At 37.4% G+C, this 72,089-nt stretch overlaps 2 protein-coding genes across 2 annotated transcripts in view; both read right to left on the bottom strand.

Annotated features, from left to right (window-relative positions):
- LOC145114323 (protein FAR1-RELATED SEQUENCE 5-like) overlaps positions 1-2,198 on the bottom strand; it is a 3,932-nt gene extending 1,734 nt beyond the window's left edge. The window contains exons 1-3 of the mRNA XM_079050319.1: positions 2,060-2,198; positions 709-1,471; positions 327-588 (exon numbers count right to left, since the gene is read on the bottom strand). Of these exons, the coding sequence (XP_078906445.1) occupies positions 327-588; positions 709-1,471; positions 2,060-2,198 (1,164 nt within the window). The remainder of the gene's footprint in view (positions 1-326; positions 589-708; positions 1,472-2,059) is intronic.
- Positions 2,199-24,079: 21,881 nt separating this feature from the next.
- NET1D (kinase interacting (KIP1-like) family protein) lies at positions 24,080-32,946 on the bottom strand. The gene is made up of 4 exons (XM_079050512.1): positions 32,696-32,946; positions 31,914-32,111; positions 26,473-31,367; positions 24,080-25,372 (listed from the first exon to the last, which is right to left on the bottom strand). Exons 2-4 carry the CDS (start codon positions 32,014-32,016, stop codon positions 24,359-24,361), a joined length of 6,012 nt encoding a protein of 2,003 aa, XP_078906638.1. The 5' UTR covers positions 32,017-32,111; positions 32,696-32,946; the 3' UTR covers positions 24,080-24,358.
- Positions 32,947-72,089: the final 39,143 nt, after the last annotated feature.

Genomic DNA, 72,089 nt, shown 5'->3' on the forward strand with positions numbered 1-72,089 from the left:
CATATATAATCATATATGATTATATAATCATATTATTAAAATACTTAATTATATATCATTATATCAATCATATATGATTAATCATATATGATTAAGTATTTTAATAATATGATTATATAATCATATATGATTATATACTGTATTATCATATCACATACTATGTAATCATATATGTTTATACAGTAAGTATGGTATCTGATAATTCATATTATTAGAATAGTTAATCATATATGGTTATATAGTATGATATCTGATAAGTCATGTATGAATCATCTGTCATAACACTATATAATCATATATGATTATATAATGTATTTTTATTATACCTTTGCTTGCAGTTTTTTCATTATGTGCCACATGCATAGTATGTGTCTTGAATTTGGTAAAACAAATTCCACTGCTTGTTTTATTGCTGCATCTTGATCAGTTAGAACAATTTTTGGTGCTTTCCCTTCATGAGCTCTAAGAAAAGCTTTAAGCAGCCATTCATACGACTCAATTGTCTCTCTACTCAGCAACCCACCACCAACAGTAACTGATTTCTTGTGGTGGTCAACTGCTGTGAATGGAACAAATACCATTTTATACCTATATAAAGAAAATGTGTTTAGTACAATCATATTTGATTAATAGTATGTTTGAATTTATATACATTAACTTACTTGTTTGTTCTAAAAGTTGCATCAAAAAGATATAACTTCTCCAAACTCTGCATCAAAAGCCTTTTCTCTTTCATCTGCCCAAAACATAGCAGCCAACAGATCTCCATCACGTAGGAACTCAAATGAATAATTTGGGTAATGATCTCTACGATCATTCATTTTGTTTATCATTATTTGAGCATCCTTGTAACATAAGATTCTATTTACTCCTCTCCACAAGTTTTTGTAGTTTGTTACCTTCGCCCCTACATATTTATATCCTCCTTTCAAAACTGCTCGTATTTTGTGAGCCATTGTGGGACCAATTTTAGCTTTTGATGCACGTACTACAAAATCTTTTTCAGAATATGACATCTTTTTTGCCTTTTTCGTATAAGGTCTTTCCTCAATAGTTTCCAGTGGGTGGTTGTGCATTTCAAAGAATTTCTTAACTTTGTAATCTGTTGTTCCATAAACATTTTCAAATATAATCTTTGCTGTACACCCAGTAATTATCTTGTTTGAATTTGGTTTCCTCTTGACAGAACTTGTAGCCAACGTATCACAAGGTTTTGGTTTATCCTTGCCACCCCTATTGCATATAACATATTTTTCTTTTATTATTTGGCTATTGTATTTTGATTGGCTACTCAGTCTTGTATGAAAACCTGCCATTTCTGCATAATCCGTATACATTTTTACTGCCAAATTTTGTGATTTGAAAACACTGTTTACAACTGGTACAAATTCTATAGGGACATCCGGTTTATATTCATATTCTTCAATTATGTTACTGCAATATGATTCATTTGTTGAATTGGAACTTTCACCTGAAAAAAAGAAGGGAATGACAAATATGTTATTATATAATTTTATGTTGTAATAATCATATGTGATTAACGATATGTATTTATATTTTAGTATAAAAATTTTTATATGATTTTAGATAATAATATATTATTAGATGTTAAATCATATGTATTTGTACATTGTATTATATGATTGATCATATAATATACTGTGTAATCATAAATGATTATACATATTAATTTATAAGTAATCATACTTGATATTGTTTAATCATGTATGATTAATCATATGTATTTGTAGTTTGTAATATATGATTAATCATATTTTATGATGTATAATCATATATGATTATTCATCCAAATATAATATTAATATAGATTTCAATTTGAAAACATATATGATAAATCATAATTACAAACTATAAATACATATGATTAATCATATATATGAACAGTCATATATGATTATTCATCCTTATATGATTAAATCACATATTGTATTGTATAATCGCATATGATTTTTCATAATTTATATTGTATAATAAAAGAATCAGAATGAAGTGTAGAAACTGTAATGTAATATGTAGTATTAAAACGAATTAGTTGTACCTTCAATACGAATCATATTTTGAAATTCTTCAGAAGTGAAAGAAATTGAATCGATTTGTTTGTCGTTACGAGATGAATTGATTTCAGCTATAATAGTATCAGTTGCGATCGACTTGTCAATTTCTTTTGGATTCGACATCATTTATGAAAATTGATTTTGAGTCAATTTTCAAATGCTTTGTTTATGATTGCGAGGTGCTTGTTTCTTCGATTTGAGGATTGTATCTCGTATTTATGAGGATATGAACTAATGCTCTGTGTCGATCGTTTTTTTCGATTTGAAGATTGCGATTAATTTGATAACAGATTCAGTAAAAATAGGATCTTTTTTATTATGTTGAATAATTGTTGAAGATTGGATGATATGATTACGTGACTGATACTGAAAATCGATGTGTAACATCCCAAGTTTTGTCATTTGTAGTCCCTGGGGATGGCAGGGTAAAGCCATGAAGAGCCTAAGGGCTAAATTGTAATTTTGGGGGCAGGAGGAGTACGCTGCGCGTACATAAGGATACGCTGAGCGTAGTAGGGCGCGCCCTAGTACGTTGGGCGTACACTTGTGTACGTTGGGCATACTCATAGCAGAAGGAAACCCTAATATCTCGGGTTGGGGGCTATATAAACATCCTTATGGCTCATTTTCTCTCCTCCTTATCAGCATCCATCTTCCAGAAACGCCCCCAAACCCTAGATCTTGTGTGTGAGAGTGAGTTGGTGGTATTTTGAGCTCTTGAAGGTGAAGCCATTGCAACAAATAGTTGAAGAAGGAGATTGGCTTGTAGATCTGAAGTTGTGTTGTGCCATAGAAACTCCAGAAGGTAAAAAGCTTCAAACTTTATGCTTGTAGGTCAAAGATACAGCCTTTCTAGCATTATGGAACCATTTCTTGTCCCAAAAGTCCCAAAATGGTGCATGTGATGATTTGGACGAGATGAGTTGTCCTTTCAGACTCTTGAAGGGGTTTTGAGTGTTAAAAATGAGGTCCCAATGGCTTAAGATGTCCCATGCATGTAGTAGGAAGGTCTTAATGGATTAAGACCTTAGATTAAGAGCTTTCTGGATGTCCAAAGTGTTAAAGTTAGAGACTTTATAAGTCATAGGCACATTTGGTCACTGGATCTGAGATTTGGGCTTAAGTGCTTAAGCCATTAAGCACTTATTAGAGTTTTGGCAAAACTCACGTACGCCCCGCGTAAGGATCTGTACGCCCAGCGTACTGGGTCAATGACCCCGTTTTCCAGTCAACGCGAGACTCACATACGCCCCGCGTAGCCTTGGGGTACGCCCAGCGTACGCCTTTTGTGGGCTTTTTGTGATTTGGGCTTCGGGTGTTGGGTTGTTCATGGACTAGTCGGGCTTGGGCCTTCGCTGGACTTTATGGATATGGTGTTTTGGGCCAAGTCTTGATAGTGGATCTTGGAGTTGGGCCCATTTAGGAAGTTGGGCCCAATCTGGTAAATTGGGCCAATATTAGGCCTTGCACATATGGACTTGTAGATCATGGATTGGTATTGGGCCTTGGCCCCAAATGAGAGAAAAGGTAAATTGGACTAATATTATTTGTGGGATTCTTGGTCAAGATTAATATTCCTATTTTTGACTTATTGCTCGCTATTTTGGATAGCTCGGGATTTTTGGCGAGTCGGTGATTCGGGAGTTTGATTCTTCATTTCAGATCGGCTTTGCAAGGTGAGTTATCATCACTATATCAACAGGGTATAAGGAACCAAGGCCGACCCTTTATCGGATTTGTATCCGGGTATTTCCTTGATATGTTTATTGATCTGTTAGATATGCATCCTGGTAGTTAGGATGGTATTATGCTAGTGACCTGGTTTAGGTCGGTATCCTAGTATATAGGATGATGTTATGTTAGTGACCGGTTAGGTCGGTATCCTGGTTATAGGATGGTTGCTGTGTAGTGATCTGTTAGATCGGTATGATTATCTGTTATATACATGCTAGCGTATGATATTTATATGCAGATGATTGTTTGATTGGTATGGGGGTTGGGTTGAGGCGGGTCCTGCTTTGTGCTGTAGGCCAACATACCCAGGGCGCACCGGATAGACTGCAGGCCCAGGAGGGCACATAGTCAGGCCGAAGGCCCCGAGAGGGCGGACCAGACGTGTCGAGGCTCGGAGAGTGGACAGATAGACTAAAGGCCCAATGCGGGCGATCCAGTCAGACTGTAGACACAGAGAGTGGACCAGGTGGACTGAAGGCCCGGTGCGGGCGGACCAGTCACACTGTAGACTCGAGATGCATGGTTGTTCTGTGTTTGTTATATGATATGTTATGGTTGTATGAGGTTGGTATTTTGGGTGTAACTCACTTAGCTTTCGGGCTTACAGTTTCAGTTTATTGTTTCAGGTTCAGCAGATGACCGCGGGAAGGCAAAGGCGTGCCCATACACTTCCTCGATTTATGTTTATGATTTCTGGGAGCTCTGATGTTTAAACTATTTTGGAAAACAAATTGTAATAACTGAATGGTTTTATATGATTTAAAAAGTTTTAAATTGGCTCAAATTTTATGGATGTTACAAGTTGGTATCAGAGCCTTTGTTTGAGTGAATTGGAGGAACACTCGTGTGAATCCAGTCTCAAATCAAGGAAGGATATTCAAAATGATTTTTAAAGGGTTTTCAAAATAAGTAAAAGAGGATGTGAAGTGTACGATCAGCCGGAGCCAGTAAGTAGACCCCAAAATACCATGCAGTTATTTGATATTGTGATATGATAGAACAACATGCTAGTACTAGGCTAGGGATCTTCAGGAATTGCACGATAGAATTGCCTGATTTCATGATGCCTGATAGCCTAGAGTTTTCCTCATATGAAATTGACATCATTACTGTAGTTGCTTAGTGTATGCATCACGGTTGTACATAATTAAGATCCCATAGCCTGAGAATGTTTGGTTTAGCTTTATTTCCTGTTCCTCGTATGGTTGTGGGATTAGAGTAGGACCGAGTATTCGAATGTCTATAGGTTCGAGCGTTATGTATGGCTAGCATACACTAGTGCTGCAGGGTTGGTGGAAGTTTCATGGTCGGGTGAGTCGTGAGAGGTCGGGAAGCCAGTTTTGAGATATTCAGTATTCCTCTAGGAGTGAGGATTGAGCGGTCACTATGTTTATGTATATTGTTAGGGTGTTGTGGTGATACTTGAGACAAATATGGGTAGGTGTGGAAGGTAGTATGGGCTCGTACTACTGAAAGCACAGGACCCATACGCGTAGCAAGGAAGTCGCAACCCCTAGGGTGTGGTTGGGATTAGGTTCCCCGTCGTTTGTGCGGATTGTCGGATATCTTCCTGTTATATTTTCAGTATGGTGGTTACGAGGCGTTTTGTGACTGGATCCGGATCGGGATCAGGGCAGGGCGATCCGGAGGCCCCGACAGCGCCTGAGGTTATCGACCAGGAGGGGCCAGCAGCACCCGAGACTGTGATACAGATGGGGACAGAGGAGCTAGATGCCAGGATTCGAGAGATCATGCATGATGAGGTTGCCGCTATGTTTCAGGCACAGCTACCAGAGATGTTTGGGTCAATCAAGACCGCCATGGTCGAGTACTTTGACGAGCGCTATGCAGCCCTTGCGGAAGCAGATGCCGCGACAACTACTGTAGCTGTAACAGCGGTATGGGTAGGGGCTAGTTGGCCTTTTCAGTATCTAGACTTCGATAACATGAAGCCCCCGACTTTCGATGGGACTCAGGACCCTATCATATCCATGAGGTGGCTATCGGACATCGATGGATGCTTTTTCACATGTTCCTGCCCGTCTGACCAGAAGGTTAGGTGTGCCCTGAACATGTTGAGGTCCGGGGCGAATGACTGGTGGAGGTTGATGACAGGGTCTTATTCAGATGAGCAGAGAGCTATAGTTTCTTGGGATCGGTTTAGGGAGATGTTCTGCTCCCGTTACATTCTGCGAGTCGAGCATGAGCGGTTAGCTCAGGAGTTCTTGGAGTTGAGACAGGGTACAGAGTCGGTGACTGAGATCACCCGTATGTTCACTGAGAGGGGGATGTTTTAGAGAAGGAAGGTGTCCGCTTTCTGAACATTAATTTGAAGTTTACTGTTATACCCCTTAATCATTTAACAGTTGACGTTAAGTTCCATTGGCTGATATTTAATCTCACAATCTTTAATTTTTTATTAATCTCAAGGGAACCATCCCCTATATATATATATATATATATATATATATATATATATATTCAAGTTGATTCTATTTTGCCTCTTCCTCAGAGAAAGACGATCAAACAATTCCCAATCATGGTCCTTGCGGATCGGATCATCCCTATAATATACAAAGAAAAACTCCAGATATTTGAGATCTTTCTCTTTGAATAAGATCTCAATTCCAGCGATGGTTTCATTAGATATCTTACAACTAGAATCCCTCTTTTTTCCGATCCAGTCCCTTCACCACCGCGAACCCTAGTTAGATTCAGGCATGCTACACTTTTTAGTGATTGGGAGAACCCAAGTACTCTCTTTCAGATTCAGGAAAGAACTCTCATAGATCTTTTTTCCTTTTGGGAGATACAGGAGCGAAACAATCAACCTATTGATATTGGAAGACCCAACGGATTCTTCCAATGTATTCTATATATATAGTTTTTTTTTTTTGTTTTTTGTTTTTTTTTGTTTGTCTTTTTTTTAAAATTAATAAAAGAAATACATTTTTATAAAATACAATATTTAAAAAACAAAAAAGACATAATATTTAAAAACTAAAATTAAGATTACAATAAAAAAAAGACATAATTTCAAAAGATAACATTTTTCCAAGTCCTAATTAACTCAAATAACATTTAAATTAAACCTAAAACCATAACATTTTACTACTAATCCTAATTAACCCAAATACTTCTTTCCTAATGTGATCCTTCATTGCTTGTAGCACCGCTAGATCTTCAGGCGTCAAACCCTCCTCGCTAGTCCGAAGAATTAACAACTGATATGTCATTAATTCTCTCTCTTTTTACTCCTACTTCTCATGTGTTCGCCTTTCTAGGAACTGCAAGTGACGACGATTCAAGTCATTTTTTTCTTTTATTAATAAATTGTGCTCATCGAATTTCGCTCTCATTTCCGCCGCATCTTTTGCTTTCGCCTCAACCTCCTCCACATGATTTGCGGCGCGTCTCGCTTTGTCGCGTCCGGGCGGTCGTAGTGGTGGGAATATCTCATCGATATCATTCGGGATGTCATCGGTGTCGGCGTTTAGGTCGATGTGAGTTCGTGCGTCCGACACGTCGACCGAGCTCGAATTGCGAGACCTTTTGGATTGAACCTCCGACGACGTAGGAGTTTTATTCCACTTTGGATCCTCTCTCAACAACTCCCATGATTTCTTAAACTCGAAAACATGAACCATTTCGACCCGATATTGTTCTTTTGCAGATTTGAACAAATCGAAGTCGTTGGTTCCGCTTTGCTGTTGCGCCTCAAGCCGATTGTAAATATCGTTGAATTTGCTGCACCACTTAGTTATTTGACTCCATTTGCTGCTTAAGATGTCATTATTGCGATACGTTTTTTTCTTCAACATAGCGTGAAACTTTTCGCGCACCGCCACCCAATAAGCACCTTTCTTCATTTCATTTCCGCGGAGTTCGTCTTTTGAAATAGTACATCATGTCGCCGTCAAAGCATATTCCTCATCCGATGTCCACCATTATGGAACGTCTGCATTTTCTGTTTCAACCGCTATTGATTTCCCTTTCGTTTTTCCTTTCCCTTTCCCTCTCCTACTACCTCCCGCTTCCACTTCAACCGATGGTTGTGTTGGAGGTGATGGTTGGGTAGTTGTTTGTTGCATCGTAGCAAAAGTATGGAGAAGATTTTGTTGTAAATTTGGGTTTTGACCAAATAGATTTTGTTGAAAGTAAGGTGAGTTAGGAAATTGCAGTGGTGGTGAAGCGCGATTGAAAGCGGCACATTGGTATGGGATTTGTGGTGATCCTTGAGATGATAGAAGGTTGAAATAATTTTCGTAACCCGCAAATCCGAGAGGCGAGGTTGTGTTTGGTTGTGGGGTTTAGGTCATTTTTGGTCACTTAACTTTTGGTTTTGTGCTCATTTGATCACTTAACTCTTTTTAAGTTTTAAAAGGTCATCGAATTTTTGGCTTTGTGTTCATTTAATCATCTAACTTTTGGTTTGGTCACTTAACTTTTGGATTTGTACTCATTTAGTCACCTAACTTTTAAAATTGTGCTCATTTAGTCACTAAACTGTTAAAATATAGCTATAAAAATGAGCACAATTTTAAAATTTTGATGACTAAATAAGCATAATTTTAAAAGTTAGGTGACTAAACGAGCACAAATCCAAAAATTAAGTGACCAAACCAAAAGTTAGGTGACTAAATGAGCACAAAGCCAAAAGTTCGGTGACCTGTTAAAACTTAAAATAAGTTAAGTGACCAGATGAACACAAAGTAAAAATTTAAGTGACCAAAAATGACCTAAACCCTTTGGTTGTTTGTTTGGGTTTGATGATGGAGGGGGGGGGGGGTGTTTGGGTTTTGCTCCATTTTTTTGATTGAGAAGAAGGTATGCAAATTTTTATAAAATATAAAGAGAAAGAGAGAAAGAAAGATGTAAAGAAGATTGATGTTGTATTTATATAAAGGTTTAAAAGGTAAAAAAATGTATTTTTATTTTCAAACATTTTGACCGTTGTTACAACGGTTCATTTGCATTCAAACGGTCAATTTTTATGCGTTTCGCCCGGTGGTAACGAGCACGAGATTCCCGATAACGAGAAACAACGAGCAAGGGGGGTGGTGCTCCTCCCGTTACAACGCCGTTATGGCGTGTCCACGTCGACTATAACGAGCACTTATGTGCCCATACCGATCACACTAAGCATCACGCGTTCAATCTTTCCCAACACCATATTTCTTCTCATATTTATCATGTCGTTTTACTTTTTAATTTGTATTATAAATATATTAGCAACATTTATAAAACATTGTGTTCAACTGCTTATTGCTGTTTTACTTTTTTTTTTTGTATTATAAATATATTAAGTTATTAACAACGTTTATAAAACATTGTGTTCAACAAAACTATTAAAATTTACCTTAACTTGCTTTGTAAGTGAATTTTCTATTTGCTCTGCAACCTGGGTTAAATCCCTTGGAGATGTAAGAATTTAATTTTTTTAGCTATTTTTTTTATAATCTATATTGTGGGTATATTAAAAAAAATAGATAAAACATTATACGGGCTCATCAAAATGCTTGGCACTTTTTTTTCATGGGTTTGAAATCATATGCATTTTTTATGCGTTTGACTCTTATTTAATGTTCATGTTCCTTTTTTAACAAGAGTAAGCCCAACAAATTGTTTGGGGCCTCTTTTTTGTTTTGCCCCAGACCTCAAATATGTTTGGATCGATCTTGTTCCCGAGGTAAGACATGAAGTTCGCAAAGAAGTGTGTGATCCAAACTATGTCATTAGTTAGATAGTTAATTGTTTGTTAGAATGACTAACATACTCAATCCTAAATGAATGTTATCCGTCAACTCCTGATACTACTAGATTATAAGTCTTCTGGTAGAAGTTGTATAGTTAATGAGCCATGCATTCGTGGCGAGCTGCTTGAGACTATTTACGGAGTAAAAGAAATAGGTGTGGCGATCTTCCAAATCAAGAAAGTAAAGACCGTCCTTCTCGATACCACGATAGAAAGGGAGGCGTGAGACACTTTTGCTTGCGCTGTTGCGGTTGGCTACACAGAGCAATTTGTGTTAGGAGGGAACGAGGCGAAGCGCTTAACAGGACCTGTTGCGGTTGGCTACACATAGCAGTTCTCTTTTATAATTCACAACTAACTTATTAATTAAACGTTATTTTTATCGACTAACTTTTTATTTTCTTTTATTTTATTTTTCGAAATAACAAATATAATAAAATACTCCTAAATTATTCCACCTTTATCCACATCGGGACTTGAACTCTCGACTTCAAAAAAAACATAACAACATCGGATACCATTGAGCTAGAAACTCTTTGGTAACTAACTTTTTATTTGATCTCGAAAATACTATCCATTCATCGTGGAAATCTTTAACGAACATTTATGTATATTTATTTGATTTTACTTCTCACAAAATCAATTAATAAATTTATTGGTATAACTCGTATAATTGTTTGATGGAGACATGTGCACGAACTACGATCTCATAAAAGTAAGTCACACAAATTAATATTTATATAATAGATGTTTAAATTATTATTCATAACTTGTCGGTGTAACAAAACAATCCTATACAATCAAGAAAGAGATTCCATCATTTATAACGTATTTAAAATATTCATTTATTTAAATAAATATATAATTATAATATTTTATTCCTGAGTTTAAATTTAGCATATCATTTTGTAAAGTAAATATTTTTCAAATATTATTACTACTGATTATAAAATTGATGGGACATTGGGACTACGACCGACAATGACTCACAAGAAGTAATATTTCAATGTGGATCAAATTGGAACCGGTGAGCTGTTACTTATGTAATGTTTTCTTATACTTTTTATATTAAAATATATCTTTTTGGCATCAGTAGCTTTTATTCAGCGATGGAAAAAACCTATATCGAAACTCACATCTGGTTTGACCAAAGAATTTTCAAGTTGATTCGTTGTGATTCCTTAAAGGTAGTATGAAGGCTGGGGAAGCCCACAACACACCTTCTTAACAAAAAAAAACCAATGATTCAATTGAAGCAATTGAACCCAAAAGAATTGATTGGCCTTAATAATGAATTAATTCCCAATTTCTAAAGGATGTCAATGTTTACACATCCATAAAAGAGTAATGATCCATAAGCTAGAGATGATTTCTACCAACATAAAGCCCTTATTCTAAGCAAATTCAATGATTCATTGATAAATCAAAAAAATAGACCAACAATTGTACATCGAGTACCAAACCCATGATCAAAGTATTAAATAAACATACAAATTATGAACTAAGAATCATAAACATGAGATAAATGACAACTAGGGATCTAAACAAATCGAGCTACTCACGATCTACCCGAGATCGGATCGTTAAAAGCTCGAAATGAGTCGGGCCTTAACGAGCCAGAGCCTGAGCTGGAGCCTAGGATAAAGCTCATTTCACAAACAAGCTTGATCCCGAGCTTGCAGTTACGGGTTCGTTTAAGCTCGCGAGCTTAAATGAGCTTTTGTATAATATATTTTTATTATATATATCATTATTTATTACTTATATATTAATAAAATATGAAGAAATAAATAATAAGCCGATCTTGATCTTTAACGAGCTTTACGAACAAACGAGTCTTAATGATCCTTAACAACCCGATCTCGAGCTTCATATATGTGTCACGAGCTAGAGCCTCCAGACTCTTAACAAAACATGAATCCTATAAAGTAACTAGCCACTCATGGCAACAAGACAATGATCATAAAAGTGTTTTAACATCAAGGAATTAGCAAATACTAGAAGAATGAGATAATGAATGTGAAGCTCGACTCATTTACATCCTTATATTGATCACCAAATATGAATCCTTCAAAACTTACAAATATCCAAGGGTTTTAGCCTAAGTCAACCAAAATAAAGTAATTAACCACTCATGGCAACAAGACAATGATCATAAAAGTGTTTTAACATCAAGGAATTAGCAAATATTGGAATAATGAGATGATGAATGCTCTAGCTCTGCAAAATCTCCTCCAAACTGCTCCAATGGTGTAAAAATTGATCTAGGGGCTGCAAGACCTAACCCCAAGGTAAATGATGGGTCAAATGACCAAAATGCCCCTGAAAAAGTAGCCACGCGGGTGGGGAACACAGGGTTGCGCGAGTGGAGACATCATCCTCGCAAATGATGTTGAAATGCTATTGGTTCATTCTTCCATTACTCCATCCCACTACCTTAGATTCCATTGGCCTCCTTCACACCTCACATAATTTAAAATATACCAATCATCTTCACGCATCAAAATTGATAGTCCAAAACCATCTTCAAGTATCCATGACCCATCCAAGTCTTCAACACATCAAGTCCAATTCTTCTAAAATGGATCCAACAAAGCCCATAACTCTATGTAAGCCCACAAAGCCTAACAACTCAGCAACAAGCTAATTTGCAACCACAACGAGACTCCAAAAACCTATAAAACACCTTATGTAAAAGAGAAAGCACCCGATACGATCAAAGATAAAGAAGGGATATAAAATGTAATGCAATAACAACAAAAAGGCTAAAAATGCTAAAAAAAACTATTTAAAAGAAGTAAATAAAACAACCTATCAGTATGTAGCACAACTCATCAGTAATTACTTGGTTAATATTATACATTTTCTTATTCGATATCTAATTTAATCTCGTGTATAATTTTTTTCTTCTTGGTTATACAAGGTTTAAATTTAATTATCTTGATTAACAATTAATTAATCTTTTAAACCATCTTTGATTTAATATTTATCATTTAATTAAACAATTAATTAAATTAATTAAATCATTTAAGAGTTAAATAATTAATCTTTTAAACCATCTTTGGTTTTACATTAAAATGATGATTGCAACATTGAGATGTTTGCTTTATATCCACAAGTGGATCTCAAGCTCTACACATTTTGTTAGGATAACATGGATTAAGAAAATCTCCAAGCTAATCTATATAGATATCTTCTAGTAGATGTCTATTAGAAAAAACGGTCTTTTTTGAAATCTATTTATTATGTCTCATATTAAAAATATGAATTTATAGTAAACAATATCTTTATTGATCTAATCATAGCTACTTGTGAAAAAGGTTTGATCACAGTCAATAGCATAAGTATGATGAGGACCATAGTCAATGGCATGAGTATGAGAAAATCATTTTATAACAAGTCTTGCTTTAAATATGTATGGTTATCCATGTAATTTATTCTTTCTAGAAGAATTATTTACTCATTCTAGCCTTGCTATAGGGATAAATTTTAATCAAGCCCATACTTGATTCTAATACATGGATTACATCTCATGTTCATGACTCTAATTCATTTATTAGATTCGAGATCTGACATAACATCTTGGTATTTGATGGATTTTCCGGAAACCATCAATAAAGGCTCATCAATGAGAGATTCCACAATTCTTAAGTCATAGATGATTTCTACAACTAATGCGAACAATTTGTGTTTGTGAATAGCTATTATTCAAGTTTAACTCTCATTGTTAAGACTAGTGCCAACTATTACTACATAAGGTTATGGTTCTTGAGTTGCTTCAAGTTCCATGTACCTCCCACTGGCTTTGTCATTAGAAGTTTGCTTTCTACTAACTTAGATTTTACAAGAATAAAATGACTTATTCTTGGCAGGTTTGCATATAACAATCTAAGCCACATTTAGAGTATTATACAAATATGTATTTAGTAGATTTGGGGTTTAGAAGCTTTAGTCTAACATCGGATTTAAATCCATAAAACATTAAGTAAGATGAGGATGGAGCATTTCCATACTAAATCTTATAAAGTGTTTAATCTACTTATTAGTTGGTATTTGTATTTATGATACAATTAATAGTGATTGAAATATTATCCCAAAAAGATTAAAGGATGATATTTCTACCGATTAAAAAGTAAATCATACCAAGTAAGATTTAATTCGTCCTTTATTATCATTAAGGCCTTAGATGGTTCTTACCGGTTTTGTATCTCAACTTTTGAAACCTTCAACAAAGATTTCACAATTATGCTTTACCACGTAAAATATAATTAAAACTACTATAGTTGTTAATAAAGTTGATTTGGCATCTTGTGTTTAATCTCAGACATTCATTAGAAAGGAAGTCATACACCAACGTGTATAATTCCTTAATTATTTTCTCTACACATTAGTGAAAATATGATTAGGAATCCTTTATATATAAATAAGGTTCACATATGTCGAATAAACTATATTATTTCCCTTCAAAGATCCATTTTTTGAAGTTGGAATATGTGAATATCATTTATATAATAAAAATAACAATGTTAAAGATAAGTTTGATTTAAAACAAGTTTAAGTCAAAAATGCTTGTATATAAAACTTGATTTTATTTATGAAAATGTTGATATTTACTTTACAATTCTATTAAGAGATCTAGTCTCATAAATAAAAGTTAATCATTTAGAAATATGAATATTATCGATATTAAAAACGATTAAGTAAATGATCAAACATTTGAATAAAATAACTGAGACATAAATTAGACATGATAAATTTAAACATACATTGTTCCAAAACAAATATTGTTTTACATTACAAGTAATTTATGTTCTAAGCATAAATAATAAACTAAACTCCGAGAGTGTAGTTCCAACTTGATTGTGCTCAGGTGGTGCTCTTCAATAAATAATCTGCAAGCCATTTACAAATATTAGATTAACATTTAAATACCAAGTACCTAAGTGTTATATGAAAAGTATGAGTTCTATATAGTAGATACTAGAAGTACTAGTCTCTTCCAGACTTTCTTTCCAAATAAGAGGAGTAAATCCTCTTCCAGGTTCTAGTTTCTTCGTAAAAGAAACAAGATCCATTTATGTAGGCTTTAGTAGATTTCTTGGGCTTAAAGGTGTTCAGTCCATTTATGTAGGCTTTAAATAAAATATCACCGTATTTATTGGAATATTGCTTGACCTGTTATATCATCAGATATATGTTTAAATTATCCAAGACTTCCTAGAAGTCATGAATAACTATTCCTAGCTTGATGTTAGAAGCATCTTTAGCATCACAATGATGCCTTTACTAGGTATCATGTTTAGGTTTATTGCTCAAAGCAAATAGTTTAGGACTAGGACCTTTAACTATATACAATTTCATATCTCTCATGAGATTGTCTCTAAAGACATGAACACATTCATTAAAGTTTTATCTATTGAATGTTATGGTTTCATTAAGTCATTAAAGAAAATGACAATTCATGATAATGAGAGTGAATTATTTAACTACAAAATTTTAACAAAATTCATTTAGTATTTTTAATATTTAATCTTTAATAATTAATACCCTTTTAGTTTCCAAAAACATTAATTATCAAAGTCTAGGATCCAAGTTGCAAAACAAATAAATGGTTAGGTATCCTTTATCCCATCTATTTGAATTCAACCCGGTAGATATCGATTATCAATTATATCTTGCTATATAATTCCTAGATTTATGGGATCTCTAACAACAAATTTAATTAGACATGTTTGATCCAATTTATGCCTCGGAACTCTCTTGCTTACGTATCCTTTATCACAAAAGATTTTCGATCAAATCATCCAACTTGAAAAACTTGTGTAATCGGCCTATAACTTGGTTATAGAAATCGCGAAGACACTCCGGCCATCAAAAGACAACACTAAGCGGTTATGTATCCTTTATCCCACTACTGCATACAAGAGATGAGCGAGTGTTCTTCAAAAGGATTGCATAGATTTAAGGTTTGTAAAGAAAGGGTATTTATATGTTTTATAATTCTAGTTTAAAAACATATGATATCATGGTTATTACATGCATACAATAAACCATGGTATCAATTTTCAAAAGAAAATCACTTTTAAATGTTCTATATAAAAAGCTAGTTTTTATATAATTTGTCGCAATTCAATTTTAATAACCGGTATTAATTTTGAGTGCATTTCAACCTTTTATATATTTGATAAAGCTTCATTTTATTACGTATATATTTGGAGTTTGTATAAGTTACAAAAATCACCATTTTAAAACTTATATTTGAGTATTTCAAAATTTGTCGTTATTAACGATTTTATAAAACTAAGTTTTATTTTTAAAATAATAACTTGTTACATCTTATGTCCAATTTTGAAAACTCAAACTCTATCTGATGTTTATTTTGTCCAAAATTATTTTAGCATGTGAAAAACTAATTTATCAACCACACATAATAATTGCATAAAATAAAAAACATAAACATGCATAAAAATAGATGTGCATAAACATAACCAACTAATGACATATTTAGTGAGCCAACACAAAAAATGTCAAGTCCATTCTTAAAGGGACATTTAAGGGGACCAAAAAATTTATTGTAATGTTGTTGTAGAAGCTTTCACTTGAGTAAACACTCATTGCTTGCAAAAGATTGGAAAAACTTCTTGAAGACTAAAATTTAGCAACTGTCGGTAAAAGTCCAACAACTCTTTGTAAATAGCATTAGTGACACTTTTCTGAAAATGTCACTGAAAATCCTGCACACCTTTTAGACTCTAAAATTGGTATTTTCTCTTCAAAAATGACTCCAACTTCATTTCTCGTTATATCTTTGTACAAATAAATTATTTCTAAAAACTAATCTATTACTTTACAAAAATAACCAAGAAAAACTAATCTATTTAATTATTACATACCATATACATAAATAAATTATTACAACCATTTTATAATAAAAACAACAAACCCAACAACACAACAATCATAATGGTCCTTGGCTAGTTTATGCACATAATATACATCAACATACACATAAAACAACATTTGTTTTTCTAAGACAACTTTTAAATTCATAACTAATATGAACTTAAAGAGGGCATTTAAAAGCAAGTATGTGACAGCCCATTTTTACGGCTAGAAAAGACCGATTTGTTTATAATTTATTTTCAAATCAGAGTAACTTTTTAAAGAAAAGTGTTGCGAAATTTGTTCTTAGAAAAAACATGATAAATATGTAATCAAAGCATTTCCGAACAATGTATTTTTATTCTTTTTAAAACTTTGGAATGTCATCGTCAATATAGAAACATAAGAATAAACAGAACTTACATTCATTTACACTAGTGATCTACATCTCTTTAATCTTTCGGTGTAGTGTATCTTTATATCGACACCTGTGATACAAATAAACTGAGTGGGTCAGGTTGGGAAACCTGGTGAGTACATAGGGTTTTCAACCCACAATAATAATGTTATTATGTTTTATCAAACAATTAACCCAATTACACATCCCAATTATCTTCTTTATTTCTTAAGGATCTACCCTAAGAATCATCTATCACTCATTCCTAAGGATTGTCCTAAGGAATAGGCACGAAATCCATCGTCGCCTGAGTTTATATAACAGACACTAAATCCATAGTTGCCAGGGCTCATCCAACGGGTGCTAAGTCCATAACTGTCAGGGTTTATCTCATTTATCGACAGTATTATTTGCGGGAATCCACCCGCAATACATGTCAATGGGTTTTTAGAGTACACCGGGTGAACATATCGTTCACAACACCTGCAGGTTGCGAGTCTGCTAGTGTTCCATGGACCGTCTAGAATAGTCCTTGGTTGTCATCCATACTCTGCTAGATAACGGGTCCAACGCTTGAGTAAAAAGTTTCTCTCATTTTTCACCTCTCACCCTCATCTCATGATCTATGTCACTTATCATCTCATCCTCCAACTCATTTTTTTTCATTACACACCGACTATTTCATCTATCCATGTTTTACCCAAGTACCCAACATATTTATAGATATAAAATACATATACAGTTCAGATCTGAAGAAAAAGTCTAGATCTGAAAAGAAAATACATATACGGTTCAAATCTGAAGAAAAAGTTTAGATCTGAAAAGAAAATACATATACGGTTCAGATCTGAGGAAAAAGTTTAGATCTGAAAAGAAAATACATATACGGTTCAGATCTGAGGAAAAAGTTTAGATCAAAAAGAAAATACATATACAGTTTAGATCTGAAGAGAAAGGTCTAGATCTAAAAAACCAAGTTTAAATCTTTCATCAAGTATAGATCTCAAGGTATAAAATAAATATACAGTTTGGGAGGTTTATAAACCGAAAAACTCTTTTTCTCGGAGTCCTCGTGCGCTCCGGGGCTTTTCTAGTGCTAGCGAGGTTTCCTAGGCTTCGGGGGTGTTTGGGAGGTTTATAGAGAGACTACAGAGAAAAACAAGCGAGGAAAGGTGTGAGAATGAAGGCAGCCCTCGCTCTCCTTTTATAGGCCGAAGCCTCGCAGGTACGCTGGGCGTACTTCGGACGTACGCGGGGCGTAAGGGGGCACACGTCGGTTCTTCGGTGGTGTTACATGGATGGATCCGGACCGCAGAAGGAAGAAGAACGTTGGGCGTGTGCTTCAGTCTACGCTGGGCGTACTTCGGTACGCGAGGCGTCCGAAGGTACGTTGGGCGTACCCCTTGCACCCACCTCGTAATTTACACCCTTGACTTCTAAAATTCGTAACTTTCGCATACGAGCTCCGTTTTTTACGTTCTTTATATCCACGGTTAGGTAGAGACGTACTCTACAACTTTATTTTAGACTCTGTCGGCTAATTTTGAATTTATTTTTAAAGTTACATTTTTAACAGGCCGGGACAGGAAAAGTCCGCTAAAAATTCATAACTTCTTTATCCGACGTCTGTTTTCGTCTGTCTTTTTACCGTTGTGCTACTATTAACGAGATCTTTGATCATCGTTTAGGTTGTTTCGGCTAAAAATTGGTCGATCTACTATTCGAACTCCGGGCTGCATACTGCTAAGCCGAAACTTGGAAAAATCATAACTTCCTCATACGAAGTCAGATTTGGACGTTCTTTTTATGCACGCTCTCGGTTTAATGAATACTACGAATTTAGTTTAGATCGCTAAGGCTAAAAAGTATTGTATCGTAAACTCACTTTTTACGTCACACAGTGTCGTGCCGGTTTTGTCGCGAAACTTCGACAGGTCGTAACTTCTTCGTTATAACTCGGATTTCGGCGTTCTTTATATCTCCGGAATCCTTGTCACGACCACTACGACTTTATTCATAGATATCGGGTTTTTCTAACATTTTGTTTTTGACGTTTATTTTCATTCTTAATTTATCATATCTTTATAAACAAGTATATAAGCACATAAAATCACAAAACTCACATAATATTCAAGTAATTCCTTTTTATTACTTCTATATAGGTTACAATGGTTGACCTTGACTATTACATTATTATATTAATGCTTAGCTCAGAAACACGGGCGTTACAAAGTAATCTTCAAAGCTCTTAACTAATTAAGAGAGAATGAGAGGGAGAAGAATAATTTCGACCATTTGCATCAAGTAGCAAGAGTGAGTGCAAGCCTCATCTTTTATATGCATAAAGTGATTTTATGGACCAAAAGTCCTTAACACTTTAAGACAATAATTTTTCCTAAAGCCTACTTGTCTCCCATGCCTTTAAAGCATGGTTTCTTTCTCTTTAAATATTCAAAAACCATCACTAGCATGCAAGCATGCATGCTCATGGTTTTAAGAAGAATAAAGAAGTCAAAGTTGGTAAATTTTATAAACTCTTTTATAAAATATAAATCTTAACCATTTGGTAAAAGACAAAAAGTCATTTTGGTCCAAAATGTTGTACATAACTTAATAAATCATACCATATGATAATTATGTTACTTGCTAATGAAAATTGTTATTTCCATGAAATAAATAATTTCCAATTTAATTATAAGAGTTTATTGAATATTTATTAAAATCAATTTCTAATAAATAATCAATTATATCAAGTTGTTAGTGTGACCCGTTAGTATCATATGTTAATTAGCAATATCACTTTAATATGACTCTTGATCATACTAGACCTTTTAATATCTTCGTGGGTAGGGATTGGATGCTCTGTGTTTGGGAAGTGAGGGTCAAAGTGGAAGTATAAGGCGTATAGGGAGGCGGTACTCTGTTTTTGTATAAGGGATTGAACATTATACTGAGATGATGGGCTTGAAATTGGTTCACCTGTAAGGGTGATAACTTTTGGCCTAATATTAAAAGTGAGTTGTGGAATTGAGAAGTCTGCTAGGATTGGGCCTAGTGTGCTTAACCATGTGATACCTAATATGACATCGACACCTTCCGTTGGGAGGATAAAAATAGGAATTGTAAATGGCGTCTTTTGGAGGTGAATTTCTAGGGCAGTGCATTTACCGGCGCATTGGAGATTGCCCACCATGACCGAAAATTCTTGAATCTCTTCATGAGGGAGCTTTAAGGCGGTAACAATTCTTGGTGGGATTATGTTATGAGTGCTACCTGAGTCGACGAGGATTTTGACAGGGTGGTTGTTAATGTACCCAGTAACACTGTGGGGTGTCCAATCTCAAGAAGGCGGTCGTCGAAAGATACATAAATTGGTCCGTCGGCGTGTTCACGAAGGTGGTGGTGTTGTCAGCCACTGTTTTTTGAAGATCGGGTAATGGTTCGTCTTCGTTATCAACAATCATTAGAAACTGAGGGGGGGATACATTTATGGTCTGGACTATATTTAGCTAGACATCGAAAGCATAGCCCTTCGACGCGTCTTTTTTGGAGGGCTTATGGGGAAAGGCTGGTGAATGGGAGGGTGAGTTGTGATGGAGGGTTGGTGATGAGTGGTATGGTAGTTGTGATTTTTTCTGGTGTGGATGGGGGTATGGGTGATGAGCTTGGGAATGAGCTAGATGAGAATCTGGAGTTTGTATAGCGAGGTTTATTAGCTAGCTTCTCTTCAATAAGTTTAGCAAGGCCATAAGGTTGATGGAGTGTGGTGGGGTTGTGTATAGAAATCTGGTTTTGGATGTCGGTTCTAAGCCCGAAAGAATTAATTGAAAACTTGGAATGAAAATGGTCGTGGACCTTATGCACTCTACTTCACGTGAGCTAATATCTAGCCACTATTACCGAAAAAAAGGAAAGAATTAATCAACTTGGACCAATTCTCTTGCAGGTTGTTTCTTCCATTAGTCTCTAAATCGGACGGGCTTGCATATTGTACGTTTGGGCCTCTGGTGATCTTCAGTTGGGCTGTCTTGCATTGGTCTCGTATCATAGCTACAAAGAGAACCCAATTGTGTTTAGCTTAGCAAATTGAAATTGTGGCTTTTTATTGTTCCTTAGTTAGGTTAAATCCTCAATCACACGTGTTCATTCAATATTGTAATTTCTACCATGTACTTCATTATACAAGTTGATTTGTACCACCCATTAACATCGTTTTGCAGAACTACATTCAAATCTAACAACGAAAATAACATGATCATCTGTTACATTTGGTTTTATCCTAATGAGTAATCTGTATCTTCTATCACTAAACAAACAATCTAAAAGAACAGTCTAGATTATGATGGTTTTAGTATTCTCAAACCTAATTGAATTATCTTAGCACAAAAAGATGAAAAAAAAGATACTAGAATATATGATTAATAGATGATATTACTAGAAGAATCAGTGATAGTGGCATTTGGTGGATAGGAGAAAAGCAAAAGATCAATGTTAAGAACATGAACAAAAAGGAATGATCAAGACCAGTACTACTACTGTTGTTAATTAATTAACGATCAAAAAGGAATTAATATGCTTACGTCCGGTGGTTGGTAGCGAAGCGAGTGGTGGCCGGGCGAGATACCAGTAACATCGTCGGTTGTGTTGTGGGCAATGAATGGTCGTGTTCTACGGAGTGATTATCGATCTTATTCAAGTTTTACACGGGATACACTTACCTTTCATATCTTATTTCATCTTTTTTTAAATGATCATATCTACCCTAATAAATGAAAATGTTTTTGCCACTTGTCATTTCCTCAAGATTTTTGCCACGTGTTATTATGTGATATTTTTGAATTACTTAAATTCTACATGTCATTATGTGGTATTTTTATTTTTTTGTTAATAAAAAATTAATCAATTATATTAATTAACACCTATATTATTATATATGTAAAATATTTATTATATTAAATGTGTAGATCAACATTATAATTAATGAAACATTTATTATTTAAGGTAAATATATTTTTCTCCATAAAATAAATTTAATGATAAATAGTTTGTTTTTTCTACCACTAAAAACATTTATTATGATTTTTTTGTTACATAAATTAAAATAATGAAATGTTATAAAACAATATTGTCAAATTGAGATATAATAAAATATACTTTGTTAAACTTTGAGATGAAATAGGCATTAAAAATATTTAATGTATACACCTTCATATAAAACTTTTATTTTTAATAAACTCGTATAACATATGGGTTTAACATCTAGTATAGTTATATATTCTTTGGATTTAAACTTGTATCACGTAGGCCTTCTTCAGCCCTTCACTTAATATTTCACATACGACGGAGCCTTTGATTTAGGAGGGAAAAGAAATAAAGCAACGGCAAAGTATAAGATATGATGTGGGCAATGCTGCTGGATTTGTTTAAGTATCGAAATTATCGACTTTGAATACAACAAATAAGTCTGAATTCTGAAACATAAAACACCTCCAACTTCAACTTAATTATAACAACTCTAGCTACTCGATTTCTTTTCTGAACCGTATATATGATGCTTCATAATGTATGTGAAAATGGTCTATTGAAAATTGAAATGACTAAAACATTAAATTAAATAGAAAAAATATAAAAAATATATCAAGAGGGCAATTTAGTCATTTCAATTTTCACAGGGACCATTTTTACATACAAACTAATCCAAAAAGACCACTAATCCAAAAAAGTCGGGGTTTGGACTAAAACCCAAAAAAAATACATACCACAGAGACCATTTTTATAATTTTGTCTATTTTTTTTTAATCTACATCAAAACCAGTGGCAGTCAAGGGTGGGTTATAGCCCACCCAATCCACATTTTAAGTTCGTAATATATAGTATCTTTTATTATACAAAGAAAGTTGGGCTTCATATGACTAATGGCCCAGCCAATAACAAACATGAAATTGCATATAGTAGAATACTGCCTCTTTTTGACAAGTATAATACCTTTTTCCATTCAAAAATTTATGATGCCCATTTTTTAATAGTTCGCTCAGATGTTCACTCTTTCTTATTTCATTTGTTCATCAATCATCATCATCAGGTTAGTTTGTGATTTTTTTTCTATTATCCTAATTAAGTTTGTGATTTTTTTTTCGATTATCCTAATTACTCAGTTACTTTATTATTGTTTTTATTTTTAGCATAAATTTTATATTTTTATCTTAGGTTTCTAATAAATTAGGTCATTACTTCTTGCTATAAATTAATTATTTGTATTATGGTATTATATGTAAGTTTGTTTTGTATAAAATACAGGAGTATGTTTGTTATTGAAATTTTTTGTGATTAGTGAATTTTGTTGAGCAATAAAAACAAAGCAAAAAATATTAGATTCGTTTTTATGTTTAATTTTTTATGATCAGAGAATTTTGTTGAGCAATATGAAAAAAGCAAAAAATATTAGATTCGTTTTTATGTGTAATTTTTTGTGAATAGTAAATTTTGACATATCCTAAAACAAAATATTGGTTACGTCACTGACTCCAACCCCACTCCACTTCTTGCATCATTGTAAAATGTCACCCCATGTATTATGATATTTATTTATTTCTAGTTTATAAATATGACTATATATTTTATTAATATTATGTTATATAGTAAATTGATAATAGTTAATAGTATTTATTTGGTTATAATTTGTAGTAATATATTTTACAAAGTTATTACTACAAAATGATAATAAATAAATTTGTAAAAAGTTAATAAGTTGAATGGTGTTTTTGACAATTATAAACAAAGAATATACTAATGAATATATTTTTTGGTGTAGAAAATGGTGTTAAAAACTGACTAGAGTTATTGTATTATTTTTTTTTTATGCAAAAGAAAATAGTTGAGTTGATTGTATAAGATGGTTTAAGAAGTTGAGTTTTGATGAGTTATTTCAACCTTTAATTTGATTGGACTATGGAGTGGAACGCATATAACCTTTTAGCACTATGATAACTTTTTAGATTTTAGTTTTTACCGGAACAGAAGCCTGGTAACGCTTTAGGTCAGCTTGTAAACCTTTTTAGCTTAATTTTAAATTTTTATGAATAATTAATGCAGAAGTAGGCATCGTCATTTACATGTTTTCACTTTAGACAGTTGTAGATTAAAAAAAAACATAAAGAGACCCAGATAAACATATTCATTCAAAAGCAAACCGACTGTAAAAAAGTAAAAATTAGCACCACTGGCTCTACCTCTAGATAAAACGTGAAAACAAGTATGACATTCACAATGCTACAAAGTACAAAGTGCAAACCAAGCAAGCAAGCTCTCTAAAAATAGCTTCTCCAGATCAAATGGGAACATAGCATAGGTGGGCGGGCCTCCTCTCTCTTCTCCCTAATAAACCCAAAATATTCCGTACATAATCATACATACATGATACAACTTGCAACGTTTAAAAACAAAACACACTAAAATTACTCCATAACTATAGACGAAAAAAAAAGGTAGTAAATGTGTTTGTTATTATGAAGTGAATCAATCTCCTTTAGTCGAAGGCTCAACACAAGCACAAAAGTTGCTCTTCTTTCTTCTCCCACTGCTGCTAACAGTTGCTTTTGTTCTTCCAGCACCATAAAGATAATCTTTCAAAAGAACTCGTTTTTTAGTATCCATAAAACGAGATTTTCCTTGTGCCTCATTTTCATCATCCAGTTTCAACAACACGAATTGTATCTTTTGCACTTCTAACTGCAACCGGCCGATTTTTTCAGATACTCTTCTCGCTTGTTCAGACACCTTTTTCCTTCTCATGCTTTCGTTTTCTACCGATTCCGGTGTTGTTGATGAGTTGGAATGGCCCTCGATATGTTTCACCAGTTTTCCATTCAGTTCGTATAGCTTTTGAATCGCGGATTCCGCTTCCATGAGTTGGCCTTTCAACGTCTCGCATTCGATCATTGCTTTTCCTCTTCTGCTGTTTCCGGTTATCTCGACTTTCCGTTTTAGATCCTCGATTGTGATTTGAAGGTTTGTAAGCTTTTGAACATCGGAATTCAGTCTTTCCAATACTTTTCTTTTGTTTCCGTCGTCTCCCCGGAATCTCTTCGACACCTCTGGTTTCCCCATCTCCATCACCACGTTTGATTCCGATTCCAGAGTTTCCAGAGACACCTCGGAGGCGGTCGGATGGTGTCGGAATTTATCGGCACTCTCCCATGCCTCACCTTCAATTGGTCCTCTTTTACTCATCCCATATGAGGAACATTCCGATGCTTGATCCAACATGATGTCTTTTGGTAGGATTCCGATTTCCACTTCCGAAATTTCCGATGTCGATTTCGGCTTACTGTTTGATTTACGGGAACTCTTTTGATAACTCAATTCCTCTATCTGCCTCATTGCTGATTCCAGCTTTGCTTCGGAATCCAACCTGTCCTGCACTGCCAACATCTGCATTTCAAGCACAGCGGTTTCGATAGATCTAACCTTACTTTCAAGATCCTGCAGCTCAACAGATGGATCCTCTTCCATGCTTGAGGATTCAGCACCCTGAAAATACTCATCATTACAGAAACACGTCATTCTAAATTACTCCAAATACAAACATATATAATAATAATAATAATAATAATAATAATAATAATAGGGTCAGGGTCAATAGAGAACCATAATTAAACAAGAAACCAAATAACCAATCATGAGAATCGGAATCCAAATGGTTAATGACCAAAGATGGGGATGTACATTTACTAGTTGGACATGAATGCATTGGATCATAGGGGAGAAAAAAACTTCTTTTTTTCATTTTTTCATATTTTAGGCATTATTTTTTTTTGAAAAAAAAAACTAAATATTCCAAAATTCACAATGTGAATCTGAACTGTCCAAATTCACACTGTAACCTCATATAATTCAGTTTTTAGCAATGTGAATATTCCAAAATTCACAATGTGAATCTGAACTGTCCAAAATTCAAAATGTGAATCTGACTTCCTATTTCAATGCTTTGATCATTCATAAATTAATTTAGTGAGATTCACACGTGAATGGGTCTACATATTCACATTTACATATGAATCAAAGTAGGTTCATTTCCTTTCATACTATTTCAATGTTTTGATTATTCATAATGAGATTTGTGAAATTTACAAGTGAATTTATCTCAAATTCACATGTAAATTTACGTAGATCCCCACATATCAATATCATATTAACCAAATTCACATTGTAAATGCCAACAATTAAATTATCACACAGTTCATATTCACATTGTAAATCTGAACGAGCTGTAAGGTTAACAAAATCAATTTTTTGTATATCAATATGGATGTCTTTTTACAGAGGACAAAAAATTATGAATTTTGATATATTTGGTTTTTTTTTTTTTTTTTTTTTTACAAAAAGTATGCCCTAAAAATTTAAAAAAAAAAAAAGGTTTTTGCTATAATCCGGTGCAAGCGCATCCAACTAAGAAATATACAACCTTATATTTGGCGGTAGATTGTTTGCGATACGACACTTACGATTGCTGCCTTGGTTCCCTGTTTAATTATGGTTCTCTATTGAACTTTTGTATATATATATATATATATATATATATATATATATATATATATATATATATATATATATATAAAATAAAATATTACCTTGTGTTCTTCATTTTCAGATTCTGGAACTTTGGTTCTAATACAGGTATGGCTTTCGAGAGATAAAATGGAATCCCTCAATGACACGAGGGCAGGGAGATATACAGCCAAACGAGCTTTGAGGTCTTCATTCTCGGATTCCAAAGTTTCAGTTTTTTCTTTGAGTAATTTGGAATTGACATCTTTGGAATTAGTTTCTTCTTGGAGGCTCAAACAAACCTGAGTAAGTTCACGAATCTTCTCTTCTAATAAAACTTGATATAAACCAGAAGTCTGCAAATCACCATACACTTCTGATGCCTGTGTTTCCAACATTTGATTCTTGTCCTTTTCCTTTTCCAACTCGGAACTCGTTGTCTCCTCTTTTTGTTTTGCTTTTTCGTGTTCTTCGGTCAATTCATGCAGTTTGACCTCCAAAAGCTGACTTGCTTCACGTAGGAGCATACGTTCTTTACTCAAATCATTGGTATCTTCTAGAAGTTTGACAATCTGTTTCTCCTGTTGGTCTCTTGCCATTTTAACTTCACTGTTTTCTCTCTGTAAACCGGTCAACATCTCGGTCAACACCATCTTTTCGTTCTCTAAAGTCACCAGTTTTTCAACCGCTTCCTCATGCTCCTTTTCCTTTGCATGCAACCGATTGTTTCCGTTCACTAACTCGGAATCCAATTCATCACAGACACGTGTCACCGTTTCCAATTCCCGTTCGGATTTCTCCAAATTCTGTTTGAGTTGCAGATTTTCATTTCTCACATCTTCCATTTTCTTCTCAACAATACCGATCTCGTTAGCAAGAGTGTTATTGACAAGAAGAAGCTTTTGCAGATTTTCACCGAGCCGATTGACTTCATCATGTTTCTCATCAAGGGACTTCTTCAAATCATCATTATCTTCTAACAATTGGATAATCTGTTTCCCTTGTTCATCTTTTGTCATATGTACCTCATTGTGCTCTCTCTGTAGACTGGTCAACATCTCTGACAACCCCGTCTTTTCATTCTCGAAAACTGTAAGTTTTTGGACTGCTTCCTCATGTTCCTTTCTCTTTAAATGCAACAGATTGATTCCGTTTGCTAACTCAGAATCCAATCTATCACGTTCGGATTTAATCGTTTCCAATTCATGCTCGGATTTTTCCAAATCTTGTTTAACATGCAGGTTTTCAATTTCCACCTCTTCAAGTTTCTTCTCAACAATCGACATTTTGTCAGCAAGTGTGTTGTTGACAACAAGAAGCTTTTGAAGATCTTCACCAAGCCGATTGATTTCTTCATGTTTCTCATCGAGGGAATCCTTCAAATCATCATTATCTTCCAACAATTTCACAATCTGTTTCCCCTGTTCATCTCTTGTCATTTTAACCTCCTCATTTTCTCTCTGCAAACCCGATAAAATCTCGGATAACCCCGTCTTTTCACTCTCTAAAATCATCAGTTTCTGAACCGCATCCTCATGTTCCTTTTCCTTTAAACGCAACAAACTGATTCCGGTGACCAACTCCGATTCCAATCGAACACGGTCGGAATTAGCCGTTTCCAATTCCAGCTCGGATTTCTCCAAATTCTCTTTAAGACGAAGATTTTCGGTTCTTGCATCCTTAAGTTTCTTCTCAATCACAGACATTTTGTCAGCTATTGTGCTGTTGACAACAAGAAGCTTCTGTAAATCGCCACCTAACCCATTGACTTCTTCATGTTTCTCATCAAGGCAAGTCTTCAAAGTATGAGAGAGGATACTCTGACTTAATACATCACCAAAAAAGACGTCGTTTTCCTCTTCCAAAACACGAATCTTGTTGTTCATGTGAATCTTATCTTTTGATAAGGACTTGTTTTCTTCCAGGACCACTGAATTGTCCATCTGTAAACTTCTGTAAGCTTCTTGAACAACCAACATCTCTCCATGTAACTTCTCTAATTGAGATTTTAGCATTTTTTCAGTATTATCTCCTTCACTCACTTTCAATCTCAAATTATCATTCGTTTCTGAAAGCTTCCGTGCCTCGGTTTCCAGCTCGAGAATCTTTGCCATCCCGGCACTTAACTCGTGTTGAACACCACCCTTTTCCGCCTCGAGATCCGCCACTGCGGTTTTGAGCTGCTTCAAAAGCGTGACTAGGATCGATATCTCAACAACCAATTCTGTGTTTTTGTCTTGATTTTCAATTAGGGAACGGTTTGTTCCTTCGAATTTTGTCTGTATACTATCGAAAGATCTTTCATGTTGGTCAGTTTCAAATCCAGAGTTCAAAGAAACACCAGCAACTTTCAGCAACTGGTTCATTCCCATCTTCAATCTATTGTTCTGGTTAGATAAAGATTCTATCTTTACCTGGCTTTCGATTTTCTCTTGCTTCAACACATGAACCAGACCTTCAGACAACATGGTGGCTTCTTGAAGTTTATGGCAATCATTCAACAGAGAAACATTCTGTTCTTCCAAATCTTGTACACATCTAAGCAAGATGAAGATTTCGATTTCAGAACCGAAAGCTTTATCGAGCTCTTCTTCGAATTCTTTGCTTCTATTCCGATTCTCTTCTTCTAGGATCTGAATCTGGGTTCTCAATGTACTCAATTGTTTCTCATTCTGTTGTGAAAAGGAGACGTGCTCTTGATTTTGTAAAGCTAATGATGCGTGTAGCTCTTCTACTTTGTGAAGTGTAGAGTCTCTCTCTTTCTCCATTGAAGAATACTTTTCTTGTAAATCTGTATATTTCATCTCCAGATCCTTGAGGTTTTTCTCGGTGATTTCCATCTGCGAGACGAGAATACTCTTTTCGGAAATGAGTACTGATTTTTCATCAGTAAGCAATTGACATGAATCTTCAAAGCTCTTTGACTTCTGCTTCAAGACTTCAAGTTTGACATGGGCATCAAAAAGAGAATTCTCCAAAACAGTGTTTTTCTCCGACACTATGCTCAAATTATCACTCGTTACTTGTAACTGGCCTAATAAATTTGCTTTTTCAACAGAAAGTGTAGATTTCTCTTCTGAAAGAGACTGATACGAGTCTTCGAGAGCTTTTAATCTACTCCTTACCCCTTCCAACTCTTCGCCCAGATCCGAAAGCGAATTCTCCAAAACGCCATTCCTCTCAAGAAGCTGATTCATAATTTCGAGTTTCACCAACAGAGCTTCTTTTTCACTTTTTTCTGTTTCCCATTGTTCTTTCAGATTCAAGTTCTCACCCTGCAACTCTTTTACAGATGCCCCCAAGCTTTCTGGGTTCAACCCCACATCTGCAACTTGGTTCACAACAGACTGGTGATTCTTGTTCAATTCGTTAAGTTCCTCTTTCAGGCAATATATTTCTTGCTGAAGCGCGTTTCTTTGGTCAACTCGAAGGTCAACCTCTTCCACAAGCTTCCCGTTGGATTCCTTTAAGCTACCGATCTGTGACTGCATCTCGTTCATGGACACAATCGAAGACATGTTGACCTCGGTCAGATTCTTGTTCTCTTCAATCTGTTTCTGTATCTCTTTCTCTAAAACTTGGTTACGTGTTTCAATATCCCTCAAAATCTGAGCTTTATTGTGTAACTCTGTAGCCAAAGATCTTAATTCTTCTTGAGATTGGGAATGTAACTGTTGCAAAGTCTGGAATGCAGTTTCGGCCTCGACAAACCGTAGTCTTTCTTCTTGTATGCAAGTCCAGAGTCTTCCCAATTCCTTTTGCTTCTCTGTTAGTTCTTGTGTTTGAGTGTTCATCTTCAGAATCACGGATTCCAACTCCGAGTGAAGACTCTCATTTGACCTTTCTAACATCACCCGTTGTTCTTCTGCACCCTTTAACTTTAAAACTCCATCATCGATCTCGTTATTGAGTCTTTCAGCTTCCTCTTGAGCACACGCGAGTCTAAGCTCTAGACTTGAGATAGTCTCCAAGCACTGCTGGTGTAACTTAGCTTGTTCTTCTTTCTCTTTGGTCAATTCTGCAATTGCCACCTTTAAGTTTTCAACTTCAGTTTCGGCCTTTTCAGCACGTTCATGGAACTTCATTACTTCTTTCTCTGATTCCGTTAACTTCTTTTCCAATTCCGATTGCATCTCCAAAGATTGTTTATACTGATCATAAGCAGCATCCTTTTCCTCTTTCAATCTTGCAATTTCTTCCTTCAAGTTTCCAACTACAATCTCAGCTTCCTTTTCTTGCTCGATTATCATTCTCTCCAAGTTGGCTAGCTTCTCCAAGCCCCTGTGGTAAAGTTCAAGATTTTCTCCAGTTTCAGCTTTTAATCTTTGAAGGGCATCTTTCAATGATTGAGCTTCAGCTTCAGCTTTGCTTGCTCGATTAACAAGTTCACTGGAAGCCTCTTGTGCATGAGAGATTTCAGACTCTAATTTGGATAATCTCTCCAGACTTTCTTGATACTGCTTCAGACCAGCTTCCTTTTCCTCTTGTAATTTAGCCAAAGCCTCTTTTAGCAATAAGATTTCTTTGTCAGTCATGCCCACGTTCTCGATTACAGAGAACCCTCGATCCCGAGACCGATTTTTGTTGCTTCCATCTTCTGAATCATTGAATTTAAGCCCTCTTCTCACGTTTCCTACAGACCCATCAGAATCTTCATCTTTCAGGAAGTCATTGGAGTCAAAAGTGGTTCTTGTGTCTGGTGTTTGAGGATCACCATCATAGGGGGAATTAACAGAAGGATCATCACCCATTGAGGGGATTTGATTTGGAAAGGCTTCTGTCATTGTTTTGTGGGCCTGGCGGAGGGCCCCGGTTGCATGGACATATCTTTCTGCCAAGGCCCGATAAGCTCTGTACATCTCTTCCACCAGTTTCATAAGCTCGGGACGCTTTTTGTAGTACATTTCTGCCCTTCGAGCAAAGGAATCTGCGTCTTCTTCAATGAGCTTTATCATTGCTTTTACTTTGATATCCACATCTATTCATTCATACAAGGAAAAAAAAACATTAATGATAAGGAAAACCACAGAACAAGAAATAACAAAATAGCTAAAGTATGCAACATACCCTGTATATATCCAAGTATTAAATAGAAGTGCTAGTTATAATAACTCCAATTACACAACACAGATGAAAGTCGTAACATTTTTATTTACCCTAAAGTGGTAATTTCTGATAACACAGCCTTGGTAGATTTAACTAAACTGCAACAACTTTTCAAAAGAAAACATGTGTTTTTGTTGTGGAGAGTTGTTGCCCTATGAGTAATATTAAGAAAACAGTCAAATATACTTTGAACATAGGCAACTCGGTATGAGAAGGTTTCAAAGCATCGATGGCCTGATATAACGAATTTGTGCATTAAGGTAGGTATAGTTTGGTATAGTCAATGGAGAATTTTTGCATTTGCACAGAGAAATCAATAAATCTCTTCTGTTATGTACATACTGACTTCCACCATAGAAGAAAAAAAAAGGAAAGAGGAAGATTGGAAGACAATACTTATGATGTAAGAAAGCTATACCTGTAAGATTTTCTTGAAGCCATTTTGAATTTTTGGGGCTAATGTGGCTGTTCCACCACCAAGAATACATGCGCTTGGAGTCTGTTTTTGACAAAGTAGCCATGGTTTCAACCTTCCAAGTAGAGCAGAATTTCTAAAGTTTGTCACGGATGTGGAGCTTATAAAAGTGAAAACCACAATTCAGTTGTTTTGTCCTTCCTAGCAAACAAACAAAAATGAAACGATTCAGCTTTGATAGTCTGAGAAGTAGTTATGTATTCAAGATCATCACAAAATCAACATAAGTCCAAAGTAATAAAAATAACTGTGCAGGTATACCAAAAAAAGAAATTCAATCTTCCGATAATACAGCGAATCAAACACAAACCAAAATGGGAAAATGAATAATACCAGAAAACGATTTCAAACTAAAAATTTCATAATTGCTAAATATTCAGTTGTGCCTCGTATTTATGAGCTTTAAACCAATATATCCTTTTCATAAAACGCCCTAACTCACCAAATTAACAAAAAAAATTAGTGATCAAACCTAAAGCTCAGAGATCCAAAACTTCTCAACATCTCACACAGCCACAGAAGAGTAAACAAAAGAGGAAACCCTACCCCGATCGGTCGTGATCATAACAGAATTAAGCTAAAAACACCATAAAAAGGCTGTAAACCAGTTCAGCGATCATTCAAAACAGCAACCAAACAAGTCATCAACATCCGTGTGAGTTTAGCATACAATGACGGAAGTAGCGGAACTAACAAATCAAATCAAAGACTGTGAGAGAATTTACCAGAATAATCGAAATTCAGTTGCGATTCCGATTCTGCAACTGCAAAAACAATACTATATAAAATTTACACAGCTGAAAACCTCGATTTCAACCCATTCCAGCTTGATCTCTCTGCGTTACTTTCTAGAACTAACTATGGTTGGCCCTTTTTGATTCTTTGTTGTGTAGACGGTGGCGTGGGTTTGTGTTTTAGAAGAGGAGCTGTCGGGCGTCGGCTTATGGAAATTAATAAAGTAAAACGTAAACAATGAGGACCCAATAAAACACTAAACCCAAAATGAGACAAACTATGCAAGAGAATACTCCTTTGATTTTTGACTTAATGCACATTTTCAATAACAAAATTACCAAAATACCCTTATAGAATTCCGAATTCTCAGTCCTAAAAAGTTTTTGGACCGATTATTGATTTATTTCTTGATAATGCAGTCTAAAAAGTTTACAATGGATATGTATTTATTTCTGAAAGTGTAATAATTTATTTTTTAATTTATATATGCTTATACATATATACAGGGAAATTTTGAATTCTGTCTGATATATGTAAACCAAATAAACTAATTATTATTACATATTGGTCAAACACAACAAGATTATTATTTTTATGTCAGTCAATTGATTACCTTATCGATTTGGAAAGGGCAAGATGGCATTAATATGTTTCTAGCTTTATAAATAAAATATTTTTTATTGATCATTGTTATAAATATCCAATATTTAATATTTCATAAGAATAAATCATTTATAATAATATCAAACCAAAAAATATTAACTTCACAAACGATATCAGAATGAATAACGAAACTAGCTATAAATAAAATCATGTCATCCAAATTTTGTATAAATCAGTATTATTTTTATAAAAGTTATAGTTTAATAAGATTCAGAGTAATAAATTTTAGGCTTAATCATCATGAGATAAACAATATTTATGAAAAAAAAAAAAAAAAAAAAAAACTATAAATTGTTTGCTTAGACCATCTCCAACTCATAAAAAAAATATTTCATATATTTTTTTCTAACGTATTTAAATATTTCAAAAATACTTATTTTATTTATTAGTTTTCAATAAATCTGGTTTACATCTTTTTGTTATAATAACTTAAGAAAATTCATTACTATATATATAACCAAATAAAAAATTAATATATAACTAACTCGTGTTATTTGTTATATTATTAAAATAATAAATTATTAACCAAAAAATTATTTATAACACAATTAAACATTTTATGGAATAATTATTAAATTTAAATATAAATATACAATTAAATTAACTATAATTATACAAACTTAAAACTAAAATTACCAAAATAAATTAAATAGGTATAAACTCAAACTTGAATAACCATAAATGACGCATGTATTTTTACACGAAATTTACTGTTAATGAATAACATTTATAATATCATATTTAATTTAATATGAAAAATGCTCTTACAATGGAATAGATTTACACCAAAAATATGTTGGTTGGAGATGCCCGTGCAAATTATCGTGTCATTAAATGATGAAAAAAAATTCATATATCACCATAATCTTTTTTTCCTTTGTTTGATTATTATATTCATCTAAAGTTCGCCATTTGATTACGAACCGGCATATAAAGTTATAAATTATGTCCTATATTTTACCTATTCAAAAATTTATTTAAACAAAAAAAAAGTGTGGATATAAAGTTATAAATTTTAATTAATATTTAATAGTGATAAAATAGTTGATGTTTATAATACCTATATAAATAAATTATAAAAGTTGAAAATAAGATGTTATAGCAACGCAACTTTTTGACTTTTATGCTATACAAATCTACTGTCAAATAACATAATACTTATTTGAATAGTTCGGATTAATTTTCCAGGGTGATCAACGGATGTATAAAATTTGTTTAAAGGGTATATTGGGATATTTTCCAGAATTATAGGGGTATGCATGACACACAATAACATTTTAATGTCAAAGGTGCGGAAATGACTGGACTGGGTGACTGAGTCACTGACCCAAAGAGTTAGTGTTAGATTGGTGGTTCGAGAGGAGTAGCTGGTGCCGCACTTCAATGCCCGACCTAACCCAACCCAACCCAACAAACCAACCAAGATGAGATCGTTAGCCTGTCAACTTTGACTTTTGGGTTAGGTGTATTAATTGAGTCATGTGCTGAAAAATCATGGTTTTTATGTCAAATGCTGTTAATAAAATTTTAAATATATTTTAAAACATGGTCGGAAATCGGACTTTACCTCATCATTTGGTTAACTGTGGAAAGAAGATTGAAGAAAATTTATTGGTATCTTTAAACAATTTATATATTAGGCATATGCCGAATAATACAATTATAATTTATAATGTCCAAATATTAATAAATATATTATTAAATATAACCATAAGGGACCCTAGGTCTCGAATCTGGATTGTGAAATCAGCTTCGGTTGTCCGGACGAAATTTCAATGATCTACATAAATAGTTCTAGCGATAGAAAAAGTTCAAATTGATCTGCCGAATCCAACAACAATGAAAAATACTATCTTTACTAAATAATAAACACACAATATACTTGGTATTTTCGATATAAATGATACTATTTAAGGTACCATTATCATCATTACACCTTGCAAACATTCCCTATATAAACTAGGAAACAATTCATGTTTGCAAATGGAATTTGTGTTTTTATGAAAAGGAGTAATGATAACTTTGATGAGTAGTTAAAGGGTTGAAACCTAAAAATAATAAAATAAAAACAAAACTGTAAAAATGGTTGCTATGCCGGGATGAAAATTATCATTTTTGTTTAAAAATGTTTTGACTAACACCATCGGTCCAAACTTTTCATTTTTTTTGCGAGTGTGGTCTAATTTATTTTGAATTTTTTTTAAAATAATGATTTTGCCCTTTATATTTTCATTTTCTATTTTTTATATTACAATAACTAAAAAAGAAATATATATATATATATATATATATATATATATATATATATTATCATCCTCACCCCCTCTCTTTCTCTCTCTCCCATTCAGAAAAAAGGAAACACCACCACCATCTGATTCTGATGACTATTCTGGTGATTGAGGTTTCCGACAACGAGAGGATTCTATTCTGACGGCAAACCAGAAGGGTCCGACAACTAGAATGTTTTAAGGATATGGGAATGGTTTTCGAAGATGAAGATCGGCAAAGGTTTGTAGAGGCAATTATTTCGGTCACCAAGGTTTCCAGCAACAAGAAACCAATCAACAAGTCTAGATTTGTTTGTTGTGTTTCGTTAGTGGTGGTTAGATCGGCGGTAACGGTGACACACAGATCAAAGCAAGGGTTTGAAGAGCCGACGGCGACGCTGGAGTTTGTATAAAGACGGTGGTATTGTTTCGCTTCACCCCTTCATCGTTATTCTTGCTTCATCCCATGTAGAGGTGGAATAAACTCGAGCCACAGATGGAGGCAACTTAGAGTCGGTGCCGAACGACCCTAGCCAAACTCTGCTCGCCGGTGTCGAATAGATCCGATGACGAACAGATCTGGTATACAGGTCTGATATCTGGCGGTGAAATGGGTGGCACAGGCGACGTTAATGTCGTTAAATGCTAAGGTTATGGCAAGAGTTGATGGTCCGATTGGCGGTAGCGGTCGACTGGCAATGGCGGTCCGGTTGTTGTGGTGGTTTGGCAACATTGAAGAATATATATATATATATATATATATATATATATATATATATATATATATATATATATATATATATATGTGTGTGTGTGTGTGTGTGTGTGTGTGTGTGATGAGTTTTGATAACCAAAAACGATCTTAAATTTATAAAACAGTTTTAGTGGCAAACGGAAGACTTTAAAAAAAATAACTAGTTTATTTTTAGATCATTTTAACAAAACCATCAAGAATATCCAAAATACATGAACTAGAATAATAATAATAATAATAGGATGTTTAATAGATAACATTTGAAGCCTTTGATCCTACTTGGAATTAGGGAGTTGATGAAGATAGCAAAAACTCAAGAAAGAGTTTCTCTACAATGTATCCACCATCAAGAGTAAGGCTATACTATCCATAAAATCACAAGAAATTTTAACTTTTTAAAACAACCCAAAATCATAGAATGTTTACAAAATCATTGTTTTCAAAGTATTGTTCCATATCAGCGTATCCCACAGATTAAAAGTACATAAAACAGATGATGTGTACGGTCACACCTTCGCCTTCCCGCGATCATCAGGGTACCTGAAACAATAACCAAAAATCGTAAGCCAAAGCTTAGTGAGTTCCTCCAAATTACCACCACATACAATATATCAAACACGTCATGCATAATCGAGCCTTATGTCTGACTGTACCGCCTCGCAGGGCCTACAACCTATCTGGACCGCTCCCGTGCCTTCAGCATGACTGGACTGCCTCGCAGGGCCTACAGCCTATCCGGACTGCTCGTCGGGCCTTCGGCCTGACCGGACCGCCTCACAGAGCCTACAGTCTATCTGGACCGCCCTAGGTATCTTCGCTTTCGACACAAATCATGACCGCCTCAACCCGACCAACCACAACATGTCGACATACACATAACAGATAAACATATAACCAGACATCAGACAACATGCATATTTATAGATCACTACGCATGCCAACATTCCATATACCAGAATACTTATCTAAAAGATCACTATAGCATAGTCATATCCTATATAGCAGGATACAAATCTAACATATCCATACAGCATAGCAACATACGGTAAACCAGGATATTAATCCAAAGGGTCGGCGTTAGTGCTTTCGACCCGTAAGTACAGTAAGGAAAACTCACCTCTATAGATGATAACTGAAACAACACTCGATCCGCGGTGAACACTGCTCCTCACGCTAAACCAAAACCAGAAACAAACCCAATCAATAACTAGGGGTTAACCCAAACCCATGGTCTAGTCCATTCCTCATCATGATGAGGGCAAAATACCAGTATTTTGCCCTTTATATACAAGCCCAACTAAACTAAGCCCAAAACCCCTAATGGCCCAAGGCCCAAAATCGATCCATTAGGCTTCTACTAAGAACGCCTGGCGTTCCACCCTATGACGCCTGGTGTCCGAACGCTGGGCGTTCCCATGCAAACGACTGGCGTTTGCTCATTGATTACCAACTTCCAAACCAATGTCTTAATGGCTTAAGATCTCATGTCCAAACTTCATATCCAATCATAATGGAACGTCTAAAGCCATAAAGTTCCAAACTTTATGGCCATGCATGGCTACAATGAGCCTGGCACCAAGATCCTAACTCAAAATCAACTATAAGGCTCCAAAACTCTTGCATGGAAGATTATGAAGACCCAAGATTGCATTTTTTTATGATTCTAGACTCACTATTATGCTTAAAAGGACACTCCAAACCTCTGGAGCATTCCAAACTCAAAAAGATCAAGTCTTTGGGACCAAAAAGAACATAAACTAGCCCTAAATCAATATCTAACAAATGAGACATCAAGATCTGAACTTTATACCTCAAAATGATGCTCCAAGATGTCAAGAGTCCAGATCCACAAGCTAGAGAGCAACCACAATACTCCAAATATCTTCCTTCTCTTATCAAGAACACTAAATGATACCAAAAAGATGAACCAAGGCTTCAGACTCTCATAGACACTTAGGGTTTTCGAAATGAGGATGGAGGCTGGAGTGGTTAAGGGTTTTGAGGTCATAATGTTCTTTAAATAGGGTGCAAACCCTAAAAATTAAGGTTTGGTCTCTGCGTGCAAACGCCTGGCATCCGTCATAGAATGTCTGGCGTTTGAACGGCTAGCGTTCTATGCCAAATGCATGGCATTTGGACCAAATACCTCATCATCGGGATGTTACAATTCTCCCCCACTTGACTTAGAATTCGTCCTCGAAGTCTGCTGCAGTAACTAACCCATGGTAGTGTTTCCATATCTCCACCTCGGGTCGCTCAGAAGGTCCTCCACAGAACCCGATCCCAACTAAAAGTCGGCTCATTCAAGCAGATGCCTACCCATACCATCCTTGACTTTCTAACTTTTATCACTGGATAAACCATCACAACCCTCCCAAAATTCAGAAATCCAATACCTCAACTGACTCTTAAGCAAACAAAACTATCTTGGGACGCAGTTATTACGATATCTCTTTACAATCCAAACCATACAGAACCCTTCCGACCCTGACTTACCCTGCTGATTCCACTGGGGAATCAGGACTCCTAACCATTCTCTGATGTTGAACCCTTCACCTGAAAACAAGGCGGCTCCAAACACGAGCCTCGGCTAGATAACCACTGCAGAGAGGCACAAACAACGCTAGCATGTTCCACATGTAACACCCCATTTATTAAAGTAGCCCTAAAATCTGTAATTATATATCAAGGTGCTGGTCTCGATGAGCTAACTGTCATAATTTTAGAAGTCGGGGGTTAAAAGTGTAAGTTTCGGATTGGTTTCGTAAATAATTATGAAGGTGGGGACTACTTGGTAAATTATGGGGACTTAAATTGAAAAGATCTTGGAATTTAGGGGCCTTTTGGTAACATAAGGACTTCTATTGAAAACAATTTGTAAAAGGAGGGGTTGTTGAGTAAATTTAGGACTTAAATTGTAATGGATTTTAATGCTGGGGTTAAAAACGTAAAATATGGATTGAGAGTGAAAGAGATTGGGAAGGAGGGACCAAAGGTGTACATTGGACAAAAGCTTCATATGAACATGTATTAAACCCGTCATTTTGCTTCACCATGCTAACCCTAACCCTAACTCTCCCAAGAGTCGCCACCTTATCCCTCCTAGCCACCGGCCGCCGTCACCGCCCATCTGGTCCGTTCTCCGACCAGCTAGCGGCCGCCAAGCAATTACCCGACCTCCTACTTTGCCGACCGGTCGAGACTCCATCTCGCTATCGTCATCAGCTGACCACGTTGCCGCCGGTGTAAACCATCAGCCTCCTAACCGCCATTGGAGTCGGATTAACCGGCCACTACGCGACCGGAGCGCCACCACTGCCGTATTTCTTCAGCCGGCGATGTGTGCGTCGTGTGGGTGTCGCGTCCGTTTGAGAGGTCGGAAGTAGACGACGGAGTTGCCGCCGCCGTTTCTCGTTGCTCACAGTCGTGAGCTCCCCGAACGCCACCTTCTAGCCATCGCGACGTCGTCGCTGCTGCCTAGCTGCCGACGAAGACAAAGGTTGCTGCTCCGACGTGATTCAGTTGTAGAGATCGGACGACCCACTGTTAAATTGATGTCGTTCACCAGTTGAGATCGCAAACCCTAGCCTCCACCCCCGTTGTTGGGGGCTGTTGAAGACGATGAGCCGTTGCCGCCTCCATCCGTCGTCTGCTGCCACCTTCCTGTCGCCACCAGCCACCGTGGCAGGTGGTTGTGTGTGTGTGTTGCTATGTGTTTAGGTGTGTGTTGACGTATTGTGTTGTCTAGCCGGAAAACCAAGAGATACACCGCCACCACCGTGAGATGGTGGCTGCCACCACATGTCACCGTCGGCCACCACAAGGGTGGTTGTGTGTGTGTGTGTGCGTTATTTGGGGTTTAGCATTGTAAATTGTAACTAGAAAGTAGAATAATGAAAGGAAACTTAAAACCACCACCGTGAGGTGGTGGCTGCCGCCTCCTACCGCCACTAGCCGCCGTGTTGGGTGGCGGTGTGCTTTAGCTTGTGATTAGTTTGTTGTGGTGATGTTTGGACTTAATCGGACTAGAACCCTAACCACCACCGTGAGGTGGTGGCCGCCGTCGTGAGCCGCTGTTGACCACCACTACCCGAGGTGGTAGTGGGTGGTGCCCAACTTGTAAAACCCTAGTGGGCCTAATGAAACCCTAATGGGCCAAGGATTTAGCTTTTGGGCCTAACTGGGTTGTGAGGGGTTAGAAACCCTAATTAGGGTTTAGAAAACCTTAATTTTGGATATATGGGCCTTGAACTTATCGGGACCCACATTTGGGCCATTAGAATGGAATTGTGAATTACACCCAATCACACCATATGATTTATCTAGTAGAGTGATGGACTTAATGGATTAAGTCCTTAATGGGTTAAGTGAGAAACACTTAACCATAATTGTCATTATATGTGAAACCCTAATTTCACTTGGGCCTTGAGTTGGTTCTTTCTATTGGGTTTTAGTAATTGGGCCAATAATGGGCCATCCAAGAATGATCATATGGACTAGAATATTTAAATGGGCTTTAAGGTAAGGCCCATATGAGGGTTTGGGCCCAATTTGGAAAATTGGGCCATAGATGGGCCATAGTTGGGCCTTGGTTCATTATTAGACTTTTGGGCCTTTAGATTGGGCCTTGGGCTTGAGTCAAGCTAAGTTAGGGGTAAAGTAGTCTTTTACCCCAAGCATGGATTTATGGATATGTGTTGAAACCCAATCATTAATTGGGTGTTATTTTGATGTTGACAGATTCGGGAATCTGTCATCCAGCAGCTAGGGTTTTGTTAGCGGGACTTCAGCAGTGTGAGGTGAGTTCTCTTCCAGTAGGAACGGGTCTAAGGCCACAATGCTGGCCCGTTTAGATGTTAGTAGTTCCGGACTACGGTCCGATGTCGGGGCGGTCCCGAGAAGAGTATATGTATGCTTGATGTCTTCGTGATTCATGCATGTTGTGTGTTATGTGTTCCGGGGCAAGCCCGATGTATGTTAGCTTGTATGTTATGTGTTATGTGTTCCGGGGCAAGCTCGATGTCGGGTTAGCCCGATGCAGATTACATGTTTCCGAACTTCGGTCCGATGTCAGGGCGGTCCCGAGAAGTAGTTATGTATGCTTGATGTCTTTGTGATTCATGCATGTTATATGTTATGTGTCGGGGCAAGCCCGATGTATGCTAATTATATGTTATATGTTATATGTTCCGGGCTTCGGTCTGATGTCGGGGTAAGTCCGATGCAGGTTATGTGATTATGTTATGTGTTATGATATATGTTATGTTGTGTATGTGTCGGGGTAAGCCCGATGTCGGGGTGAGCCCGATGCCAGACGTAGTCTGATGCCGGGTGAGCCCGATGCCGGGTAGGAGTCTGATGTCGGGTTCGTCCCGATGCAGTCGGGAGTAGTCCCAGAGTTATGCTATTGTTATATGACATGTTTATGGTATGTGGTAGTTTGGGGAGACTCACTAAGCTTCGTGCTTACAGTTTTCAGTTTTGGTTTCAGGAAATTCGGCTTTCAAAATAGGAGCTCGGGATGATTGTTGTGCACACACCATTTGTTTAGCCTGGGATGTTTATACTCTGATATATTCGACATGTGACTTTGATACATGACGTATGACTTTTATATGATGCGAATATTTATGGTTTTATTAATGGTTTAAAACGAAATTTTTCGGCTGTATTTTTGGGATGTTTCACCACAACTTTCTGGCTAAGACCGAATGTCTAGAGAGATCCACAAAGTCGGGGACTCTCAAGGCTACAAACACCGCATCAACTCTATCAATATGCTTCCCGAGACCGGGAACCCATCATATATAAATTTCAGAACCCATATTCCAGGATTAACATTCATCCATTCGTTGAATCCACCCCTTTCCTTTGAGTATGATCACTACCAAACATGCGGAAAAAAAACTCAACCACCTCAATCGCGAATTTTCACCAATTCCATAAGATGTACCAAAAGCCTTTAATAAACCCTTGACTCCCTGACACGCCATTTCCAACCACTGCTCCTACGAGCAAAGATGAGAAATCCAAGAATTTTCACATTTGCCTCTAATTCTTATCAACTCAGGTGTACGGTGTACCCCCACCTGGAAAATCACTCGAGAGATTCACAAAGAACTTTATGATTCGAGACTTCATAACCGATTCCCAACCTTGATAATCAAACCCCTAATAACATCTTGCGAACAAACGGGATTTATAATGCAAACATTCTGCTGAGACTTTCTGATACACAACTGATACTCCCAACAACCCTTAACTATTCCCTTTATCCAAACCAGCTGATTTGTGAATCTCCTGACTTCCATCAATGTACCAACACCGAAAGTACTATAAGCATAAAAAATCAACAATCATGATCATTAGGCCCACAGCCTATGTCTGGAATACCCCTACAAGGTTCTCAAAATAGGTCTGGATTGCCTCCGAACCCACAACATGGGTCTGGAATGCCCTGCCTGATATTACACCGATCTTATCGACATTGCATCATTCACCCAATACCCCGGGGGCCTAAAGATACTCACCTCATTCCATCGCCTTGCATGGACCCAATCAACGTCCCTCCCAACGCTAACCGAGCACACCAATGCCATAATTTTACCACGCATAATTCCTATCATGAAACAAGCTGCTACCAATGCAAAACCCTACGAAATCATGGTCGCGCACGACCCGATAATAGGATAAATGGTTGTACTCTTGATCCAATTCAAAGGCTATAACCCAAATAGAACCATGCATATAATTTGATCCCTGTGCTCCAATGATATCTTGACCAGCCCATAAACACCCATCTCAGCAATATATATATATATATATATATATATATATATATATATATATATATATATATATATATATATATATATATATATATATATATATTGAAGTTACCACAATGCACACCCTTAGGGAACCCATAACCTCGTCCAAAAAGGGAAGAAATACCAGATTTCTATCGAAACGACAAACCTCAATCATTGACAGAAGACATCCTCATGAACGATCAGAACATGACCCCATACCTTTATTGAGACTAAACAGATTCCACCAATACACAAATAGCTCGAGAAGACTTCCAAGGTGATCCTGAATGCTACCAAAACATGAGCTTGCTATGAACCAAAATTCCACACCACCATTGAGGGTAAACATACACAGAGACCAAAGGAACATAAAACATACTGAACTTGATGATAGGTTGACATATCCCTTGAACTTTTTTTTAAAGAACATATCCATTGAACTTCAACTGTCACAACTTGAAACTTTCGGAGAATGTTAGTTGAATGATGAATGAAACGAGCAATGATCGAGAACGCATTGACATTAGATCTAACGAACCAAAAACCGCGCGGAGCTGAACGTACCAAATTCTGAAACTGATTTCTTGATCGACCTCTGACCAAGCTAGACTATAAATAAAAATCCATACAAGTTAACAAATTCCCCCTCGTAACTGATACTCAACCTGAGTGATCCTAGCGACTCCTCATATATTCTTTGGCACCCCCAAAAGGAACCAATAGCTGCAACGAGCTCTTGACCAACTACTTTCTGTTGAGAGACAACCCATGCACCACCTGGACACATACATCCAATTGTCACTTACTCCATACCCCTGCCTTGACCAAATCATGAATCGAAATTCCACATATCCACACCGCATATCCCTATGAGCCATTCTTCCAATATCACGAACTCGAATAGATCGATAATCCACTAAGCAGAATACCCAGCTCTCCCCTACTTAGGGTTCAAACTACCATGTCACACCCCAAAACCGGAACGGCGGAAACGTTCGGGGTGGAGGACGTCATGTTTAGTATCACGAGATATGCATTATAGTAAACAAAGTAATGAACAACCATTTCATTAGAAAGAAAGTGTTTACAATGTGTGTGTTCACAAAACATAGAATACATAAGCAAATAACAAAACAAGACTTGAAGCTACTATGCTCCATCTTCTGAATTCCCAGCACGAGTACCTGTCTACTAGGCTCCTGAGAATACAAGTTATTTGAAAGAGTTGATCAGCAATTATGCTGGTGAGTTCATAAGATTTTAGTGATGTAGGTTGTAAAACGTTGTGGTAAAATGTTGTTGAAAATGTAGTTGAAAAATGTAGTAAGTTGTAGAAAGTTGTTGTAAAATGTAATTAGAAAATCTAGTAAGTTGTAAGTTCTATTTAGAAAAGTTCGCATGTTCCTCTTAGAAAATCATATATTTCCTACTTTGATGAAAGATACGTAAAAATGATTCTACAATCCTTTCTATGAGTACTAAATGGATACAAGTGATATAAAACTCAGAGTAAACAAACAATCGACTGTGCGCATCTGCCCTAAGCTCACAACCAAACAAGGAACAGGAAGTAAGGCGGATAGCACACATCCCATTGTTTGTTAGATCATTGTTGTATATAACTCTGGCGTATTCACTTGTTACTCATGGAGTTAAATATAATGGTTCCTTTATATTTAATGAAAAGATTCTTTAAGAAAACCCTTATCTCTTATAATAAAATGGTGACCACAGTGATTACTTCTATAATCACTTAGTTTATACTGGCTATATATGATCTAATATAAAATAGATAGTTAATTGGGTGAATCTGCCCTAAGCCCACAACCAAACAAGGAACAGGAAGTAAGGCGGAAAGCACACATCCAACTACCTATTGGGTATTAATGATATATAACCATGATGTATAAACTAAAGTATTATAGAGTTAATCACCTAAGGTCCTTTAAGTATATCATGGCTTAATAAAATGGATTAAAACCTTAACTGGTAAGTTTCTAGTTTTATATACCAAAAGTTCTGATTTGGAAAGTATGTTTTGTACTAGAAAACTGTGCATTGACTCTGTATCCTATGACTTGACCCATACCTGGTACCCTTATGATGACTTAATGTATACTAAACATATATATATATATATATATATATATATATATATATATATATATATATCTAGAATCGAATAGATAATAGACTGGGTGAATCCGTTCCAAGCCCACAACCAAACAAGGAACAAGAAATGAAGCGGAGAGCACACATCCTATTACCTGTCGGATCCTATTGATATATATATCCTTTGATGTATACATTAAGGAATCATAAGGTTAGCATTATGGTCCTTTCTACTAAACGTAGCCTTCTACCAAGGCATCAAATGTTATGTATGTTTGTTTCTTGTATGATTGTGTATTTTCCTGAGTGAGACTATCATTAACTAAATATAGTTTATACATTAATGATTATGTGAGAAGATCACAAAGTAAATGTAATAGGGAAAATAATATTTTACCTCAGCAGTGACACTGCTGGCTATAAAGTAATAAAATACAGACTCCAGGTAGTATTAAATGTACAATACACCTCGGGGAGTCTAAAGTAGCCTTTAATCCCAAGTTGGTTAATTAAAGGTTTAAATGTGAACTCGTATGTAACTGAGAAGATATATTATTATATTTTATCACCTCGTATGTAACTGAGAAGATATAGTATGTTCCTCATGTGCTTGTTATAGTATGTTCCTCCCTGTACTTGTTATAGTATGTTCTGTTTCTGACTCATGTATGAACTGACTCTTTGTATGCTTCATTGTACTAGAAGTAATGAGTAGTGTCTTACTAAACTATACCTATTATAGTTTACTAATGTTTTACTTGAACTGTTATTGAAAAGACTCTTTTATCTACTAAGTTATGTCTGTACTTTAAAAACGGAGTTTTGTAAAACTATAAAGTAACATAACTTTAAAAGAGTTTTTGAAATGTTTTAATCACTTATAAAATACATAAGCAATCTTTTGAAAGATGTTTATAGCAAACATTTACACAATTATCATTGTGCTCAACTTGTATTCCCCCCCTTAAAAGCATTTAAAAACAGTTAAAAGATTCATTACGGGGTATGAACTCACCTGATGTGGGTGATACAAACGAAGGTGCGCGTAAGGATGAGAAGTTCCACGAATGAAGTCCCGAGACACAATAAGTCCTAAATGACATATAATCACATATATTGGCATGAATATAGTGTTTGGAATCAACCAAATGCAAGGAAACACCTCACGGGACTAGGAAACACTTTGACCAAGTGTTGGAATCACATGTGATTGACTTAAAGGGTGTTTATGACCATGGTTTGGTGTTTACGGCCATGTGTTTATGGCCAAGGGAGTTTATGGCCGTAAAATCATGGTCAAACATGCATAAGTGGTTGTTTGAAGGCTAGGGAATCTTGAGGGACTTTTGCTCCACACAATGATGAGAAAGACCAACTCAAAGGAGAGAGTTGAGGTGTTTACGGCCAAGGGAGTTTACTCTTGGCCGTAAACTCTCTAAATGGTCACATTTAGGGTCTTATAGGTAAGGAGTCTCAAGGGTTCAAGTGTTCTAAGGTTTAGCAAGGGTCTAGAAGTGTTTAAGGTCCAAGACTTGACCATATTTGGAGTTTACGGCCAAGGGTGTTTACTCTTGGGCCGTAAACTCTCTAAATGATGAGTTTGGTGATGATTCAAGGTCTTACAAAGCACATGGGAGTGTTCTAGCCTCAAATCCAAGCCTTGGGAAGAGTTTATGGCCAAAATGGCACCTTTATAGGGGTTTACGGCCAAGGGAGATGGCTTGTCCGTAAACTCCTTTTTGCCTTGCATTCTTGATGATTTCAAGGTTCTAAGCACGACCCTTAACTAGATACCAAGTATAGGGAAGCGTACTTACGATATAGAGGCTTGAAATGGTCGATTTTGGCCAAGAACACTAGTATGTGTTCTTGGTGTTCTTGGTGAAACTTGAAGATTTGAAGATCTAGTTGAAATGAATGTTTTCGTGGATGAAATCAAAGAGTGTAATTAGGAGATGAAGTGTAACAACAAATCAAGGAAAGAGCACTTACGTTTTTGATGATCTAAGATGATGAACTCGATGATACTTGAGAGGATTTGGAAGTGTTCTTGAGTCGGAAATGAAATAATGAAAGAAAATGAAGGGATGGAGTCTTATAGGGGAGTTTCCGGCCAGGGTTGAGTTTACGGCCGTAAACTCCACATGTTGGAGTTTAGGGCTTTAGTGTTGTATAGTGAAGCTAACAGGTATTTCCTAACACTCATTACTTGAATGTACTAGGCTCAGAACACTCAAACAGACTCTAAATTGTGCTAAACGATAGCAGGAGTGAGTCTGACACTGAGTTGGGTTGACTGACTGAGCTTTCAAAGCAAAAAAAATTTCGGGTTGTCACATCATCCCCCCATTAGACGGAATTTCGTCCCGAAATTAGCTTTCTTAGTAGTACTACTGGGGTTGCGCTCCTCTGATTGGCAGAATACCCACTCGTAGACCTGGCACCTTGCCCTACTGTTCATGATAGGATTCATACTCGGTCCATCTATCATTACCTCGTGTATACAAGTCGTATATAATTAGGATTAGTAAGACGGTCGGATGTGCGACTCTGCCCCAGGTCCACAACCAAACAAGGAACAGGAGATAGGGCGGAAACACACATACTAAATCTGCGTAATCATAATTATATACCACCCTCGCGTGTACACTGAATAGTGATAGGTGGGCTGTATTCGTCCTTAGCCTCTATGCTTGAACTTGGTCTGCTGGACGAGTGGTATTTCGTGACGGCCTGCGGACATCTGACGATAAGGTTTCAGAGGACAAAGTACTCTTCGCATGAGTACTTCGGGGTTTTTAGAATACGAAGATAAAACTGAGGTTTATGTCGGACCGTCGATATGAATGACGAAAGTTTCGAGAACTTGACGATCGAAGTGATAGAAACATATGAACTTAGTATGGTGAGGACCACGCCAACTCATGACGAAAGATAGCAACGGACTCTTTACTGCACGAATTTTGGCCGATAGGAAAGAAACGTATGTTATACGATGATGTATCCCTAGCGTGCTCGAAAATGTACTCTTAGTGCGTTCGATAGTGTACTCTTAGTGTGTTCGACTGTGTACTCTTAGTGTGTTTGATAGTGTACTCTTAGTGTGTTTGACTGTGTACTCTTAGTGTGTTTGATAGTGTACTCTTAGTGTGTTCGATAGTGTACTCTTAGTGTGTTCGATAGTGTACTCTTAGTGCGTTCGACTGTGTACTCTTAGTGTGTTCGATAGTGTACTCTTAGAGTGTTCGACAATGTTCCCCTAGTGTGTTCGACGATGTACTCTTTGTAAATGTTCTAGTACTTTCTGTTTTCCTCTTGATGTTGACACTCCTACGTATCGTACCGCGATGAGCGAGTACATACAAATGAAAGTGTTTTGATAACTGGTGATGATACTTTATATCATGATCCTCCTCGGTACCACTACGATCGCCCGTCATATACAAGTTATGAATACTTAAGATGAATAAGACGGTCGACTGAGTAACTCTGCCTCAAATCCACAACCAAACAAGGAACAGGAATTAAGGCGGAATTACTCACTCTAAGTCTGTGACATCTTAGTTATGCACAACCCTGATGTATATGTTCAGCCATCATAGATTCTCTAAACGGATCCTTTAGTTCTCTTGAATATTGTGACTTGCTCCTATGAGTGAGTTATTATAATTACTTTTAAGTGTTATCCCCAAGTTTTAATCTTATATACATATAAATTTATTTTCAAAGCAAATACTAAATCGAAACGTACCGCTGCTCGATGGCGATTCCGAGGTCGATTCTCCTGCGGTGATCATCAAAATGCGTCCATCCGCTCCTGAGTTCTTTGTTATCGGGCAGTCCCTCTGATGTGTCCAGTCTCACCACAGCCATAACAGGCTTGGTTTTCTTCAACTCCGGGGACTTGGGAGATCGGTTGCATCGGTGCCCTGCAGAAACGGACTGTGTGTCCCTTTCTATGGCAGTTCAGACACTGCATTTTTCGGCATACTCCGGTGTGGTGATAGTTTCACTTCCCACACTTCGGAAGGGTTCCAGCATATGGACTGGCAGGTGCTGGAGCAGCAGGTGTTGTGGCGGTGTACATAGTACTCGTTCGTTGCTCTTGCGGGGTGTCCTGTGTTGTTCGTTTCTCCTTCCTTTTGTTCCCCGACTTCTGTCCATAGTCCTCTTCCCTTGATGGCTCGGGAACCGGTACTTCTATGCCATGGTGAACTTCATGGTCGATGAGTCCCTGGGCCAGGCGTTTGGCACCATCGAATGTGGCTGGGTTAGAAGACAACACATTTCCTTGGGTCGGGGTAGTCCGACCCTAGATGTACCTTTCTATCTTCTTGTTCTCCGGGGTAACCATCCCGGGGCATAGTGCTGCCAAGTCGCTAAACCTGTCAGTGTAGGCCACTATGTCTGGTCCAACCATCTTGAGCTCCCATAGCTCTTGTTCCAGCTTTTGTACTTCGCCCCTTGGGCAGTACTCTCCCATCATCATTTCCTTCAAGTTTTCCCAGCCCATAGAGTTTGCCACTGTTAGAGTCGGTGACTTAACATGGCCATTCCACCGTGTTAGGGCTCTTCCGGAGAAGGTGTAGGCAGCAAACTTGACTTTTCTCCCTTCTGGGCATGAACAGATTTCGAAGATTGAATCTGTTTTCTCGAACCATTGCATCAGAGCGATGACTCCACCATTTCCGTCGAAGGAATTGGGTTTGCAGCTCATGAAGTCTTTATACAAACATTCCCTTGGGTGTTCGTGGGTATCTCCGTGGTTGTTTAGGTGAGCACCGCTACCAGATCCACTGATACCACTTGCACGAATTTGGGTTAGGGCGGCTATCGTTGCTGCTGTTACCGCTGCCTGAAAAGCAGCTAGGTCGAACTATGGAGGAGGTAGTGGCGGTTGAGTTGGAGTTATCAGAATAGTGCGTCTGTTTGATTTGCGAGGAGGCATCTTTGCTAAAAGAATACAAAGATGAGACGGAATAAGTCTATAGCAGTGGACACAAGCCGAAAGCTGAAAGACAAGGTTATCCTAGTTCTGAGTGTATCGGGTCCTGACTTCCACAGGGTTCTAGAAACAATTCATAAAAGAGTCTATACCTAATAAACTCTATGAATTTGAAATGGCTATCCTCGAATGAATATTTGTTGCCTGAATAACTGTTACCAGCTGCATGTAAGAAAATAATCCTAACACATAATGTGAGCAGTGTTTCCACTCGCTCATTAAGTTTAAACAAGATTTTTATTTATTAGTGTGACGCATAAGACGTTTTGGTTACTTCGGTTGATACTTCTTTGAAAACTTCTCATGAACTTGCTCTTGTTCCTCCTGGACTCTTCTGTTGTCTACTATGAGGAAGTGGTTATATCTATATGGGCTTGTCGTGCGAGAATGGAAGTGACTAAAGAATCTATGAGATTTAAGGTAACTTTATGGGGTGATCCTTACAGAGTCCTCTTATAATTGCACAATGTGTACAAGTTGTATATAACTTAAGATTAAATAGACCTTCGAATAAGTGATCCTACTCCAAAACCACAACCAAACAAGGAACATGTAGTGGAGTGTAGATCACAAATTCTAAGTCTATAAGATCTCAATTATATAAAACCTTGGGAGTATACATTGTAAAATTATAGACCTATCCGCAAGGGTCTTTTATGTTATCATGTAAGTTGTTTATATAGTGCCTAAAATACTCCTGTAGTATTTTAATGTAACCTACTTGGTATGTTTTAAACTTGTTATCACGTTATAGTATCATAGAATACTCCTATAGTATTCTAACTCTAATGTACTTGATCTAGTGTTCTCTTAACTGGCGTTAGGTAAGTTTTAAGACTGTTGCAACACCACATCACTCCCAAACACATGTCGGTCACATCTCGAATGAATATAGTTGATCAGACTATATTGATCCTAGCTATGATTACATAACTGTTCAGGTTTGACGACAGTGTTCAACCTTTAAATACTTTTAGTTCTGTTCTTCTTGTGATACTTGGTCTAGTATGTACATGTATAAGCAAGTAGGTATATTTTTATAACTTATCGTTATACTCTTAAAATATATCATTATCCAGAGCACTTAAGCCCCATTGTATTTATAGTTGTATATCTTTTATCGGTTGATATACTTAGTTCACTATAAACAATGCTCTGATACCAATCTGTCACACCCCAAAACCGGAACGGCGGAAACGTTTGGGGGTGGAGGACATCATGTTTAGTATCACAAGATATGCATTATAGTAAGCAAAGTAATGAACAACCATTTCATTAGAAAGAAAGTGTTTACAATGTGTGTGTTCACAAAACATAGAATACATAAGCAAATAACAAAACAAGACTTGAAGCTACTATGCTCCATCTTCTGAATTCCCAGCACGAGTACCTGTCTACTAGGCTCCTGAGAATACAAGTTATTTGAAAGAGTTGATCAGCAATTAAGCTGGTGAGTTCATAAGATTTTAGTGATGTAAGTTGTAAAACGTTGTGGTAAAATGTTGTTGAAAATGTAGTTGAAAAATGTAGTAAGTTGTAGAAAGTAGTTGTAAAATGTAATTAGAAAATGTAGTAAGTTGTAAGTTCTGTTTACAAGTGATATAAAACTCAGAGTAAACAAACAATCGACTGTGCGCATCTGCCCTAAGCTCACAACCAAACAAGGAACAGGAAGTAAGGCGGATAGCACACATCCCATTGTTTGTTAGATCATTGTTGTATATAACTCTGGCGTATTCACTTGTTACTCATGGAGTTAAATGTAATGGTTCCTTTATATTTAATGAAAAGATTCTTTAAGAAAACCCTTATCTCTTATAATAAAATGGTGACCACAGTGATTACTTCTATAATCACTTAGTTTATACTGGCTATATATGATCTAATATAAAATAGATAGTTAATTGGGTGAATCTGCCCTAAGCCCACAACCAAACAAGGAACAGGAAGTAAGGTGGAAAGCACGCATCCAACTACCTATTGGGTATTAATGATATATAACCATGATGTATAAACTAAAGTATTATAGAGTTAATCACCTAAGGTCCTTTAAGTATATCCTGGCTTAATAAAATGGATTAAAACCTTAACTGGTAAGTTTCTAGTTTTATATACCAAAAGTTCTGATTTGGAAAGTATGTTTTGTACTAGAAAACTGTGCATTGACTCTGTATCCTATGACTTGACCCATACCTGGTACCCTTATGATGACTTAATGTATACTAAACATATATATATATATATATATATATATATATATATATATATATATATATATATATATATATATATATATATATATCTAGAATCGAATAGATAATAGACTGGGTGAATCCGTTCCAAGCCCACAACCAAACAAGGAACAAGAAATGAAGCGGAGAGCACACATCCTATTACCTGTCGGATCCTATTGATATATATATCCTTTGATGTATACATTAAGGAATCATAAGGTTAGCATTATGGTCCTTTCTACTAAACGTAGCCTTCTACCAAGGCATCAAATGTTATGTATGTTTGTTTCTTGTATGATTGTGTATTTTCCTGAGTGAGACTATCATTAACTAAATATAGTTTATACATTAATGATTATGTGAGAAGATCACAAAGTAAATGTAATAGGGAAAATAATATTTTACCTCAGCAGTGACACTGCTGGCTATAAAGTAATAAAATACAGACTCCAGGTAGTATTAAATGTACAATACACCTCGGGGAGTCTAAAGTAGCCTTTAATCCCAAGTTGGTTAATTAAAGGTTTAAATGTGAACTCGTATGTAACTGAGAAGATATATTATTATATTTTATCACCTCGTATGTAACTGAGAAGATATAGTATGTTCCTCATGTGCTTGTTATAGTATGTTCCTCCCTGTACTTGTTATAGTATGTTCTGTTTCTGACTCATGTATGAACTGACTCTTTGTATGCTTCATTGTACTAGAAGTAATGAGTAGTGTCTTACTAAACTATACCTATTATAGTTTACTAATGTTTTACTTGAACTGTTATTGAAAAGACTCTTTTATCTACTAAGTTATGTCTGTACTTTAAAAACGGAGTTTTGTAAAACTATAAAGTAACATAACTTTAAAAGAGTTTTTGAAATGTTTTAATCACTTATAAAATACATAAGCAATCTTTTGAAAGATGTTTATAGCAAACATTTACACAATTATCATTGTGCTCAACTTGTATTCCCCCCCTTAAAAGCATTTAAAAACAGTTAAAAGATTCATTACGGGGTATGAACTCACCTGATGTGGGTGATACAAACGAAGGTGCGCGTAAGGATGAGAAGTTCCACGAATGAAGTCCCGAGACACAACAAGTCCTAAATGACATATAATCACATATATTGGCATGAATATAGTGTTTGGAATCAACCAAATGCAAGGAAACACCTCACGGGACTAGGAAACACTTTGACCAAGTGTTGGAATCACATGTGATTGACTTAAAGGGTGTTTATGACCATGGTTTGGTGTTTACGGCCATGTGTTTATGGCCAAGGGAGTTTATGGCCGTAAAATCATGGTCAAACATGCATAAGTGGTTGTTTGAAGGCTAGGGAATCTTGAGGGACTTTTGCTCCACACAATGATGAGAAAGACCAACTCAAAGGAGAGAGTTGAGGTGTTTACGGCCAAGGGAGTTTACTCCTGGCCATAAACTCTCTAAATGGTCACATTTAGGGTCTTATAGGTAAGGAGTCTCAAGGGTTCAAGTGTTCTAAGGTTTAGCAAGGGTCTAGAAGTGTTTAAGGTCCAAGACTTGACCATATTTGGAGTTTACGGCCAAGGGTGTTTACTCTTGGGCCGTAAACTCTCTAAATGATGAGTTTGGTGATGATTCAAGGTCTTACAAAACACATGGGAGTGTTCTAGCCTCAAATCCAAGCCTTATCAAGAGTTTATGGCCAAAATGGCACCTTTATAGGGGTTTACGGCCAAGGGAGATGGCTTGGCCGTAAACTCCTTTTTGCCTTGCATTCTTGATGATTTCAAGGTTCTAAGCACGACCCTTAACTAGATACCAAGTATAGGGAAGAGTACTTACGATATAGAGGCTTGAAATGGTCGATTTTGGCCAAGAACACTAGTATGTGTTCTTGGTGAAACTTGAAGATTTGAAGATCTAGTTGAAATGAATGTTTTCATGGATGAAATCAAAGAGTGTAACTAGGAGATGAAGTGTAACAACAAATCAAGGAAAGAGCACTTACGTTTTTGATGATCTAAGATGATGAACTCGATGATACTTGAGAGGATTTGGAAGTGTTCTTGAGTCGGAAATGAAATAATGAAAGAAAATGAAGGGATGGAGTCTTATAGGGGAGTTTCCGGCCAGGGTTGAGTTTACGGCCGTAAAATCCATGTTTACGGCCGTAAACTCCACATGTTGGAGTTTAGGGCTTTAGTGTTGTACAGTGAAGCTAACAGATATTTCCTAACACTCATTACTTGAATGTACTAGGCTCAGAACACTCAACAGACTCTAAATTGTGCTAAACGATAGCAGGAGTGAGTCTGACACTGAGTTGGGTTAACTAGCTGAGCTTTCAAAGCAAAAAAAAATTTGGGTTGTCACATACCACCCACTGGTGTTGAAACCAACCATGTCTCAAACCGGCTCAGCCAGGCATAAACCGTTCCTGACTCTTAGAATGCATAACACACTCAAGATGATCTTACAGATAAGTACCAATCAAATCCTAAGAGAATTTTGGATTTCAGCTGAAGACCTCTGAAATTCCCAATCATATCCACTTTAACATTAAGGATTTCATGCAAATGTATACACAAACACCGACTTACGATCCAAAACATACACTCCTTGTCTGAAATCCCAACCATCAATCTGGTACCTGACTTTCTTATATCCAAGGAAAACAGCCCCTTGATCGCATCACTAAGCATCCATACCACATCAATCCTCATGCGCATTGCCATGCTGGCATACTGTCTTCGAACACCGTGACCAACTGGCCCCATGTTAGGTTTACATCTCAACTCTGAAAGTCACAAGCCTGTTTACTCCTTCTCCAAACTCGGAAAACTGAAAGGGCATAATCGTTGCTATAGTTAGCGACATTCCAATCCATCAATCAACCACACACTTCCAGCTACAATCCCTAAAATGATCATAACAATCGTTTCCTTCTTGAGTCTCACAACTCGAATGCACGGCCTCGAGCAAAACCCTCGAGACCTCAAAACCAACAAATTCATCTAGGTCTGCACCATTCAACCCAAAACGATATCGCCATTGGGACCCAAATCAATTACCAGACCCATCCTCATGCCTGAGCAACCTTAACCAAAAGATCGACAGATACGAAAAAATATTCCCGAAAAGATCGACCAGCCCTCAGAATCCCCAAAACTCTCCTTTATTCGAGTATGGATCCTGTGCTTCCAGTAGTACGGGCCCAATACTACCTTCCACACCTATCCATACTTTCCTCAATAATCATCGCGGGTACTCTAAGACATACTCATAAAAAAATATTCCCAACACTTGCTCAATAGTGAAACAACCGCACTAAATTACTTCCTAGGCTCTCCTAGGATTCCCCACTTCCCCTGCCATCAGCTACTAAAGGAACCCAATCAATGTCAGCCAACCACTTCCTGAATACAATTACATGCAACAAAACTTAAATAATCTTTCAACTAAAGGACCCGTCCCTACAACGGTTAGACTTAGACAAGAGCTGCACAATATGGCCAAATCTATCACTCTAAGATTATTTAACCTCCATAGCATGTAACTTAATGTATTCGTTTGATAGTTAGCTCACATCGATGTGAGCCCCACAAAGCACAAAGCAAGCAGCATTCGAGCAGTGGAGCCGACTGACTCTAAAACACAATAAAATCAGGCAGATCCTCATACGAAATTCTCGATCTCTAAATCCCAGCATCTCAGATACACGTGTTGAGTTTTGAGCATTCTAACACTCCTATGGTGTACATGCAACCCTAGAAACCTTGGATCTATGTTTTCTCTATTATGCATGCAAATATTGATTTTTCCAAGGTTTCATCCTATCTAGCATATCATGAGGTATATGTAATATAAAACTAGTAGAATGACATACCTTTTATTGTTGCTTGATTCCTTAAGACCATGTGAGCCTAGCACCCCAAGTGTGATGCCTTAAATGTTTCACACAACACCAAAACTCTTGGAATAACTTGAGAATAGAACACTTGTATCACAAATTCGGATAGCCCTCTCCTTTTAGTCTAAGTGCCGATTTTGTTCCATATGAGGCTCCTTATATAGTGTCATGCAATTAGGGTTACACCATGCAAACCCTAATGTGCATGACCTTTCACTTACTCCATGATCCATGGGTTTTAACCTCCATAGAGCATCCATGGAGCACCCTATGGGTTTTAGCCCAATCTTATGAACCATGGATCATAAGCCCATTATATAAGAATGAATGATTTACACAATCAATCCTCATACATTTAAATAGTCTCCTTTTGATCACAAAATTAATTCCAAATTAATTCTTGATCAATACTAATTAAATAATATGATTTCATATTAATATATTAGAACTTATAATATATTAATAAATCATAAGTGTCCTTTTTTCTCATTTTGTCTATCCAATTGTTGTGATGCCATGCAACCCAAATAGACCATGCCAAGTCGGGTCAAGTACATACCAAATATATTTATGGACTTAGACACTTTATCCAACAGTCTCCCACTTGGATAAGTCTAATAACTATTGTTACAGGTATGACTTCAGGATCCGACCAGCAATTGTAGCTCTTTCAAAGTCTCGTGGAACTAGGATGATGCACCATTTAAGATAAGTGATCATATAATCCTCTGTTCTCAAGATATCAGCTGGACAAATACATGGAAAACCTTCGTACTTATTGTCTAACAGTTTGTTTCCCGATTTCCGAATTGTTTGACATAGAACTTAATCGAACACATCAATTTAGTTCTGACCGGGCCCGTAACATAAGTCAAAACAAAATCATCGAGGGGCCCAAGATATCGCTTCTAATCCTCCAAGGACTAGTAGGAACATATAACCTTCGACTCATATGCTTGTAGTAACTATTCATCAAATTGTACACAACAGCACGTTTTATGGCATCAAGTTACTGATGCGTTTTCGTACTATCAATATACAGCCAACTCACAGTTCAACAACTCATATCTCTTGGCTTGAAGACTCATATGATATTACCGTATCACGATCACTCGAGATGAATTCCATGAAATGATACAAATGAGTGTGGGTTGAATCCAATACTCAGACCTTATGAGCACTCATGAATGTTGCAGCAACCATTGCTATGTCTAATACAATTTAGACAAATCTACAAACCCAATTCATGACAGTCTTATTTCAATACCTACTTCCAAAGTATGATCGACTGTGGATAGTTTGAATAATAAAATTATTCTGGAAGTCAAAACATGCAAAATGAAACAACAGTAAATGATTGACACAAGACAGTACCATACTAGTAAATAAAAAACACATTTTATTTAAACATCAAATGTCAATTACATTTCAACTATTACAAGTTTCGAAAGCTATCTAACTACTAAAACTAATACCATCCTTCAGCCCGATGGGCCTCGCATGTTGTATATGCTTAACCCTACTCAGTCCCTTCGTGAGGGGATCTGTTGGGTTCTCATCTGATGATACCCTCTTTGCCACGAGGAGTCCTTCTTCTATACGATGTCTAATGAGATGGTATTTTCTGTAGATGTGCCTAGATCTGTCGTGATCCCTTGGTTCCTTGGCTAAGGTAACTACACTCTCGTTATCACAGAAAATATCCATGGGCTCCTTTATAGCAGGTACAACTCCAAGGTCTCCAATGAAGTTCTTCAGCCATATCGCCTCATTTGCCACCTCGCTTGCTGCTATGTACTTTGATTCGCAAGTAGAATCAGCTACTGTCTCCTGCTTGGAACTTTTCCAAGTAATTGCTCCTCCATTCATGGTAAAGACACATCCCGACTGAGAGCGGATATTATCCCTATCAGTCTGAAAGTTGGCGTCGCTATACCCCACCACTCTCAAGTCATCACTCCCACCGAGTGTAAGGACCCAGTCCTTAGTCCTCCGCAAGTACTTGAGAATGTTCTTCACTGCAGTCCAGTGAGCCTTGCCAGGGTTCCCTTGATATCTGTTGACCATGCTCAAGGCAAAGGCCACATCATGGCAAGTACAAGTCATAGCATACATGATTGAGCCCACAGCGGAAGCATATGGTACATGACTCATCTCAGCTATCTCAGCCTCTGTACTCGGACTCTGAGTCTTACTCAGTTTGGCGTTGCTCTGGATCGGTAAGTCTCCTTTCTTGGAATCCTGCATGCTGAACCTTTTCAGCACCTTATCCAAGTAGGTACTCTGACTATGTCCAATTAGTCTCTTACTCCTCTCTCTCAATATCCTTATCCCTAGGACATAGGTAGTTTCTCCAAGGTCCTTCATAGCGAAACACTTCCCACGCCAGGACTTTACCTCCTGTAAGGTTGGGATGTCATTTCCTATGAGCAGTATGTCATCCACATATAATACCAAGAAGCTAACTATGCTCCCACTAGCTTTGACATATACACAGGACTCATATTCGCTTCTCGAAAAGCCAAACTCTTTGACTTTCTCATCGAAAGAAAAGATTCCATCAGCGAGATGCTTGTTTCATTCCATATATGGATTTCTCAATCTTACACACTCTATTAGGGTACTTGGCATCGACAAAACCCTCTAGCTGATTCATGTAAACATCCTCAGCCAACTTTCCATTAAGGAAAGTGGTTTTGACATCCATTTGCCATATCTCATAGTCATGAAATGCAGCTATGGCTAGCACAACCCTAATAGACTTAATATTTGCTACTGGTGAGAAGGTCTCATCATAGTCAACTCCCGGAGTTTGAGTAAAGCCTTTTGCAACCAGTAGCGCTTTGTAGGTGTGTACCTTCCCATCCATGTCGGTCTTCTTCTTGAAGATCCATTTGCACCCGACTGTCTTACGACCCGGTACATTGTCAACCAAGTTCCAAACTTGATTGTCATACATTGACTGAATCTCGTTGTCCATAGCCTCCTTCCATTTAGCAGACTCGGGGCCTGCCATGGCTTCCCTGTAATTATTAGGTTCATCCAAATCTACCAGTGCACTATCACTGATAAATGTATCACCTTCTGCAGTGATATGATAACCATAATAAAAATCAGGTGTGTTCCTAACTCTATTGGAACGTCTCGGAGGTACAGACTCGTCAATTGGCTCAACAGGAGTTTCCTCCTCAGGTTGATTGCTAGTGTTTGAGATTCCTTCACCACTTGACTATTGAAGCTCTTCAAGGTCAATTTGCCTCCCACTGTTTCCTTGGCTTATGAACTCTCTCTCACGAAAGACTCCTGTCCTTGCCACAAAGACCACATTATCACTGGGTCTATAGAAGAGGTAACCAAAGGATTTTTGTGGGTAGCCGATGAAAATACACATCTCACTTCGAGGTTCGAGCTTGTCGTGAGACTCGCGCCTCACGAAAGCCAAGCAACCCCAAATCTTGATGTGGTCCAAAGTGGGAACTTTCCCAGTCCACATCTCGTAAGGTGTTTTGGCAACCTTTTTAGTAAGGACTAGATTAAGGATATGGGCGGCAGTCTCTAAGGCATACCCCCAGAATGAGATTGGTAACGAAGCTCGACTCATCATGGAATGAACCATGTCCAACAAGGTTCGATTACGCCTCTAAGCCACACCATTCAGCTGTGGTGTCCTAGGTGGTGTCAATTGTGAAACAATTCCACATTCCTTAAGATAGTCAAGGAACTCGATGCTAAGATACTCACCACCCTGATCGGATCGGAGCATCTTGATCTTCCTACCCAACTGATTCTCCACTTCCTGCTTAAACTCTTTGAACTTTTCAAAGGTTTCTGACTTATGCTTGATTAAGTAGATATAACCATATCTGCTGTAATCATCAATAAAAGTCACATAGAATCGGTTAGCATCCCTTGTGGCGGTTCTGAAGGGTCCACACACATCTGTGTGTATGAGGTCCAACAAACCTTCACCCCTAGCACAAGTACCAGTGAAGGGTGACTTTGTTATTTTTCCAAGTAAACAAGATTCATAACTATCATCTGATTTTAGGTCAAATGATTCCAAAACTCCAGCCTTTTGGAGTTGGCCTATGCGCTTCTTGTTAACATGTCTAAGACGACAATGCCACAAGGATGCTTTATCCAAACTAATGGCAGAATCAATATGTAATACATTATTTCCTAAGTTGTCTACAATTGACACAGTTTCATATACACCATCACAAGGTAATGCTTTAAAATAAAATACACAATTATAAAAAGCATCAATAACACCAATCTTATTATCAAATGAAAAGGTAAATCCTTGCTTGTACAAACTATGAAAGGAAATAATATTTCTCGCCATTTCAGACGAGTAACAACATTTATTCAAATATAATGTTAACCCATTACTAAGCAATAAACAATAAACTCCAATCTTGGTAACAGGTGATGCTTTCCTATTGCCCATGATTAAGTTTATCTTCCCGTGCTCCACTTCTTCACTTCTTCTTAGGCCCTGCAAATCAGTACAAATGTGAATACCACAACCTGTATCAAGAACCCAAGAATTAGTATGCGATGAGTTATTAGACAATATAGTGTAAATACCTGCATGGGTGGGTTTTACTTTCCCATCCCTAACATCCTGCAAGTATTTGGGGCAGCTTCGCTTCCAGTGCCCTTTTCCTGACAGTAGAAGCATTGTGCTTCCTTTGGGTTTGAAGAAGGAGTGATGGAACCAACTTTGGTTCCACTTGAAGAGGAGCCATCAAGAGACTTTCTCTTGGTACCCTTCGAAGGGGTTTTCCTCTTCTTCCCCTTACCTTGCCTGATTTCCAGAACAGGGGTAGTAGTAGGAGTAGAAGTAACAACCGATTTACCTTTGAGACCACTTTCAGCGGTCCTCAAAAGTCCTTGAAGTTTGCTAAGTGTGACCTCCTCCTTGTTCATATGATAAGTCATGCGAAACTGATCATAACTTGGAGGTAAGGAATGTAAAATGATATCAATAGCCATCTCCTCAGGAAAGTCCACATTTAGCTTTAGCAACCGGTCCATGAACCTTTGCATTTTTTGCAAGTGGTCGTTGATGGGTTCACCATCCTTCATCTTGGTTGTTATCATGGAAGAGATGATTTCATACCTCTCTTGACGAGCACTCTGATGGTACCTTTCCATCAGGTCTTGGTGCATCTCAAAAGGGTAGAAATATTCATAGGATTTTTGGAGTTCTGCTGACATGGTAGCCAACATGATGCAAGACACCTTAGTGGCATCTTTCTCATGGGTAGTTTACTCAGCAATCTCCTCAGGAGTAGCAGACGACTCATCAATAACCTTCAGTTCCTTATCAAGGACATACTCCTTGCCCTCATAGCGAGTAGTCATCCTGATGTTCCTAATCCAATCATTGAAATTAGTTCCATCAAAAGTGACTTTCCCACACAAGTTCATGAGGGAAAAGGAGCCTGTAGGGTTTGAGCCAGTGGCAGTGTTGGAAGACATATGAAAAGAAAGAAAGACAAGTCTAGATTAGATAAAGAATCCTTAATAAGTCACCCAAATGAAATATTAAGGCTAGGACCCAACACAATATCTTATAACTTGGAAGAGGGATGCCGTAATCCAAGCTACAAAATATTTGAATGTAGGTAAATGACGATTTACCAATTTCCACCATGAAAAACAGAATAAATTATTAAGTTTTAATTGGATTGAAACTCCTAGATCTTTTGAGATTCATTTAACGATTCAATGGCATGTTTAAATATCGATTGTGCCCTTCAAGTTTGTGACTGGGATGCCGAGGATCACAAAACAATGTGTGAATAACCATGCAAATTAACTTGGTACTCTTAATTTTATCACCTAATCGATGTGCCGGTTAGCCACATACGCTCCATCGATCTATGATAAACCTTAAGCCACCCTTTGCCACCCTTGTTAAGTCCGAGTTAGTGTGCCGGTTAGCCACACACGCTCCACTAACGACTTAGCAAGGTGCAAAGTGTAATTTCATGGGTTAGCACTTATTTCACATTTTCCTAAAGTAACTAAGATTGGGAATTAATAAAAGTTTAGTTACTTTATATTTATCATTATATTTTTAATGAGAATTATAGTCTTTGTCCTACCCGTTCGGCTAACGACCCTCTACCAGTCAAGGAAGCGGTGGGTGAGAGTGGACACCCATTAAGCTGCCATTTTATAGGCAACATCCTTATACCCCCCTTATAGACTGGCTTTGTGAATGAGGCCTACTAACAGTAAGATTGACTTGATCTTATATATATATATATATATATATATATATATATATATATATATTAACTTATAATATTATAAAATATAAGGGTTGAATTTTAACCTTTTAAAATTCTAGGGATTTGGAATTAAAGTTTTCTAAGTGTCTTTACAAATTCCAAAACTTGAGGGCAAGTTTTGAAACTATTCAAAACCTTTCATTTCTATAACTTATGAGTTTAATGGCTCATAAAATGAAGACTCTTCATTTTATAACCTATAAGTTTTATTTAATGGCTCTTTAAAGGAAAAAGACTTTTGGTTATCCATAACTTAAGGACAAGTTATGGACTCCATTAAAACATATGCATCATGGATTTAATTAATCATAATCATCAAACAAGCAAGCATGTTCATATTCAAACTCATTGAAGCAAGACAATTCATATCATCAAAGTTCAAGACATTAGCATAATCATATTAATTCAATTATTGAAATTATGACAATTACCTTGTAATTAGATTAGGATAATCATTACCATATCATAAAAAATAGTTTAAATGATTGAAAACAGTTACAGGTAATGATCCTAACCTAATTCTGGCCAAAAAAACTCGAACAACATGCTTTCTGTTCATCAGACTCGCCGAGTGCAAGAACAGACTCGTCGAGTCCTTGAATAAAACCATAAACTCGTCGAGTCTGTTCATGGACTCGGCGAGTTGACCTGTCAGAGAACATTCCAGCTTTGCAAAATCACATATAAACAACAATATAACAGAAAACAAGTCTAGGCTCTGATACCACTATTGGGTTTTGAGCATTCTAACACTCCTATGGTGTACATGCAACCCTAGAAATCTTGGATCTATGTTTTCTCTATTATACATGAAAATATTGATTTTTCCAGGGTTTCATCCTATCTAGCATATCATGAGGTATATGTAATATAAAACTAGTAGAATGACATACCTTTTATTGCTGCTTGATTCCTTAAGACCCTGTGAGCCTAGCACCCCAAGTGTGATGCCTTAAATGTTTCACACAACACCAAAACTCTTGGAATAACTTGAGAATAGAACACTTGTATCACAAATTCGGATAACCCTCTCCTTTTAGTCTAAGTGCCGATTTTGCTCCATATGAGGCTCCTTATATAGTGTCATGCAATTAGGGTTACACCATGCAAACCCTAATGTGCATGACCTTTCACTTACTCCATGATCCATGGGTTTTAACCTCTATAGAGCATCCATGGAGCACCCTATGGGTTTTAGCCCAATCTTATGAACCATGGATCATAAGCCCATTATATAAGAATGAATGATTTACACAATCAATCCTCATACATTTAAATAGTCTCCTTTTGATCACAAAATTAATTCCAAATTAATTCTTGATCAATACTAATTAAATAATATGATTTCATATTAATATATTAGAACTTATAATATATTAATAAATCATAAGTGTCCTTTTTTCTCATTTTGTCTATCCATTTGTTGTGATGCCATGCAACTCAAATGGACCATGCCGAGTCGGGTCAAGTACATATCAAATATAGTTATGAACTTAGACACTTTATCCAACAACACGTTCATCCTGACCTTACTCTCTTAAGAGTAACCAATAATTCTCACGCTGACCCGCCATGCACTGCACCCATTCATGAAACTTCCACCAACCATGCAGCCACTCGTGCATGCTAATCATACATAACGTTGGATCCCATAGACAGTCAAATACTTGACTCTACTCTAAGCCCTTAATCAGACAAGAACAGGAGGTAAAGCAAAATCAAACATTCTCATGCTATAGAACTTTTGTTATGTACAACTATGATGCACACACTAAGTGACCACAATAATGATGTCAATTTCACATAAGAAAAAAACCCTAGGCTATCAGGCATCATATAATCAGGCAATTCTATCATGCAATTCCTAAAGATCCCTATCCTATCACTAGCATGTTGTTCTAACATATCACAATATCAAATAACAGTGTGGTAATTTGGGGTCTACTTATGGGCTCTGGTTTTGATTAATTTGAAAATCATTTTAAAACCTTTCCCTTAGTTTGAGACTGGGTTCACATGAGTGTTCCTACAATTCACTCAAACCAAGGCTCTGATACCAACTTGAAACATCTATAAAAATCACAAGAAATTTAAACTTTTTAAAACAACCCCAAATCATAGAATGTTTACAAAACCATTGTTTTCAAAGTATTGTTCCATATCAGAGTATCCTATAGATCAAAAGTACATAAAACATAGGATATGTACGGACACGCCTTCGCTTTCCCACGATCATCAAAAGCGCCTGAAACAATAACTAAAAACAGTAAGACAAAGCTTAGTGAGTTCCCCCAAAGTACCACCACATACAACATATAAAACACAACATGCATAACCGAGCCTTTAGCCTGACTGGACCACCTCGCAGGGCCTACACACTATATGGACTGCTCTCGAGCCTTCGGCATGACTGGATCGCCTCGCAGGGCCTACAACCTATCCGGACCGCTCGTCGGGTCGTCGGCCTGAATGGACCGCCTCGCAGGGGCTACAGTCTATCCGGACCGCCCTGGGTATCTTGGCCTTCAGCACAAACCAGGACCGCCTCAACTCGACCAACCACAACATGTCGACATACACATTACAGATAAACATATAACCAGACATCAGACAATAGGCATTAGGGCCAACCCTAGGGGTGTTCAAAATGTTCCATCGCACAGGGGCCCGAATAAATAGGGCCCGAAAATCATCCTATTTACCTAGTGAGATTATATTATATATATTATCATTGACATCTAAATATAAAATCATTGTAGCGCAGTTGGTTAAGGGCGCGTCAATTTATATCCATCCACCCATGTTCGAGTCCTTTAGATTGCTTGTTTTTTCAAAATTTTATTTTGTAGTAATGTCTATATATATAAATTAATTAGAGCTTATTAAAACATCTACTATTGTTGACGAGTTGGTGATACTGCATAGGCTTTTATTGGCCCTTAACCATAGTTCGAATCCAACCACTTATTTGACCACTTTATTTTCATCTTTTGTTTAATGTTTCCACTTCAATATAGTATATAATATTTAGGAATTTTTTTATATAAATCTATTATTAAGAGGCATTTTTTTGTGTTTGCACAGGGCCTACGATAAGTCAGGGCCGACCCTAATAGGCATATTTATAGATCACTACGCATGCCAACATTCCATATACCAAGATACCTATCTAACAGATCACTATAGCATATCCACATCCTATATACCAGTATACAAATCTAACATATCACTACAACATAGCAACATACGGTAAACCAGGATATCAATCCAAAGGGTCGGCCTTGGTTCCTTCGACCCGTAAATACAGTAAGGAAAACTCACATCTACTAATGATAACTAAAACAACAGTCGCTCCATAGCGAACACTGCTCCTCACGCTAAAACAAAACCAGAAACAAACCCAATCAATACCTAGGGGTTAACCCAAACCCATGGTCTAGTCCATTCCCCATCATGATGAGGGCAAAATACCATTTTGCCCTTTATATACAAGCCCAACTAAACTAAGCCCAAAACCCCTAATGGCCCAAGGCCCAAAATCGATCCATTGGGCTTTTGTTGAGAACGCCTGGTGTTCCAACCTATGACGCCTGGCGTCCGAGCGTTGGGCATTTCCATGCAAACGCATGGCGTTTGCTCGCTGATTACCAACTTCCGAAATAATGTCTTAATGGCTTAAGATCTCATCTCCAAACTTCAGATCCAATCATAATGGAACGTCTAAAGCCATAAAGTTGCAAACTTTATGGCCATGCATGGCTACAATGAGCCTGACACCAAGATCCTAACTCAAAATCAACTATAAGGCTCCAAAACTCTTGCATGGAAGATTATGAAGACCCAAGATTGCATTTTTATGATTCCAGACTCACTATTATGCTTGAAAGGACAGTCCAAACCCGTGGAGCATTCCAAACTCACAAAGATCAAGTCTTTGGGACCACAAAGAACATAAATTATCCCTAAATCAAGATCTAACAAAAGAGACATCAAGATCTAAACTTTATACATCAAAATCATGCTCCAATATGTCAAGAGTCCAGATCCACAAGCTAGAGAGCAACCACAATACTCAAAAGATATTCCTTCTCTTATCAAGAACACTAAATGATATGAAAAAGATGGACCAAGGCTTCTAACTCTCATTTACACATAGGGTTTTCGAAATGATGATGGAGGCTGGAGTGGTAAAGGGTTTTGAGGCCATAATTTTCTTTAAATAGGGTGCAAACCCTAAAAATTAGGGTTTGGTCTATGCGTCTAAACATCGGGCGTCCATCATAGAACACCTGGCGTTTAAACGCCTAGCGTTCTATGCCAAACGCCTGACGTTTGGACGAAAGACCTTATCATCGGGATGTTACAAAGGCACTTGGAATGCTAGTTCCTATCTTGTATAAAATGATTTCTTAAGCCTTTAAGTGACTATCTCAAATAATCACTAAAGGAGAAACACTTTAAATCATTAATACTTACAAGTAGTCTTCAAAAGAAAAACAAGAGAGAGAGAGAGAGAAAGATAGATATAGATACAATTTTAGAGAGATAAAACAAAAGAGAAAAAGACTTGTCCTTTTGCGTTAACCACTCCTATTTATATAGTCTTATGCAAGTCATAAGCTACACAATATAATAATATAAAGTAATAACTAAACTTCAGAAGTGCGGGGAACAAAAAGATGGAAGGGATGTTGAGAAACAACCTCTCATGTTTCTAGACAATTTATGTACATTAGATAAAGGGAGAAAAAGACAAATTATTATCTAGTTACTCTAACTAAATAAAGGTAACTTAGTAGTAAGCCTAAAGTTAACCAAAGTGTCCAAAACTTTGTACACGGCTTATTAAATCATACTATATGATATAATAACTAGTTTTATTCTCTTTAATTATTATTTTGACAAAAACAATAATTATTCCTTAATTAAATACAATATTAGATTATTTATTAACAATAGATTATTTATTAATAATAAATAACAGTTTGACTCAATCGAGAGCGCGAAATAAGGCTAAACCAAATCTTTTGAAATCTATCAATCTATCAATCCTTATCCATACTCAAATAATGCTAAGATACGGGCCCTTCCCACACTTAGCTACTAATCAACACACATAACATATAATCATACATACGGGCCGACATTGGTGCGTTCGACCCGTTCCTACAGGAGGAAACTCACCTCACTAGCTAACTGCATAATCCCGCGAATAAACCTCTTACTGCTAGCCGGCAGATCCCCGAACTGCTGATCTCTCGACTTCCCGAGTTATCATTACCAACATAATACTTAGTCAAAATCCCATTGTCCCTTAGATATCATTCCTTTCTCAAGGTCCCTTCACATGTCAAACTTGGTCAAAGTCAACACCCCAAGTTGACTCAACTCGTCGAGTCATCCCCCTGACTCGTCGAGTTCCCTTACTACTCATATTTGTAACAAAATGAGTCAACTCGTCGAGTCCTACCTTGTACAAAATCGGGACAAACCGACTCAACTCGTCGAGTTCCTCTTTGGACTCGAAGAGTTCCTCAGTCTGTTTGGGCCATCTTAATGGATTAAGCCCCTATTCTTCATATCCAAGCTTCATACTTCTCATACATATTACAAATGTCCTTTTGAGGGTAAAGTTGCCAACTTTACCCATTATCACCCTTACATGATGGGTTTAGCTCAAACTCTAATTCTTTAAGACCTAGATCTTGGTCCCAACACCATCTATACTCTAAACCAAGGAATATAAACTAAGATCTGGACTCTAGAAACTACAAAACAAATCAAGCTTCCACCTTTTTCCTTCATGCATGGCCTTTTGGAGCTTAAAATGCCAAAATAACATTCCAAAGCTTGCATGGGGCTTCAATGGCCATAAATTTTGCACCTTTATTCCATGAGAGACCTTCTAGGTTCTAGATCTGAAGGTATACTCACTTTGGACGTCCATTTCCCAAGGAACATGCTACTTGAACCAAAAACCCAATAAAATGAAGAAGAAGAAGAGGTCTAAGAGGTTACTAAGCAAGTTTGAGACTTGCTTACCATAAAATGAGGAGGATGGAACGAAGTTGTTGGATCTATAATCTCCTCCTTGAGTCCTTAAGCCTCTCCTTCTCCCACAAGCTTCAACACACAAGATTTCTCTCAAAAATGGCTCACAAGCATTAGGGTTTCGAGATCTAGGGTTTGGACAATGGAGGTTGCAATTGAGGCCAAACCCTAAGTCATAAAGTGTTTAAATAGGGTGCAAAATCCCGGATATAGGGTTTCCCAAACCCATTCCAACTCGTCGAGTAGATCCCCTCCAACTCATCGAGTTGGTCTTCCAAAAACACACGTGACAGCGTGTCTACTCGTCGAGTTCTCACCCTTGAACTCGACGAGTTGCCTTCTTGTTTGGAGGTTTTCTTTCCTTAATTGGCCTTCTGGTTTCCGGGTGTTACAACTCTCCCCCACTTAAACTGGACTTCGTCCTCGAAGTCTGCTACAGTCACCTACCCCGCAACATCTCACACGTCACACTTACAGCTTTCCTCCTACCTGCCCTGAACCAACTGAAGTTTCCCTTCGACACCGGCACTCGCCATCATGGAGGTACCACTATCATCCCGCGCAATTAATGGCCTTCCCAAGGCAACTGAACCCAACCATTGAAACCTTCCAAACCCGATGAAGGATAATCCTTACCGTCATATAGAGAACTACTTCTGTCTTTCCGAGATCTGAAACCTACAATGGTCTGTCTCCCCGATAGACCATCTATGCTCCAAAAACTACTATGCCAAAAGCTCATCGAATAATTGTTCAACCATAAACCATAAAACTTCTCACCCCGATTACCTCGATGCTACCATCAGAAACAAAATCCTTGCCCATAACCAGCTATAGAATACTCATACTTGACAAAAGGCTCAAATAATCCTTCGAGTAGCAGATCCATCCCTGAAACGGTTAGACTCAAACGAGATCTGCGCAACAGGGTCAATTCACCTACTATGAGATTATTTAATCCAACTGTAAGTGACTTATCATCTTCGATCAACAACCACTCCTCGTACAAGAATCCTCACATTACTACTTCTACCTGAACATCATGCTATCTCTTGTCCGCTTTCTTATCGAAACTGCTCTCTCCACATTGCCACTATTTGCTCTATAAATCTTGGAATCCCCCTATATCTCGACCCCACGGTCTCTGCCAGGTCCCACCTGCCTTGCTACGATCGCACGGGCCTTGCCCACGGGTCTCACCCAAACCATACTACAGAGTGGCCTTGCCCCCGGGTGTCACCTATCTAGGGCTACGCAGGTACAACTCCACGTTGAATCCTATCTACCTATCCTTTCCTAATCCTCATCACGCTAACTAGGAGATACGGGTCGCGCCCACACTCCGCTGACTAGGAGATACGGGCCCCCGCCCACACTCCACTAACTGGAAGATACAATCCCCCGCCCACACTCCGCTATATGGCTGCTAATGAATGTTGTAGCTATCCCGTAGTTTTACAACATTTCCCACGCTGTCTGGCTGCTAGTGAATGCTACGGCTATCCCGCAGTCATACAACACTTTCCACGCTGTCTGGCTGCTATTGAATGCTAAAGCTATCCCATGGTCTTACAACACTTTCCACGTTGTCTGGCTGCTGGTGAATGCTACGACTATCCCGCAGTCTTACGACACTTTTCCACGTCGAGCATGCACACGACCTTACACTCTGGCTGAACTCGCGTCCTGAAGGGAATTTCCTCAACCTGGTCCCCAAAGCCAACTATCATCCACCAAAAAGACGCGAACCCTATGTTGGGAAGTTTCCAAAACTCCCAACTCACATACTCCTCAATCCAATCAGCCACTTGGGCCACCTTCCTTCCTGACGAGAATGCAAACTCCTCCTAATTTCATACTTCCTTCTGTTCCTGAACCCCTGGAGAATTCTCCCCCACTTTTATTTGACTAAAATCTTACAGCACACAAGACTGGAAGGACTCCCAATCCTTCTTACCATCCAATGATCAATATGTTGGAGACCAACGCTTACCACTATTAGTGTTCTCAAAACTAACAAACACTAAAGTAGTACAACTCTTAAAAACTAACGGAACACCTCCCGAGTTTCAATCACACTTGTTACAGCTACCACATCCTGGGAACGCACTATATAAGGAGACGACCTCACACTACTACCCTAAGACTCATGGTATGCAGATGGCATATAACCCGAACATAAGCAGGAAGTATAACTCCAAGGTACAATTTCTCGTATAAATTCAAGACCATAGCAATAAAACCATAAATAATAACTGATAGGAACGTAAAAGATACACACCTGTAGCATCGGAAGCTGCTCGTGCCTCCTCTGTAGTCAAATGGAAAGCCCTGCTCCTCGCCGCAGGCGCCTCTGCCCGGTCCTGACGGCTATTGGTGATCCTCGATGTTGCAGGGGCAGATGCCATCCCCTGTCCCACTGCAGCCAAACTCGGACATTGCGCCTTCTTGTGGCCCCAATGACTGCAATGAAAGCAGATTAGGTCTGATCCTTGGGTGGCCGCACTTGAAGCAACCAGAATCACCACCACTACCGCTCCTACATACACCCTCATGTGCCCTACCGCACTTGCCACAGAGACTACGGTCCTGATGACCTTTCGATCTAGAATCTGATACCTTGGGCCTCTTTCCCGACCCTGCAGATGTCTGCACCTCCTCTGGTTTCCTCTTCCTCTCTGCCTTTAAGTCGATCTCCCTATCCCTAGCTTGAGCGATCATATCCTCCAGCATCTTGCAGCTAGACCAACTCACAAACTGTCTAATGTCGCTCCTCAGCATCTTATGGTATCGAGCCTTCTTCATCTCCTCATCCGCCACATATTGTGAAACAAGAAAGGGCCTCTCCCTGAAATTGGCGGTGATCTCCGCCACCGTCTCCGTAGTCTGCTGGAGATCCTGAAACTCTTGTGCTAACTGTTGCACCTCAATCAATGGTGCAAACTCGGCCATGAACCTGGCCGAGAAGTCACTCCATGTCATCGTGTCCAACGCAGCATCATCACCAATGGCATGTCCGACCTCCTCCCACCAATCACATGCTATGTCATTCAAAAGACAGGAGGCGAGTCAGACCTTGTCCCCCTTAGGACACTGGCTAGTACGAAAAGTGTTGGCGACATCTGCCAACTACCGACTGCTAGCAATGGGGTCCTTAGCCCCATAATATTCTGGAGCTCCAAAGGCTCTGAAATCCCTCAATGTCAACGTGTGCGCCCCCATCATGGCCGCCATCTTGGTGTGGAATGCACCCAACCAATCGTCTAAAATCTCCAAAATGCCCTCCTT

The sequence above is a fragment of the Lactuca virosa genome, chromosome 5, assembly GCF_052849685.1.
Source record: "Lactuca virosa cultivar CGN04683 chromosome 5, Lactuca_virosa_CGN04683_v6, whole genome shotgun sequence".
Lineage (NCBI taxonomy): Eukaryota > Viridiplantae > Streptophyta > Magnoliopsida > Asterales > Asteraceae > Lactuca > Lactuca virosa.

What these genes read in the sequence shown, in the direction of transcription:
- NET1D (XM_079050512.1), bottom strand. Translation starts at nt 32,016, where the DNA reads ATGGCTACTTTGTCAAAAACAGACTCCAAGCGCATGTATTCTTGGTGG. An exon ending in GCTTCAAGAAAATCTTACAG is followed by an intron (nt 31,368 to 31,913) that starts GTATAGCTTTCT and finishes ATGAATGAATAG; the next exon opens with ATGTGGATATCAAAGTAAAA. An exon ending in CTGAAAATGAAGAACACAAG is followed by an intron (nt 25,373 to 26,472) that starts GTAATATTTTAT and finishes GAGTATTTTCAG; the next exon opens with GGTGCTGAATCCTCAAGCAT.